This window comes from Brachypodium distachyon, chromosome 1 (assembly GCF_000005505.3).
Source record: "Brachypodium distachyon strain Bd21 chromosome 1, Brachypodium_distachyon_v3.0, whole genome shotgun sequence".
In the NCBI taxonomy this organism is placed as follows: Eukaryota; Viridiplantae; Streptophyta; class Magnoliopsida; order Poales; family Poaceae; genus Brachypodium; species Brachypodium distachyon.
In genome coordinates this window covers 7,089,090-7,154,092 of record NC_016131.3, presented here as the reverse complement: position 1 = coordinate 7,154,092, position 65,003 = coordinate 7,089,090, and the positions used below count along the sequence as shown (strand labels likewise).

Sequence of the window (65,003 nt, the reverse complement as noted above, 5' to 3'; positions counted from 1 at the left end):
TAACTTGTTCTTTGTTGGGATGGAATGGCTTGAGCAAGCCAGCCAGACGGGTTATGTGCTGGAGTATATTACTCTCACCTAGACACCTACCAGTTTTGCATCCCAGTAAGAGAATCTGGGACCTGTATATTATACTATGTCGGTGTGACTGGCGGTTTACATGCTTCAGTAATCTAAGCCAGCATAGTTAATAGTAACGGTCCAGTGCAAATTGCATGTTTTAATATAGAAACATTAGAGCTGGTCCTGCTTCTTAGAGAGAGAGGGGGGAGAGGGAGAGGGATGTGTAGTGTTCATTGGATTTTGAGTATGTCCTTGACATGACCCCAAGATGTGATCACTCATCTGAAATATTTATAAAGCCAACCTTTTCTGAAGATTTGGGAGATAAAGGGAGCAGTCATAGTCTAGTTCACGCATACCAAGTGTGCTAGTACACACCAGGCCTTGGTGACATCACGCCTGTACCAGGTAGAGTAGAGAGCTCAGATATGCTTTTGTTCTTAAACCATTTTATTCCGAAGGTGTACCGTGCCAGTACTTGATACCCGTTTCTTCTGTAGATTTTGCTTCCTCCTGAACCAGATTATTTCTGTTTAACAATCCGTTTCGAATGAAATAAATTCTTTTGAAATATTTTTAGGAAGTCCTATATCGTGTGCATGGATTAACATTTTGTTTGAGCGTTTTCTTTTGCCCCTAGCTGAGATTCAGAAATTTCATCAGTGGCGATTTCATCAATCAGATTTTGCTGAAATAAAAAACAGAAAAATTTGGCCAAAAATAAACCCCTCTGTCACAATATAATATAGGTGGTGTGTCTATCGAAAGCGAGGCATTAGTGGCGATTTCATCAATCTCAAGACGCTTCGTGACTCCGGTCTTCAGTAGGCAATGTGTGAGTGTGTGAGTCCAGTGGTGTGCGTGGGAGTGTATGCGTTTACAATGTAATCGATGTTTTTTAATAAAAATATGTACGGCTAAAAAGATGAAATTTTGGGCACTGCTGCTGGATGTCGTGCTTCTTGCTCTTGTTATCGGACACTATCCTCAATGTTATTGTCCACACCTTTGATATCCTTCTCATTTCTCTTCCTAGTCCTGATGTTGTCACATTCGATGCCACAACTGTCAGCCATGATTGCAATGAAACTCCATTGCCCTACTCCAGAAAGGCAAGGGAACCCTAACACAATAATTGACCAAAACTGTAAGGAGGCGCGTTTTCAATATAGAGGGACAGCCCTTGTTGGGCAGAAAATTCATAGGTGGCCAAAAAATTCAGCCGACGTGAGCCTTCTCTTGCCACGTGCTGGGATTTGCAAATTTCGCGAAGTGGTAACATTTTTTCCCTTGTTCATGTGCACATGCCTATGAATGTGAACTAATGTTTGATGATATATAACAGTTACGAGACAAAAACCGAGAACAAGTATGACCAATTCTGTTAAACATAACTTATATTTTGAGAATCTTAGATATGGACATTGGACACAAATTGTGAATGAGACCGTGCTAATTTACAAACAAATGTGTTCACAGTCAAAAGTTGACTGATAAAAAAAATGTGTTCACAGTCGCCCACTAAAGTTTCTAACAAATTGTTATATATCTTCAAATGTTGGGGTAGGCCATGCCAAGGCTTGCAACTTTCCTCTATAAGGCACATTGCTGAAATCTTAGCTAGCTTGTGCTCATCTTCGTGCGACCATTGTGGATTGTGTGTTGGTGGTTGTCTGCAGTAAAGTCAGATCGCTGCGCCAAGAGAGACAGCTGATAATGTTTTGTGGGCGGCCTCGATTGATAAATCTTTTCACAGTGTGTATTGAATCCGCCTTGGTGACCAAGTTGGTTGTGGTGCGTGGTCTAGGAGCATGTTGTAATCTTGGCTTGTGCTCTATTGTTCTCCAATTAACTAATAGACATGCACAAATTGTATGGACTAAAATAAATTAAGAACTGACATAATCATCTACTTCCTCCGTCCAACAACAGATGTCTTAAATTTATCAAAATTTTGATGTATTTAGACATGACTTAATATATAGACGCATTCAATTTTGATCAAAGTTGAGACATCCCAAAATGACTTCTCCCAAAGTTGAAGCCAGATCTAACAAACGAGCAGCTGCCGTGATCAGTCCGCAGCATGCAACAACTTGGAGAAAAAAGAGTTTAACAACGGCCACCTCAAATGTTGAGACGTTTAATTTCTGTATCCAGCTACCAAAACCCTGTCTATTACCCCCGCGCGCTGCTAAATATATCCAGTTACACCGTATACATACGGTGGATTGTGCAATACGGCAGCGCGTGCACGCGTACAGGGAGACGCAATCATCCCCTGGGAAATCGATCGCCCGGCTTGTGTTTGTTACTCCACTTTGCTGTTTGGTAATCAAGTGTTGAGAGAGATCGCGCGCGAAATCGAAAAGTTTGCAAGCAGGCTGCCCATGATCGATGCGTGTGTTTGGAGGATGGATGTGGATGGCCGGCCAGAGGCAGCAGCCATCGATCGTAACTAGTTACTGGTACATTAGATTAATCAGATTAATTAGTTCTACGTACGTGCGACGCTAATCATCTGGTCGGCCTTCGCGAGCACGGGATCGGATAGGGATTAAGCATGATAGTAAACGTTACTTCTTCTTTTTTTCACAATATTTTTTTGGTTGAAGTGCACAATTTTATATGAGCTGTTTCTATTCAATGAAGGGAGTCCCGATCGGAGCATGTCTTAAAAAACGACTTGAACAGTCATGCATATAAAAAAATGTTGGCGGCTCTGATAGCAAAATTTGAATCTTGTTTTCTTTTGATCTTACATGAATATGGCATGTTGGTGACACCTAATTAAATTTAGTCGCAAAAAGCTCACTCAAATAAGAGAAAATTACACAAAATCACCACATTTGGGGCAACATTATAGGAAAACCATTTTTTTAATTTTTTTTTCAAATCATCACCACTTTTTTGGACCGTTGTACTCCCGCGCACTAATTTGCGACTTGAGCATGTTTTGATTGAAAACCTGACAGGGGGGCCACCTGTCGGTGCCACTGTGGCGACACGCTGGACAAGTGGTGCCACCGTGTCTGAACCGAGTAAATTGTGCAACTACCACATTGAAAACACTTGTTACGAAAACCACCATTTTTGCTAATTTTTGCACAGAACCACTGTGTTTCAAGCAAGTTTTTGCACATATCACTGATTCTGTCGTTTGAGTCGTATAAGCTCATTTCTGACACCTCGGTCCCATATGTCGAGTTGACAAACTCAACCTACTATTAGCTCCGTCCGTTAGGACCTTGTTCCTGACACAACACATGCAGGCAGACATCAATGGAAGGCACCACCTCGCACCCCAGGTGCTCCTTGTCCCTCGCGCTGGCATGGGGGAGCACTACTGGTGCCAAAATCATCGGCCAAGCATATGGTGGTTGAACACCTTGTGTGTGTCTTTTTTAGGAGTTCGAAGTGGACGGGATGCTCCACATATTCGATTTTGTGTTGTTGTTGGTTGGGGAAGCAAGTAGCGGCACGTCGACTATGTAGCTTGAGAAATTCGTCGAACAGGTTGAAGGTGGTGGAGGGCGCGCGCTGCCCCTCATCCGGATGGTGGGCTCTGCCGCCGTCGGCCGCGAGAAGGCCATGCTCACGCTGTAGCGACTCCAAGCGGTGCTACCGGATGGAGCTAACGCTGGGTTGAGTTGGTCAACCCGACATGTGGGCCTGAGGTCTCAGAAATGAGGTTATGCACCCCAAACGACAGAATCAATGCTATGTGCAAAAACTTGCCTGGAACATGTTGGTTCTGCGTGAAAATTAGTAAAAACGGTGGTTTTCGCAACAAGTGTCTTCAATGTGGTTGTTCCGCGCATTTACTCGGTTCGACCACGGTGGCACCACTTGTCGTCCAACGTGTCGCCATGGTGGCACCGACAGGTGGACCCCTTGTCAGGTTTTCGCTCAAGTCTCAAATTAGTGCTCGGGAGTACAACGGTCCACAAAAATGGTGGTGATTTGAAAAAAAAAGGTGGGTTTTCTAGAATGTTGCCCCAAATGTGGTGGTTTTGCGTAATTTTCTCCTCAAATAACCATCCAAACAACATCAAACATTTGTTTCTTTGATTCTGTTTTTGTGAACTTGTATATCTGATCTAGACTCGACCAAGCAGCTTGACCTAGTAGGTTCCACCGAATGAGACTGGGATAATAGACAGGGTTTTGGTTACTGGGCGGTATTTTCGATTGCCATCTGATAACCGCATTTACCTAACAAAAACCAGTTTGTTTGAAAATGTTGAAGTTAAGCCATGATGACCATGTGAATCTCAAATTAGGAGAGTTGGCTCGCCCACTGCATGTCTACACTATGTATGTATTTACGGTATTACATATGTGCAACATAATCATTTTAAAAAATGAATTCAAAATTTGATTAAAAATCATATCTGGTAAATGGTCTGCATTTTGCAGTTACCACCAATCCCCCCCGAAAAAAAAAACAGGATCTGGTAACTAAGATACGTACAGTGGTGAAGTTAGAAAACCGGATCACTTGGTTTAGCATCCTTATTTATGGTGTAAATTTTACTAACAAGAAAGATAAAAACTAGAATAATGAAAGATTTATTCACTGGGTTCTTGGTTCTATACCGTCCTTAGGTTCGAAATCAACTACCTCTTAATTTGTTTTTACAGCAAACTCACTTGGTTGATTATGTTTCTTTGGTGGAATCAGCCCACGCAGGTTTAAGTCGTAAACTTCACATACGTGTTTTTATATGGGTAAATGTACTGTGTGTTTGTGAACATCTGCATTTCTACCATGTTTCTAAAAAAAATAGTTTTCTTTGCCGCGGCATCATGCGCTTTTTTGTAGGGATGGTATCATGCTTTTTTAGATGTGTCACGTTAGAGGACCGGCGGGAGGCTGTTAAAAAAAATGAGGACCTATTGGAGTTGCTTTTTTTACAGCTCGTTTGGCAACCAAGAATTCATTTCATTTGATCAAAATGAAATGAAATCCAATTTTTGATAAGATTTTATTTGGTTGAATTTGAATTCCGAGTTAAAAAACCATGTTTGTCTACCACATGGAATTGAAGAGTGAGAGACAATTCTAGAAAAATGATGGCTTTTAAAGAGGAATTGAGGCCAGTTATAGTGTGATCCATGGAATTTGAGATTGAATTCCCGTGGCTAATTCCGTGCCAACCAAACAAGTTGTTTTTTAAAATTCAAAATAAATTCTACAATTCTATGCCCAAACGATGGATGCCAAACGAGCTGTGGATTGGAGTTGCTTTTTAGCAAAGCCTTTGCACGGCCCACGTAAGAAGGCCCAACTCCAAGCCAAGCTAGCAAGCCGAGCAGCCGCCAGGTGTACAGCTCTCCGGGCCAATTGGATAAGCCGGGGGGCCTTGCTCTGGTCTCGCCTCCTTCGTCGCCACCCGCCACAACTCGATCACCTCAGCTAGCTCCGACTCCGACCGTCGCATTCTTCACGACTCCTCCCGGCGCCATCTCCAAACTTCTAGAAATCTCGCCTTCCAAACCTTTTTAAAGCTCCCCAATGAGCTCCCCGGGTCTCCACAGCAAAATCGAAGCCGCACTAGAACAAAATACTGGCAGGATAAAGAATTCGGTTTCCCAAGCTGCAGAGCTCGTCGCCAATGGCGTCTACTTCGCTCGTGGCCTCCCTCGTGTGTAGCAGCAGCACTAGTAGTAGTACTAGGAGGCCACCCGCATCAAGAAGCTTCCCTCTCCTCTCCAAGAACAATTACAGACCGGCTCTCAGTAAGCCTCTGAGGAGCAGCTTCATCCTCAGGTCCTCGCTGCAGGAGCAAGATCAGGAGAAGAAGGAGACGAATCGTCCAAACTCCTCCATTGTCGTTGCTCCTGATGAGCAAAAGGAAGATGAGGAGAAAAAGGAGCCTTCGCACCATACCGGGGGAGGAGACCCGGAAGATCATGAGGGAGGCGGCGATGATGTTGAGAACAAGAGCAGGGAGGAGCAGCAGGAGGTGGACTGGAGGTCGGACGAGGAGTTCAAGCGGTTCATGGGGAACCCGTCGATCGAGGCCGCCATCAAGCTGGAGAAGCAGCGCGCCGACCGGAAGCTCCGCGAGCTGGACCGCGAGCCCGACGCCAGCCCCGTCGCCGCCCTCCTGCGCGGCTTCATCAGGGACACCCTCCAGCGCGAGAAGCAGCGGCTCGAGGAAGCCGAGCGCACCTTCAAGGCGCTCGACCTCAACAAGGTAATCAAATCAAGAATCTCAAATTGAGTTTAATTGGATGCGAGGTACTGGGGAATTAAAGGTTTGATTCGCTGATGTTCTTGGAACGAATTAATGGTGCAGCTGAAGAGCTGTTTCGGGTACGACACCTTCTTCGCGACGGACGTGCGGAGGTTCGGCGACGGCGGCATCTTCATCGGCAACCTGAGGAAGCCCATCGAGGAGGTGCGGCCGAAGCTGGAGAAGAAGATCGCGGAGGCGGCGGGCACGGAGGTCACGCTGTGGTTCATGGAGGAGAGGATCAACGATGACATGACAAAGCAGGTATGCATGGTGCAGCCGAAGGCAGAGATGGAGCTGCAGCTGGAGGTGGCCAGTCTGAGCACGCCGTGGGGTTACCTGAGCGCCGTGGCGCTGGCCGTGACGACCTTCGGGACGATCGCGCTCATGAGCGGCTTCTTCCTCAAGCCCGGCGCCTCCTTGGACGACTACTTCTCCGACGTCCTCCCTCTCTTCGGAGGCTTCCTCTCCATCCCCGGCGTGTCCGAGGTTGCGACGAGGCTGACGGCGGCGAGGTACGGCGTGAAGCTGAGCCCGTCGTTCCTGGTGCCGTCCAACTGGACGGGATGCCTGGGCGTCATGAACAACTACGAGTCGCTGCTGCCCAGCAAGAAGGCCCTCTTCGACATCCCCGTCGCCCGCACCGCCAGCGCCTACCTCACCTCTCTCGTGCTCGCTGTCTCCGCCTTCATCGCCGACGGCAGCTTCAACGGCGGCGACAACGCCCTGTAAGTGCTAATCCTAATCGTCAAGCACCAATCAAAGCTCTGGCTCTTGCTGAATTTTGCCGGGGCAAAGCACAATGCAGGTTTATACGGCCGGAGTTCTTCTACAACAACCCGCTGCTGTCGTTCGTACAGCAGGTGATCGGGCCGTACGCCGACGAGCTCGGCAACGTGCTGCCCAACGCCGTGGAGGGCGTTGGCGTGCCGGTGGACCCTCTGGCATTCGCCGGCCTCCTCGGGATCGTCGTCACGTCGCTGAACCTGCTGCCGATCGGGCGGCTCGAGGGCGGCCGGATCGCGCAGGCGCTCTTCGGCCGCAGCATGGCGGCACTGCTGTCGTTCGGCACATCGCTGCTGCTGGGCGTGGGCGCCATCAGCGGCAGCGTGCTGTGCCTGGCCTGGGGGCTCTTCGCCACCTTCATCCGGGGAGGGGAGGAGATCCCGGCGCAGGACGAGATCACGCCGCTCGGCAGCGAGCGCTACGCGTGGGGCTTCGTGCTCGCCGTCGTCTGCCTCCTCACGCTCTTCCCCAATGGTGGCGGCACCTACTCCAGCTCCTTCCTCGGCGAGCCCTTCTTCAGGGGCGGCATCTAGACCTTCACCATGCCATGATCATAGCCTAGAAGTAGTAGAGAGGGTAAGGAGGCAGACGATGGACCTGCAACTGCAATGTACAGATTAAATTGTTCTCCATTTATTTGAGGTTTTCCCTAGCCATGACAAGGAGATGTACCGTTACATTGAAGCCACAGCATTGTTGTACTTCTCTTTTTTGGGAGGAAACTTTGGTGTCCTTTAATAGGTGAATAACCGGGGATTGTGCATTTGGAAACGCGGAACAGCAAGCGTTTTGAAAAATCAAGAAATGCCAAATGTTCGCGAAAACATGAGTACACCGGCAAAATCCCAGTGATCTATTCACACAAGGAGTAAACAAAAAATTCAGGATCAAGAGAAGAGACACAGTTTATTCATTAGAATTAGACTGATAAGAGTCAAGCTGAACATAATTATAAGTGGTTGATCAGCTACATCTTAATATTATCATACGTGATTCGCCTCATGCGATCTTGTCAAAGAATCCGGTCCTCCATATGCTCCAACTATGTTCTAATCCGGTCGTCTTCACCTTCAAAATTGTACTTACACAATAGATTGTCGGACCTAGTGGTCAATGGTAATCATCTCCATTTTCAATTTCAGATGTCACCACCTCCTTACCAGCGATGTGAGCAACTGCAAGGATAAAGAACCTAGTTAGCACTTCTCGTAACTGTTTCAACAAGTTTAATCAGCCATCATCAATTCATGGAAATAAAGAAACAATTAACAGTACGAACGAATATGACTTTTTATGAAAATAAAGAAATACAAAACCTTTACAACTGTACTATGGCACATTTAAGACAAGTTTTTAAGCTCAAATGGCCTTCCATGCAAACATCTGCATCAAATCAACAATGTTGCAGTGATTGTTTCAAGAAAAAGTACTGCTAACCTCAAAAAGCTCGAAGGGGTTTCCCTTCTTGTAGACATCATCCTTCTTGCTCTGTCCAGTGGAAAGAAGTTGGGAAGCCAGAGCTCGCCAAGCAGTTAACAAAACCCCAGTACTCCCCATGGCCACCAAGATAAAAGGAGTTTGTGGAAGATGCCCAGATGCCACTGAACGAATGGCAATTCCTAACTGAGAGGGGAGAGATCGAATAGAAGTCAGTACCAGACATTAAACACCAGCAGATACATCATCATCAGATGCTTCTATGCTAATGAAGCAAATAACGGTAAAAGATTACGAACATGCTTTAGAGAGTCGATGCAAAAGCAGACAGCAGACTTATGCAAATTAACAGTGCCTCCCCAGCTTCAGAAGACTATGACCAACTTTGTGCATTAAGTTTACATGCACCGACATATCACGTCCACAGATCAAGGCGGACATGGAAAATGTGTGAATGGCCATCTTACCTTTTCTGTAAGATTTCCTAGAACGCGTAGTTTGGTTCATGGAAATCAAAAATAATCAAGTATCGTTCAACATTCCATGAAACAAACAACCTCCTGGCATATCCTACATCTTTAGTAATAAACGGTACATGCCTGAAACCTTAAAAAAATATTACTAAAGACTTAACACTGCCCAAAAGGCCAAAACGATAAATAATCAAAAGCGCCGTCATGGTTCTTTGTTTATTTAGTTATAATCTCAATAATACAAGACCTGTCACGTTGTGCTTCAAGTTTACTTTTCATTTAAAATATTGGCATAAAATGGAACTAGCAAAATAGCAGTACAGAGTACAGACTTAAAACAAAACACTAGCTTTGTTTGCACAAGACACTACTGAGGCAAGGCATGTATCAAGAGAACGAGCACACAACAACGTCATCCTTTGCTTCCCTAAAAGTCACAGAACCATAGAATTTTGAGTAGCTATTTTTGTAATTTACATGATTATCTGACAGGAAGTACTGGTATATCTTAGCAAAGAAGGCACACAATCTATTTTGGGATTTTCTGATACATTACTCGGTTGATATAGCCATATAGAAGATTCTTAATTCGCTTGGCGATGAATTCATTTACTCAGTAGTGCCAATGAAAACTACGTCAAACAAAGCATCTTCATTGGGCTACTACAAAAAGGTAGTCAAATGTGTGGCAAGCTTCTTTGGCTATCTTTCAAGAGGTTGAAAACAAATAAAATCATGGGATTACTGTAAAAACACTTCCGTGCTATTCTTTGTCTGTGCTCTTTCCCCAAGATGAATCCGTCCTCGTCAACTTTTCTTAGCCATATACATCGAATACAGAACCAAGACAGTATGCTTAGCATGCTATCTTTGCAAATCAGGGCTGATTTTCCACTGTACCTCTTACTATACTACATATAAAAAGGGCAAAACAGCCACCCAGACCACCTTACTAAACATTGTTGTATGCATAAAACTAGTGTGTGGATAAAGGTAGGCCATTGTGTATCAGACAGAACAAAACAACGGAGAATCTATAACAAACAGAATGGGTTATGCTTTTTAAGTGTAAATGGGTGTACAATGTTCGTGAATAAACATTACGAAATTCACAACCGTGTTGATTCACAAACTAAACAATACAAATCAGTAGGTATAGGCAAGTACGAGTTACAGGTAAAGTTTGGATTTTGAATGCAAGTAGTGATAAGAGATAATTACCGGTATCCCGACAACCCAGGATTTTGCCACAACAGTTACAGCATTTCCCACACCATTGCTTCCTTTTGCATCATCTCCAAACCCACCGAGGAGGTAGGAGCTAAGCAACCAACCTGCAGAGACCCCATTCCATGAGCAATCCCTTCGTTCAATAGATGGACAGTAGCGAGAGAAAAGTGGCCACATTTTTCTAACCAGCAATGAACGGGTCGGCCGTCTTGAACGTCTCGGCGTCAAGAACGGGCAGCCCATGGCTCAGCCTTCCTATCGCAGAGAAGACCAGAAGGCAAAGTAGATCCCCTCCGGCCAAAAGCCCCACCTTCCTGCGAACGCAAGCACCCACCACGGGTCAGCAACAAACGAATCGAATAAAACGAAACTCTACGAGGAATGGCGCGTTGGAGGAATGGAATGGATGGATTACGCGTAGGAGACGAGCTTGGACTGCGCGGCGCCGTCGCCGGGCCTCTCGACCTGGATGACGCCCTCGAGGGGCACGCGGTCGTCGGAGACGCCGACGAGGACGGTGGGGTCCTCGGCGGCGGCGGGGGAGCCGGAGGGCCCCTCCCCCGCGGCCGCGAGGGGCGGGGGCGGCGCGGAGGACGCGCGGCGGGGCGCGTCACGCGCGTCGGCGACGCCGGAGAGCGCGAGGCGGCGGCGCGCGACGCGGGGGTTGGCGAAGAGAGGGTAGGGGTTGGCGCTCCGGTGGCTGGCGGCTGGCTTGGAAGGCAGCCGCCGCGCGGAGAGGGAGCCGTTCGCGGCCTGGCTTACCAGCAGCATCGTGGCTTACGCCGGTGGTGGTGGGAATTGCAGGGGAGGAATGGGGGCAGCTGGGCTTTTCCGTTTTAAATCGGAATGGATTTGGTCCGGGTTTGGGTGGTCTAAATTTTGCTGTTCCGGTGTGGACGAGGAGGAGGAGCGGCGGGCCCGGGGCAATATCATCGCTGGCTGCGCCGCAGCTGCCGCTCACAAGAAAATCGTGCGTGGTCTTGCCGCCGCATCGTCTCTTGGGAAATACTATGTGCATGGTTTGGTTTCAATACAAAATTTCTGTTGGATAATCGTTTTGCAATACTGCATACGATACTCGTATCGAATAGCTTCATCAATGGTTTTCTGAAGCCAACAAGGTTTATTTAGGCCTCGTTGAGCAATCTTGCTGGAGAAATGTTCGCAGGAATAAACGGCGTTGAACAATGTCTGATGGCAACGGTGTACATGCTCCTTCCAATCCTTAGTCTCTGGAAGTTAGAAGCACGAAACTTCTATTTCAGGGGGGTTGGTGGGTCAGAGCCTGGGGATTTGACCATCTGAACTCATACGCAGCAGGTACTGATCGACCCCGCTACTTTTTTCAGCGTTCCATTTCCAGAAGCAACGGTATAAACCTGCTTTACAGCGTATACATTTCTTCCAAAACCCTACCCTGCTAAACTCCGATAAGGGTATGGCAGAGTTCTACGTTTGGTTTGCCCAACAACTTTATGTTTCCAACTTACAGTAGATATACATGCAGATACTACACTTGCACCCGTCAGCAGTCGAAAATCATCTGATGCCAAGCTTGTGAAATACGCTTTCCAGTCGCGGCGGAGCCTGCACAGGCAAAAAACATATAATACCACATGGAGCTTGTGAATAAAGCAACGGATCTATTGATGTGGGAAGAGTGCTGATGAAGACAACATGCAGGACAGAAGTATATTCTTAGTTCTTTGCCACAAGCTGTCGCAAAGAACTGAAAATACAATTTACCAGAAGAAGAAAGGATCTGGCATACCTGTGTAGGATTCGACATCAGGCGACTGGAACTTTACAGCAGATGTCAAGGACATCATCTAAAGGGGCATGATCACCTGTGCCTTCATCTTTCCTTGCATATAACAGTTCTTTCCCTTTGAACACAAACATTCCACCCTGACAAAAACACAAAACAAACAAGCAGTTCCATGGATCAGTGTAAATTCCTAACTAAGTTCAGACCATGGTGGCAGAGGTACTTCAGTACGGGTACATGATCTAACCTGTTGCAGGACACTCAGCCTATCATCTGGGGTGGCTTTGATTGTATAGTTTTTCGTTGCCTCCTTCAGGGACTCAAATCGAGAGAACACTTTCACCTTCAAAAAAACATGTTCAAATGATTAGGACAATGTTGAAGCATTTTACATGGAAAACAACTACAGAGTGAAAAATCATTGCTACAAAGCTGATGCTTACACTAGCTGGGTTGAAGAATGTACGACCGACACCAAAATATAGACCCAAGAGATCATAAGCCTGAAAAGGTTAAATGGAAGGCATACACTCAGCGACAGAATAGGGAATGTTATCCATGAATGATAAAATTTTCAATCCACACATGATTGATCATCATGTACAAAATACTGTATATCCATGTATCTGTCTCATTTACATATAACATCTAAGTTAGAAAAAAGAACAAGCAAAAGGTATTGCAGAGTACACTTTTCAAGGAGAATCCCAACAGCAAAAAGAATCAACTCCAATGGAAGACTGACTTATGGGAAAAAATATATTCAGATTTCCTTGATTTTAAGGTCCGCATCCTATGAATTCACAATTCTCTGACTGGCAACAAAGCAAAACAATTTCCAATATTTTTTCTCCCAAAAGTTACGGAGATGCTTACAAGTTCACAAAACCAAGCAGTATATCATGTGCATGTAGTTACTCTGTAACATAATGTATAGCAATGTCCAATTAAAAAATCAATGCATGAGTACATGAATAGTACCTTGCGTTCAGGATCTGCATAGAGGCAATCCAATGGAAAGGGCAGCTGCATTGTATATATCATATACAAAGTTAATTAGGACTGGAAATTTCCGGAGTACCAGTAAACCATCTAAAAGTATATGAATAATTGGGTTTTAAGGACACCAGGCAAGTCAATGCGAGAGGGATAAATCAATCTTCAGATTGGCATGATTGTGTACTATGGTAATTATCTATTGCAATCATTGATGGCCAAATACTCTCTTCCTCTCATGTCAGACATGACACTCAAAACCAGTGTCTAATATCAGATGTAATTAGCAGTCGGCGTGCTAGGAAGGTAAGAGATAAGCTAACATTGAAGTGTATTACATACACGCTCAGCAAGAATCCGGGCTTTATCAGGAGTGCCAACACCAACAGCAATTAGTTTGACGCCAGCCGAATCGAATCTCTCCCTCGCATCCTTCAACACGGAGGCCAACTCCCAACTAAAGAAGAAGGATCGATGATTAGCACAGAAAAAGAAACTAAACCAACAGGGCCAAGCACTAACCAAGTAGTGGTTCATCGACAGAAGGGTGGGCAGCTATCTCTCTCACCAGCAAGGACACCCGAAATGCCTTAGCAGCGCAACGACAGCCATTCCCTACACAACAGCACAATCAGTATTCAGTAAAGCACTCCCCAAATTTATCTATGTGTTGCACCAAATCACACAAAACTGTTGTAGTGTCATCGAATAATTTCAGATTTATGTGAGGTTTAGCGTTTCGTGCTGCAGAAGGGGTGTGTATTTTGCTCAAGCAAAAGTAAACGTCTGCAGCGTCTTATTCTAAAAAAATCTGGGTTGCAAAGCTTAACCCAAAGATAAATCCCTTGCAACAAACAGATCAAGCTAATTGGAGAAACAGTAGAGTATTTCAACCTCATTCTGGTCCCACAAATCCCTGATGAGGACGGGCTCGCCGGTGGCCGCAGAGAAGATGGAGACGCCACCTAGCGCATCACCGATGCCCGACCCTGGTTCCGGAGAAGAGGATGTAGCGGACGGGGAGCTTGCGGCAGCAGCAGCTGCCACCGGCGAGCGGTGGAAACGGAGGCTGAGGCGGCGGCGGCTGGGGACAGGGGCGTCGTTGGGGCGGAAGCGGGAGGGGGTGATGGTAGGGCGAGGGGCCGGCGGGACGGAGAGGCGTGGGAGCGAGGCGGCCGTGGTCGCATCCATGGTTGGGGTATGGCGCGGCGAAGCCCTAGCCGACGAGAGCAAGACAGACCCGTTGCAGTGGAGGTGGTTGCGGGTGGCGGGAGACTGGAGATGTGGCAGCAAGTGGAGCGGAAACCGGCCAAGAGATTGTTCGTGCGTGGCAGGCCCAGGAAAAGCGTAAAGCAGGAGCAATTCGCCGTCTCAGAAAAAGAAAAAAAAAGAAAAAGGTTCATCGTCTCTTTCTTTTGTTGACTTGATTTGGGAATTGTCAGCTAGCCCTAGCCCCTCCTAAAATAGAACGAATCGAGAATTAATTTGCTCAAGTGTCGGACGATCTGCAATTCTGCATATAGGGAGCAGAGTATGTAAAACAAGGAAAAACACATAGCTCGTTCCTCACATAAACTGTTCATACTAAGATGCATATGCCGACAGATTTACACGTAGTAAGTACTTCTAGATTTATCATCGTCCGAACATCGATGTCATCATGTAGCTACTACTACTATCAGCACAGCTTCTCCTTGTGTATGGGTGTGAGGCGAATTGGGCAGCCGTTCTTCAGCCTGGGAAACATTGCCCATTTCTCAAGGCTTGTGTCCTGGTCTGCCATCTCCCACCTGAAAAGCCACAAGTTTCTTAGTCGCTCCAGCTCTGTATCTATCTTGGCAAGATTTAAAGAAATTGATTTCAGAGTTAAAGTTGAAACCTCAAATTTGTGACAAGGCGATGAAGAAATATGAGCATCATAATCTTGGCAAGGTTCATCCCCAGACAGGTTCTGCCGCCTGCTCCAAATACCAGGAAACTGTATGGTGGCTTCAAGTCCTCCTGTCCATGCATAATATAAGGATCTTCAGACAAAATCGTACTAGTCTTAAATTTTTCTTCTGGAATACAACAACGAGATACATACATTGGTGAACCTGGAAGGATCAAACACCGTTGGATTGGGATAGATGGTCGGATCATAGTGTATGGACCTGGCGTCGACATTTACGATCCAATCCTTCTTAATCTGGAATCCTGCAACCTGGCAGTCCTTGAGTGCCACCCTTGGGAACCAAGAAACTATGGTAGCCATCCTTAAGGACTCTTTGACTGCCTTGTATGCATACTCCATGGTATTCAGATCTTGGAGGGTAAGAGGTGAATCAAGATGGTGCTTGGATGCTATATCCACCTGAACTGACTGCATACAGAGAGAAATTAATTGCAATGAGATCAAGAAGGTGAACCCTGCAACTTGTTCTCCTTACTCACTCTTAAGGTGTCTTGGAGCTCGGTGTTATCGGCCAGATACTTAACCATCCATGTGATCGCTGTTGCTGTCGTCACTTGCCCTGCGCACAATCACGGACAAGTCTTTAATTCGTAGTAGATCAGCACCTGGATTGAAACTGACTAGGTGGTACGTAGTACTAGTAAGTCTTTGGAGAATTTAAAACTAATGTAAGTGTAGGTACTTCCTCCGTCTCAAATTTGTCTAAATATGGATGAATCTGTGTTTAAAAAGTGTCTAGATACATATAATATTTTGACAAGTAATTCCGGCCTGAGGTAGCAGTAAATACCAGCAATTATGAGTGTGAGAATGTTATCAAGAATCTGTTGGTCAGTGAGCGCTTCTTCAGCTGAATGCGTATGGCTCTTCATCAGAAGTGTCTGCAGGAAGTCGTTTCGGCGATCCATTTCGAGGCCATCATTCTGTCTCCTCATGGATATTTCTTGCCTCAGCGCGTCCATGATCCTTTTCCTTGCCTTAGACAATTGTTGACATGAACAATTAACCCCTCACCCCATACGTTCAAATCAATCAGGATCAGGTCCTCAGGGGATTGATTCTTACTGCAGGTACGCTACATCCGTACGTAGAAACGAACAGCAACAATTGGATAGAAACGAAACAGACTAGATGCCGGCCTCACCTGTAGGCCCTTGTAGAACCTCGTGCCAGGCAGCCTGAGCGGCAACGCGAGCATGGCCCGGGTCACGTCCATGACATCTCTCTGCAGCCGCGCCAGCTTCCCTTCGTCCTGCGCGCCGATCAGCATCTCGCAGATGGCCCTGAAGGTCACTTCAAGCGCGGCATCCAGCACCACCACGACCCGCCCCTCATCTTTGCCCCGCAGTAGCAGAAGCTGTTGCATTTGGTGAGTGACGAGGCGGTCGAAGGATTGCACGAAGTCGGCGGTGGGCGCCGACGCGAAGAGCCCCGCCACGGCGCGGCGCATGAAGCGGTGCGCGTCGTGGGAGGCGCAGAGGAGGCTGTGCTCGCCGAGCAGGTCGGCGACGGTGCGCAAGTAGCGCTTGGCCATGTGCGGGTGCGTGTCGAGGAGCAGCGTGGGCGCGGCCGCGCGGGAGAGTGGGGAGAGAAGGAAGACGTGGGTGCGGCCGAAGAGCGCCGTGCGGAAGCAGGCGCCGTGGCGGAGTCCCCGGGAGCGAACGAAGTCGTAGAAGCCCCTGCCGCTGCTGTTGGCCGCCAGGAACGAGAGCGTCTCGAAGCCTAGCGCGGCCCGGCACCAGCTTCTCATGCCCCCCGGCGGCGGTAATGGCGCACTCTTGTCGTCGTGAGAATTGCCGTCTTGGATGCGGCGGCGGCGGAGGTGGTAGCCCATGCCCATGCCGATGGCTGCAATTGGTGCCAGCAACAGGACGAGGAGGCGCCATGGCTCCATCGTCATCGATCTCGGCTCTTGCTTGCCTTCTTGGGCGCTGCAAGCCTGCAAGTGCAGCTCTCACTGTAGGCCGGCCGGCGCGCAACGCATACGCATGTAAAGCAACTAACCGAGCATGTTCGGCCCCAAATCAAACATGTGGATGTATTGTCCTTCCTGTGAGAGATTTATCTTGCATTATTTCCAACAAGATTCCTGATCGATCTGATGGATTCCAACCGCGCGTGCGTACGTGGGTGGGTTCAAGCTAGCTAGGCCATTCAGGCAATCTTGTCCATGTCGACTGAGTGCTGTCTGTCGTCATGCATGAACTCCTCCCTTCTGCTTAATCCAACGTGAAATTCTTCTTCAGGACAGAGAGATAAGACCGACATGACCAACGAGACAACTAACCAAGGAACCAAATTCAGTGATCAGCTTAATTAGTTTGACCGGTGCTAAGCTATGCCTGTGGGCTATGTCGTGCTAACTTAGGCAGGCGGTCGAGAAGAGCCATGAGCTGGAAGAGGATCCCAGCCAATCTCCCACTAACTCACCTTGTCGCCCCGCCGGGTCCTGCATGCCATCATGTGCGATCGATGATTGTGCGTATATATAGCCATGTACATCGCCTTGGCTAGATTCCTTCCACCATCCTATTTTCGCCCTTCATGATTATCGATCCTAGCTAGCGGATCGAGCAATCCTGCTGGGGCAGCAACATATATACTGCGTCATTGACTAATCATGATGCACACGTGTCGTGTCGTCTCTCCCTTCCTGTAGATGTATTACACAGCTGATGGCACGATGATCAGCATTACGATACACTACGTCTCCTACAGACAAACCGTCAATTAATAAACCGGAGCTTTGCAGCAGACGCCGAGGACGTCATCGAGAGGTGCATGATCGCCTGTCCCTTCATCTCTCCACGCGTACAGCAGTTCTTTCCCTCTAAACACGAACATCCCGCCCTGCAGGAATCATCAACACGGGTAATCAACAGACGACCTTATTAGAAGCAAACCTTCTCGAGATAGGCAGCGACGAAATTAATTTGAATAAACCTGCTGCATGACGCCCGTCAGGTCAGCCGGCGTGCCTTGCAGCGTGTAGTTCTTGGTTGCCTCCTTGATGGAGTCCAGCCTCGAGTATATTTTAGCCTTCAAAATAGGCATCACAAAATTTAGCCTTGAGTGGTAGTTGCTTGGCCTGAAGCGAACTACGCACTGCAGAAGTCGGTGATGCTTACACTAGCTGGACTGAAGAGTGTCCGACCCAAACCGTGGTACAGTCCCAAGACGTTGTAAGCCTGAAAAGATGAGTTCGCATTTCACAGATCAAACAGTCAAACATAGGCATGTGCTTTGTCCTGATCTGTGGCACATCTACGCAACATCTAACGTTAATGTTGAGTAAAAATCCATACTGCAATGTGCTTATGTGCAATCATCTAGCATGACGTTCGGCGATGTTTCGGCCTTTCATTACGGCAAGAAACAGAAAAGGCATCGTTCGCATTTTCGCAGTGTCACTCAAGTAGTAGTAGTAGTACAGAACATCAGATAAATTGATTGAACTCACCTTGCGCTCGGGGTCAGCGTACAGGTTGTCCAAAGGAAACGGCAGCTGCAAGCAATGAAAGCATCCCAGAGAAAAATCATCGTTAACCAAATGTCCAAAATAACCACAACAATGGCAATTGGAAAGTTTGGTTATACTGAATGTCATCAACACACTGAAGATTGCACCACGGGACGGCACGAGCTTACCCCGTCAGCGAGTATGCGAGCTTTATCAGAAGTGCCGACGCCGATGGCGATCAACTTAGCTCCCGCGGAATCGAATTTTGCCATTGATTTCTTCAGATCAGAGGCCAGCTCCCAGCTGTAGGCATGGAAAACTACAAGACTTAGCAGCCGGCGAACAAGCGAGAAACGCAGTAAGCAGTTACAGTGTTTAAGAACGCAGCTTGTACAGTAGGAAGGCAGCCTCGCCACGATCTACGTACTCACCAGCAGAAGCATCCGAAATGCCTCAGCAGCGCGACCACGGCAACCCCCTGCGTGCACAACCAGCGAGATTTACACTACTTACCAATTAAATTCACCGTGTAAAATTGATCGACGACCTTAGTTCAGGGGAGCTGGATAGTGGATACCGATGCTGGGTCCCAGAGGTCCCTGAGCGGGACGGCGTCGCCGGTTCCTGCGGAGAAGACGGAGACACCATCGAGGGCATCCCACACGGGGCTATCGCCAGCGTCGGGCGCAGAAGGGGTAGAAGCAGCCCCTGCTGCTGCCGCGGCAGAGACGTCCATCGATCGGCGGCAGAGGCGCGGGAAACGAGCGCGGGATCCCGACACGAGCACGCGCCGGGGACGCGGCGCGCGAGGAGCGGAGGCTGGGAGGTGGGCGCCGGAGAACGTGATGGCTGTGGCCATGGCGAGACGACCCCGGCGCGGACGAGCGGAAGCGCGTGCCAAGACGATGGATCCCCGACGCGCGCGGCAGGCCGGAGAGCAGCGTGGCGCGATCTCTTCCTGTTGTTTTTTCGAGTGGCTGCGGCCGGATCACCTTACGCTTTACCTGGGCCGCGCGTCGGGCTTCCGGGCCCGGGCCGTGCGCGTGGACTAAACTCCACAAAGCCTATGAAAGCGATCTGGTTTTGTACAAAATGGGCCCCAAGCCCATACATATGCTCGGCCCGAACTACCGGACGAAAGACGTAGCCTGGCCGAAGGAGCCCACATATTCCTCTTCTTCAATTTTTAGTCGCTCTCCCTTCGCGACAATCTCCAATCCACTGTTGCTCTCAAAAAAATAATTCTCCAATCCACTGTTGCGTACGAAGCTATCGTGTTGATGAGAGAGCACGCCAAACCACTGGAACTTGGGAGTGTTCCACGCTTGTCGGGTTATGGGACCTGTCTCGATCCGTTAGTATAGCTTAATTAGAGGATCATTTTAATATTGCGTTTTCAAGGTAGAGCTGCTACTAAAATAAACTATCGTGTGCATGCATGGATAGGCACCACCAAGGTACATCGAGAGATGTTTTGCGTGATGTCGTTACCTAGGAAGATGTCTCCCTCCAGGTCCAACGCTAGCCATGGTAACCGTGCTAGCATGGATCTTCGTTAATTAGACGATCCTAGCTATAGCTTAGGGCTCCCTCCAGGTTCTATATGTGAAAAGCCACAACTGATGCATCGTGCATAGAAGTATATAGGTTCCATAAAAATCTACTAGCTCCTACCAAGCGATCAGACCGAAATCCACCGCGCCAGATCTAGCCTTCCGGGTAACGTAGACACTAGACACGTCCTGTGCAATTTGGGACAAGAAGATATATACTTCGCACAAAAATCCACAGTACACATCACTTCGGTTGAACATGGTAGCACTATGCAATCGCAGCAGCAAAGCGACCAGGGTACGCTATCCTGTTCCTGTCCATAGTAACAAGAAAACACTATCGCTCCCGGCCCCACATGGCAGGAGTTCTTGGTAGTGAGCGTTTCTCTACAGTTACCACTGCGACATTATATAATTGGCCAGGCACTCGTTGAGCGGTGTATAGTCAGTTTCACTTTGGGCACGGTCACAAATCCCGACCCCGTAGGGACCATGTAGCCGGAAGGAGGAGGAGTAGCACGCAAGCCCATGTAAACAAACCAAGATTCCCATCCACCTCCTCCCCCATGTGAGCGTAGGCACGCATCATTCCTCGATTAGCGAGAAACGGCTTCCCAAAGTTGGGTTAAAAAGGGTTTAGTTGGAGCAACACTGCCCCCACACGACTCCAGTTAATCATGTCTTGGTCCTAGGGTTTGCATGGAGCTGACCCCAAAGCGCACCTGTTTTTACTGGAGCTAATACAGTCCTTCTCCAGAAAATGTTACTCCCTCCGTTCCAAAACACAACTCATATAGATTTGTGCACTTAGACCAAGTCAGCTCTCGTTTTCAATGCCTGACCACTCATATTGATTAATAGTAAATGGAGTAGTTATTGGCTGGATGCGGATAACAAAAAATAAATGAGATGTGTTGTGAACAAATAAAAACAAACATGAGTTGTGTTTTGCCATTGAGACCAACAATGAAAACATTACGGTCTCATTCCAAGAACTAGTAATTAGAACTACTAGGGAAGTTTTACCGTTTTACCGTGTCACATCAGACATCTTCGAACCGCCGGTGAAGTTACGTGCTGCATGCACATTTTTGAGGCTCACGTGAACTTTGGGCAGTGTATCTCTCCTCGATCGGGAAAACGATTCTGATCTGGAAAGCAGGAAAATTTACCGTGACGCAAAAGATAGCTTTGAGATTTTTTTTCTTTCCTTCTCCGAGAGCAAAGGGCAGCAGTGTGATCGATGCGACTAACTAATTAGCCCCATGTAAACTAAGAGCGGGCGAGGATTAGTTGTGCGTGGTCGGCATCTTGATGTCTTCCTCGGAGTGAGTAAAGAAACAAGCCCGGCACGCAGGCGGCATCCGTCGGGTTCCACCCAATCTCACTCGCAAGACTTCTCTTTTGTTCTCTTCTTCTCAAGTCTTGTCACGCATCCTATCGCTTGTCATCATTCTTATATCATGCTACCGGTAACTAAGTGGAGAGTATGTTAAGATCAATGTTTAGTGTAAAGTATGTTTCGCGTGGAACCTCTCAAACCGCCCGCCTAACTTAGCTAAACTAGGGAAAGAATCAAAGTAGTGTGTGTGTGTTGGTAAATTAACCGTGTATATAGGAACGTACTCGAGATCTGCAGCATTTTATATTTGGAGATGTACCGTGACCAATGGAGTACTACTCAGATCATGATGCTGGCAGTTTGCCAAGTTGACGGGCCGTTTTGGTTCGAGTTGTACACACGGCCGGCTGTGTGTTAAGTCGCCTGTGTGGCTGTGTGTTGTGCTGACTTCAAATCGTACTGACACGAACCGTATACCCATTCGATGGGGGTAGTCTTATCATCTTTGCTTTGCTCTGCTTTCCCCCCTTTGGACGATTCTGGTTTGCTCATTATCTGTGTCTTCGTCTTTATTCTCTTTCCAAAAACCATCTAGTACCTCTACCCCTTCCCGTAATGAAGCACACAACACTGCCATTGTAAGCGATATAGCGTAAATACAAATTAAAATCGGTAGCGAAGGCTCCCGCATGGTGCAGCTAGCTCCCGAGTTCCAAGCAAACCCACTTCACTGCATGGTGCAGCTGCTTCTGTTCCACCTTCCCTGACGTTCCATGCGCAGCTGCAGGATGGTCTTCGTGCTACAAAATGCCAACATGCACGGCCATTTGGCGCTTGGCCACCTGTGTGTATTAATTGCACTAGGTGAATGTTGGCTGTACGTACGCACCTAGTCATGGCCAGACCTAGTAACGTACAGGTGAACTATCGTGGCGATTTACACACAGTACATGCACTGCGTTTACTTAAAATAAAAAAGTGGAGTATACTAAACTTCGTGGTGCATCCGCTGCAGGTTTTGTGTACGTTTCCTTAGCAGTGTTCTGAGACTGATACTCAGTACATGCTGGAATGGATCGATCGAGTTGTACGTGTACTAGTAGTATCCAGTCCTCCGATCCCATCATTTTGCAGCGCGACAGTGCATGAACAGGGAGCAGAGAGGGGGTACTCCACTTCATGGAAGGGTAGCTAGCCGGTCCCAGCAGCGGCGGGGCCGGGATCGAGAGAAATTAACGACCCGGGCTCCCACGCAAGAGAGTGCTCGCTCGACAAAAGGTCCGGACATGTGCATGGGGCCGCGCGTGTGTATCGGAATGATGGAGAGGGGAGCGCGGGTTTTGGCGTCTGATTAATAACTACGTAGCGTCCGTCGAAAACAACATATCATAGACCAAGAAGCTGGTGCTGGGTGCAGCCGATAGCTGAAGCGCCGTGCAGTGGCCGGCCGGCCGGTGCGTGATTTCTAAGCCACGACGACCGTACGCACGTCGATCGCGGAAACCCAGGTTTCTTACAAACGGCATTGCCACGCTGCACAGTCTTTCACACGAGACCTACGTACTACAGTAAGTAACTCTCTCTACCAGTGCCGGGGGCTATGAGCAGCTGAGGTAAATTACTCGATCGTCTAGATCGATCCTCGGAACATTGTCGCGCCGCCGGTACTCTTTCCGTTTCATAAAGATTGTATTTGAAATAGAGCCAATTTAAATTCGTGCCAATCTTTATGAACAGAGGAGCCAGAAGCCAAGTTTCTGCGTAACCGGAAGTCAACTGTCCCGGCAAGCATGCGATGTGTGAACATCGGAGGCTCTGGCCAAGTGTCCGTACGTACACACGATCGAAGAAGCCGATCCTACATTTTGTGGGATTTGACCACGTAGAGATGTGAACGGTCGCTTTAACGCGACGCAAGCCGGACGTGTCAAAACAGGACACGTCGTGTCAAAAGGCATGGGCCGGGCGTACGGGCGTACGCACCTAGTACTCCGTACTTAGTACGTACTGTACCACAGTATATATATATGTATACCCCGTAATACTCCGGACGCATGCATGCCGGGGCGGGCGAAGCGAATTATCACGGCGTGATTGGTCCTCGAAGCAACAGTGTTCCGTACTTACTACTACTCCGAATGACAAGGCGGGCGCCGCCACCGGGCCGGGAAGGAAAAAGGTTGATCACACTTGCGCTAGCTACACGGCTACAGTACATACCTAACAAACCAACCACCATGCCCCGTCTTCGTTTCAACTTTCAAGCCATCCCCCGGTGGAGCTAGCGAGTGCTAGTACTACTAGCTTTTACTCCGTATTTTTTTTTTACACTTGCAACATACGCTTCGCACATGCATGCATGGAGACGTTCGTGGCGATTAAAAACAACTCCAGCTAGCTTTGACCTCGATCCAGTCGTGCAAGACCACGGCAGGGGCACTCCAGCTACTACGAGTACGTGCAACTTTTTGGAGAGTGGGTAGGGTCCGGACGTCCCGTAACGAAAAGCTAGGGGCCGGGGAAGGAATGCTGGTGCCAAGTTGCCAGCCAACCGTACCATAATGCGCACCGCCCATGTTGAATATGATGAGCACCAAAAGGACAAGCAACGGGGCCGGGGAGGGACGCTACTAGCCATGCAGCCACCGGTTCCCCCTACCCACGCTACTACAGCTATCGCATTGGGACTCGTCGCCCCACACACATTAACACGCAGCCGTGTATGTATATATGTGTGTGCGCAGGCAGCGCACACGCGGCCGCCGTGGGAAATGCGGCCATGGGAGGGAGAAGCGGCCGGGCCGGACGACGGTGTCACGCTGGCGGGGGTAGCTAGGGAGCGTGTGGCACGTCTGTGTTTTTGCATGCGTGCGTGTAGGTGCTGAGGCCTGAGGCTTGTTTCCATTTTTTATACGCGCATGCACCTTCGACATTCTTTTACGAACTCTCTTGGTTTGGTCTGAAAAATAAAGAGGGAGCTGTCTGGTTTGGGCCGGAGTAGGTAGCGAGTACTAGCTAGGATCTTTCCAAGGGAAAAAAAGGTACTCCGTAGGTCGCTAGGATTGTACCGGGCCCTGCTGTCACCAATTTGGTTTTATGGTGGAGTGCTGTCAACTGGATAGTCTGGATTAGCTTGCCCTTGCCCTCTCACAAAAAACATCGCACCTACGCTGATTCATAGCGGTACGCTTTGATTTTACGATTTATATTTACACTACGCATTCCTTGTCAAACAAGGAAATTACAGGCGCAAATAAGGAATCTAGTGTGTTTTTAATAAGGAATCTAGTACGGGAGTACAGAGAGCTACGGGAAGGGACATCAGGTTACTCTGCACGCATGCCTGCACGGCTGCACCTATTGATGCGTGCATCTGTACATAATCCAAAGGCCGGCAACGTCGTAGGCGGCCAATGTTTTACTGATCCTACTATACGTGTATAGTGGCTCGCTAGGATCCAGAACCCCTTTTTGTAAACTGCTGAGTTACTCCAGCATTGATTGCTGACGATAGCTTACTCCAGTATCCAGCGTTGATTTGTCCGCAGTTTTATTACTGCTCGTACCAGAATCTACAGGGGCAAAACCGTCAATTTTGCAGGAAAAAGAGCTAACCAATCCAGTTGTGATCCGTCGCCTCGACGATCGCTTTTAGGGGCAGCCTGACGGGCGGTGTGTGGAACTGTCCGGCGATGGGACTTGACCGCCGCGGGGCAGCGGAGAGGCGAAGCGATATTCGTGTCGGCCACAAGGAAGCTGACCACGTCCGTCTCGGCGTCGCATCTCATCCCGTCCCATCAAACCGAGCCGCCGATAGGATTCTCATCAAAATTTGGGCGACCCTCATCCATGCATGCTTGGAATCAAACGTGCCGTAGTACGTACTGAAATCATTACAAGCCTATATATGTCATGTGTCTACGCGCCCTTATTCGGCATAATAAAGAAATAAAATGTGGGCAAAATGCTTCGTGGAGTGCTGTCAACTCTCACGAGGAGTACAAATTTTGACCAGTTCAGGGAGTCCATGTCTTATTGGAGACTAGAAACAAATTAAGCCGGAGCGAAGTGGCCCGCATGTTTGTCCTATTCATACATTTTCTCTTTTCATACAGTATTTTATCCTCCTTTAATTTTTTTGTCACGTCCATGCATAGGTGCAAAGTGTTTTAGTGGAAACTATTCGGACGTGACGAACGTTCCATGGAAGTAATGGATACGTACGACTCGATCGGGCGTGACTTTTGCAACCGGGATGTGTCCATCCCTCTCTCATGCATGGTAATTACAGAGCTCCATGGTAAATGGGAGTAGCTCTAGGGAGCTAGCCAGGAGCACGCACACACCGGCACGACAAGACTCACAAGACCCCAATGTACATACGCGCAGTTATTATATATGGATATCCATCGCACGCGCCAGATACTCTACATCTTGCTAGAAGTAGCCAGCTAGCTAGCCATACTCACCTCGATACGGTACTCATTTTTATTCGAGCAACACCACGACAGATGTAGGTAGGATAAAGATGGTTCACCGATGTATATATATAGGCCTGTAGGGTCGTACTACTGTACTACCACCTCCAGAACAAAAGAAAAAGAGGGAAAAGAAATGCATGTATGGGCCACGCGCGCAGGCCCGACACGTCGCGGTCGGTCACGTACGTGCGGGATGGCGAGTGACGACGGCCTGTACGTACGTACGTGCAGTGCAGTGCAGACAGACAGCCCCCTCGCACGTTGCCGGTGTGAGGCAAGGCCAGTGCGTGCGTGGCGTCCACACGCGGAAGGCCGGGCGAAGCTTAAGCCAGCAGAGAACGTGCAGGGCGGGGCACCCGTCTCGTGATCCGAGCCTTTTGCATGCGTAGCGTAGGTAGCCATGCTATAGATTGGACCACGATAAAAATAGGCGCAAGGCGTGGTGCTCTGGAAGCAGGACGTACGTACGTGCGTGGCAAATCTGTCCTGATGCATCATGCATGGACGCGAGGAAGGCCGGCCGCAGGCGCACGGCACGATACGTTCGGGCACGACTGGGTTCAATATGTATCTGGATTGGACCCATGCATGCATGCAATGCACGGTGTCTTGTTGGCCTGCGCTCCGTTCTGCCGTCCGCGCTGGCGTTTCGCCTGCTCCCGAGTCCTCCATCAAGGGATCTATCGATCGATCGATCAGCAGCGTCTCGTTGCTCTCTCGCTCCTTTGACGTCTACCACCCGCGCACCAACCAGCATCAAGCCCCGTGTCCGGTCGAACACTGGAACACTTCTTCTGTTCTTCACAGTTCCCTTGCGTTGGCATGAGATTCTCCAAAGCAGACGCGTGCATGCGACGCCGGGGATCGATCGCTGGATCGAAGCGTTTTAATTTCACTTGCGATCGAGTCCTTGTTTTTTTTTTCTTTGCGGGTAGCGATCGTGTCCTTGTTAAGAGTTAGCTGGGTCGTCGCGGTGGCACGATTGATCGGTCCATCAATCGGCTGCAGGAGTTATTAGAGGCGCGCGCGGACTGACCGATGACCAACGACATGCGTGTTGCCGGATCGGGGACACGCACATGAATGTACCCAGCTGCAACAACTATATGTATCCTCCTAGCTCTTGCCACTTACGCACGGTATATATGTACAGGCAGTGCAGTAGCCAGCGCTCAGATTCTAGGCAAGGCAGTCGAATGGCCTGCCGGCTTTAAATTCCAACTATCGTTCCAAGGGTGGTACTGCTACCAAGCAACTCAGATGCAGGAATATAATATACTCCCTCTGTCCACGAAAGACTGTGCGTATGGGTTTCTCGAGACAAATTAAACATTTTACAGAAACCTCCCTCCTTTCCTCCATTACGCACTGTTTCGATTCACGAGTTACTGTGCATCCTCCTGCACATCGCCGTGCCCAGCGCCACTGGACATGCCCGGTACCGCACCGCCCTACTCAACACCGGCTTTCTCGTCGCCGTCCCGGTCTGCAATCGAGGCCCCGGCCAGTCAGGGCCGTCGCCGGCGGGCGAGCGAGGACAGAATCTACTGGAACATCGCGGCGTATGGGCCTTCAGGTCCTCCGCGGCCGCGTGTTGCGTTGCCGGCCGTCGGCAACGGCGCCGTCACGAAGGCCCTGACAGGCGGTGCTTGTTTCCGTCCTCCGCCCGGTCCTCCACTCTCCATGGCTGTAGGGATGTACCAGGGACTCCGCTGCAGCTTATTGGTTCCGCCTCCATGGGTAGGGATGAGAGAGACGACCTTGAATCGGAGCCTGGAACGACGAGGTTGGAGATTGGAGTAGGATTGGATCGGTGGAGAAGATGCAGTGGATAGAAAAGGAGGATTTGGGGGAGGGTTGTGGCCACGCTGGGTTGATTACAAAGCATTAAACGGGGTAGTTGGGCGGGGGGGAGGGGGGAATGCAAAATTGTACTCCAGGAAATGCAGATGAATGGTCTTTTGCGGACAATCGATTTAGCCAGATGTACGGTCTTTTGCGGACGGAGGGAGTATGCCAGTATGCCACCAACCACCGTTGACGAACTAATCGACCTAGACCTGACCAATAGTTTCCACCTTCAAATTCTTCGTTTTTGTTATTTACGGTTACTAGAGCCACTGCGGAGTCGTGCACCTGGAAATAAGTGGTTCTATCCTGGCCTGTTTCAAATTTAGCATGTGTTTGCTCTGACCGTCCTGGCAGATATGATAGTCTTGTTCCATGGCGGTCGGAGCCCTGGATGTATGGAGGTCGAAAAGGATGGCGGCGGTGATCTCGCTAGCTATAGCGTGGATGCTACAGTGGTAGCTCTGGTGATGCATGTTTGGAGAGAACGTCTCAGCTAGCACCAACCCTCACTAACTAGTGTGGTTCATAATCACAATTTGTGTGTGAGCAGGCGCTTTCCTCGTAACAGCGGCATCAGAGAACCACACATTTCGCAGAGGTAAGGTTGAGGTGATGAAGCTATAGCTCGACGGCGATGGCATGCATGATGATGCGGTGTTTTTGTCTACGTGTCTTATGTGCTACTATGGGAGCCCATTAGGGTTTTTTCTGCTCTCCCTTGTGTGGGTACGGTCGTGCCGAATTTGGTTTGCTCGGTGTTGGGTGTGCGAAGCAGCGAAGGACACGATGCTATAGAGGTCTTCTTCGATGAAATTTGTTCACATGATGACGCTTTCGTTGCTTGTCTCTCTAGAGTTGTCTTTTTGTCGGCAGTCCTTTTTTAGTAAGGACCAAATGATTTTCACTGGTTAACAGAGAAAATCTTCTCCTTGTTAGCAAGAGCGTCTTGAAAAAAAAAGAGTTTCTATTTTCGGGTTCAACTTAGAAATATTAATTTGTCAATCGATAATTATATCCGTCCAAATTTTCCATCATTTGTACTCTCATAAATTTGCACGAATCTCAACGATTAAACTTGTTAACATAGACTTGCAGATAGTTATTTCTCAATTACTTTTAAAATAACAAAAACTTCTAAAAAAACCTTTGAATTGGCAATTAACAGAGGCCGTACGGTAAAGCAGGCACACGCATGTCTCCCAGCCTCTGCACGTGCATACCTGCTCCGCTGCTGGTACGTGTGCGACACTTCCAGTATTTTCACCGAGAAGGGTAGATGAGAAGGAGGTGGCAGGGCCGGGGGACTGGCCGGACTCGGCGCAGAACATGCTCGTTCCGTGGAAACGTACAACTGCTATCCTAACAAGTAGAGTATGGGGCTTATATCACACGATGTGAGAGTGAGAGGCTTTTGATGGCGTTGCGCTGCATTGCCTTGAATTGCAAGCTCCAAGCCGTGCTCCCTGTACTCGGTACCTAGAGTCAATGGAGACCAACTACTCAGCAGCATGGCCCTCGCGTTGCTTCACGATTTACATTTTACACTTTCGAAAGTATCGAGGGGTCGTCTGGCTTGAGCTACCGCCAGGATCGCCTCACCAAATGTTTGCTGAGAGAGAGAAAAAGTGTGGAGGATTTTTCTCCGGCCGTGTACCGAAGGCCAGGGAAAATCAACAAGAATGATCTCGCCCTGCTCTACACGCGTCACTATTTCCCCTGGCTACCAGTAGCACAGTACTATACATACCATCGACCGTCGAAGTATCCAAGGAGTGGTGCCGAATGAAGGCACACCCAGAGCAAGAAGTATCCAAGGAGTGAAAAGGGAGCGAGCGAGGTGCAGTGCTGTTCTTGGATGAAAAAGGGTCGACTCGAGGGACCGCCGATGGGGGGAAAAGTTTGGACAAAGCTTGCATAATTGCGTGGCGCCGGCTAGAGGCCACCGCAAAAGAATGGAGATCTGCGCATGGTTCCGACGCAGAAGGGAGCAAACGGTGATGTGTAGCCAGGGGTCCCGAGTCCCAACCATAAACACTTGCACAGGGCCGGGCCTTGCTGCAGTGCTACTCCTCTCTGTCCTCACGCGGCGCGCGCGTGAGAACGTCGCAGCGATAAACAAAGGGAAGAAACAGATGCGAAGCGCAGCCCTCGGATCCAAATCCAACCGATCCCTTTGCCAGAGCACAACGAGATGGAACGAACCTATCCCCAGATTTGTGCCAAAACACGATAAGGGATCATTTTATTCTCCTACAGAAAGGCCAGCCAGCCCGGCCGACGACTGACTGATCTAGGCGTAATAATAACCCCTAAAATAGTACAATCCGTGCTCCTCCTCCCTCCATCGCATCGCTCTAATTATAATCAACGAGAGAGGCCCCCCCCTACCCTCGCTGGCTAGCTGGAATCTCTCGGCGTTTCTTTGACCAAGATCACGACCGGCCCATCCCAGAAGAGCTCGAGACAAGGCTAGATTAGATTAGGCCAGGGTTAATTAAGTACTATCACTACTCCAGTAAGAAACTCGGGCGCTCGTGGGTGGCCGTGGAGATGGGCCACGTGAGGCGCCCGTGCTCCGTGTTGCCACTTGATGGTTTTCAAAGTGTGGAAACGGTGGTAAACAAATGGGAGGAGAGTGAGTGAGAACGGTGCACTTCCAACAGCTGGCGTATGTTTGCACGAGTATTCGTTTTGGAATATAGCGCCCCTGTGTGTCCTTGTTAATTCCAAGTGTGATGATTATGTCATGTGGTCAGATTTTTCAGCCGGTCCGTTTCTTTACCTCGCGGTAGAAATAGCGGCACGGTGCCAAAAGATAGAAAGAAGGCAATGCCTCTGAGAATGGAAAATAAATAAATAGAGACTGATAATTAATTCAGTGGAATGTCGTGGAGGGGAAATACAAATAGTGCACCGAATAGTTGTTACTACTCGTACCTAGAAATGTTGGGAAATGTGATTTCTAACTTCTCTTCTCTGATTCCATTTAAGACAAAGTTGGATTTGTGCGTGTTACTCATGCGTGTAACATGATTGATATCTAGATCTCGGCTACGATTTACTGGTGCATGTGCACATTGTAGATATTGGTCGATCGCATCTATCATCTATGCGTTGTTGCAATTCTAGGGCCTGGCCTGGACACCTCGCCTAATTTTCAATGCCAAATGAGTGGCCGATCGAAGCAAAGTGGTACTAGCAAACTCTCCTACCGGAAACTATAGCTAACATCAATAATGAGCTCTAGATCATGTCACTGCTACCTGGTGATCCATATCTATAGACTGTAGCAGTATCAAATATTATTCTCGACCACTACTATCATCAATTTCTCGTGCAATCACCCGCAAAAAAAAAAATGTGCAATCCATCTTCAGAAAGAACTTGCGCTATCCAAAATTCCAAATGCAGCTGATGTACAGGACAAAATGCAATCTTGAGTACAATCGCTCTTGCACCAACCATAGGACAAAATGGTGAGTGCAGCTGATGTAGTATCTTTGCTCTGTAATTTTCGTAGATTTGATAGGTTATAAATTCTGACCACCATCAAGCTTTCAGATGAATTCATGAACAAGTCTTCGTTGTCTCGTCAACATGTTCCGAAATCTTTTTGCCACATGTAGCAATTTTTTTCTTTGAAAATCTTGCAAGTAGTATGTCACCCCAACTTTACAGTGCAAAGATACCAAAATATGCAGGAAGCAAATAAAGCCCAGTACTGTAATGACCATCCATACCCTGCCCCCTAATAATTTTGTTGCACAGTTGGTGTGGTAAAAATTGAAAAAGAAGAAACAGAAATTTCACCCGTATTTATTCCCCAATCTCTACACACAGCTCTCTTGCCTGTCTCCGTCCACCTCTGCCCCCAAAAGGAAAACCAGCCTGGTTTCCCGAGCGCAAGCCGCAGCCAGCCTCCCCGTAAAACCCAATCGAAGCCAACAAACAGGACACCAACCGAGCAAAGCATCCCCCACACAAGCACCAGCAACCAGCCACTGAGCCACCCACCACCGCCCCCTCACAAGAGGGAGACGAGAAGGGATGCCTCCGCCTCCCCCTCCTCTTCACTCCCTTGCCCCATCACCCCATGACCGCACGGAGCAGAGCAGCCACCAGCAGTAGCGCCGGGGGAGCGTGAGCGCGCGGGACGGCGGGAGAAGTAGCAGCAGGGAGCGAGCGCCATGGACCTGGGCGGGGTGCTGATGGCCGCCGTGGACGCGGGGGTGGGCGGCGGGGAGCACGGCGTGCTCGGATCTAGGGTGCTCAAGCACGGGAGGGGCAATGCGGAGGACGAGCAGCACGGGTGGAGGCCGCCGCCGGCCAAGCAGGCCAGGGCCGAGGACGACGCGGTGTCGGAGGCCGTCAAGGTGGCCGCGCCCTACTTGCTGGGTTCCTGCAGCCCCGGGCATGGCCGGGAGCGCATGCTCAGCTTCTCGTCCTCGGCGTCCTCCCGTCCCTCCGCCGCCGCTGCCGCCGCTGCTGAGGGGGCGATGCCGCTGTACTATGGCACCCCTGCTTCTTGCTCAGGTGGGATGGCAGTGCTCGCAGAGCTTTATTTTTCTGTCTCTCCGTATTTGTTTGACTAGTGCTGCTGATTGAAAAGGCTTGCTACTCCTTTTGAAGTGGAGTATTATTACTGCTATTTGATTCAATCTTGTTTTCTTTGGGCTTTGGAGTGTTTGTAATATGGATTTATTTCGCTTTTTTATGCATCTTCTTCCTTGTAGTGATTTGTTTTACATTTTCTAGTTGCCATGGAGTCTGCGGCCTGCCTGATCATTTTTTTCTCCCAGGAAAATGCCTGATCCTTGGACTTTTTACACCCAAATCAAAAGGAGCTGATTTGTTCATTTAAAAATATATTTTTCACACCCACTTGTTTACAATTTTGGCTTAGATTTGGAAGCTTGTCATATAAGTTGCCTCTCTTTCAGCGGCTAGTGATCTTTTTTTTTGGTTCTATCCATTCTTTTCTTTTTTGTCTTGGCTTCCCCTGATTAGATCAGTGACTCGAAGAGATCACTTCATCTGGGAAGATTACTATTTTATTGAGCTTTATTGGGATCATTCTTGATATTTGTCCACATAAGTTCCCCACTTCTTTTTGGTGACATCCACGAACGCTTCTTGTCCTCAACGGTGCGATCGTGCGGATTCCTTTTTGTCATGCCTTTTTGCTAATACTAAAGAAGTAAACATGACAATGGATGAAAAAAAGGTGTGATCTTTGGCACCATGCCACTATACTCCACATTTCTCTCCTAAAAAGAACTGTTGAAGTAGTGATGCATGCAAAAAAGATTCAAGCAAGTAACATATGCGGATCAAGCTTTTGTAGTGGATCAAAGATGAGAGTTCTCGGTGACAGACCTCTTATGCATACGCCACCTACAAATCTGTGCTTCTTCCCAGGTTTTCTGATCCTGGCAGTCACCCTGCCTCAGATTTTTTTTCTCTGTCGATCTTTTGCTTGCCCCCATCTACGTTACACATCGATTGTGTTTAGGAAATGCATGCATTAGTGGTGGTCTCTGTAAAGTACACTTTTTTTTGGATTTGCCTTCTTGGCTTGCACTGCACATCCTGGTTGCTCATCTCTTTGTTGTATCTGCCTGTTGCTTCCAGGATTGAGTTCAGTGAGCTTGAGCGCCAGCATTCAGGGGGCAATGGCCAGGGTGAGGGGACCCTTCACGCCGTCTCAGTGGATGGAGTTGGAGCACCAGGCCCTGATCTACAAGTACCTGGCTGCCAATATGTCCGTGCCTCCCAGCCTCCTCATCCCCATCAGGAGGAGCCTCGCGTCCCTCTACCCACCTGCCTACTTTGGCTCAAGCACATGTAAGAAAAGAAAAGAGGAAAGCAAAGGCAAACGAGCCCTTTCTTTCTAGGCTGCAGTTCCATTCATCCTGTACATTGTTATGATAAAAGTCGTGTTGATTGATTCCTCCTTTACTGATTTTGCATGATTGCATTGCCCTTTGTTGTGGCTCTGCTTTGCAGTGGGATGGGGGTCTTTCCAGCTGGGCTACACTGGCAACTCCGATCCAGAGCCTGGGCGATGCCGCCGGACGGACGGCAAGAAATGGCGATGCTCCAGGGATGCGGTCGCCGACCAGAAGTACTGCGAGCGACACATGAACCGGGGACGCCATCGTTCAAGAAAGCATGTGGAAGGCCAGCCTGGCCAAGCCGCGAAAGCGATGTCTGCGACGGTGGCAGCTGCTGCTGCCCAGCCAAGTGCTGTCGCAACTGTAGGGGAGGGAGCTACTGCTAGCCTCACAATCAGCCATCAGCAGCAACCAGTGAAGAACTATGCTCTGAACACGATTGATCCTTGCTCACTGCAATATAACAGGTATGAGTCAGCATTTCTGAAGCTCCAAGCATTTCTTTGCTAGCATGTTTTCAGTGCTCCTGTTCAAAATATCTTTTGCTACTTTGCACATGTAGACTATAACTGATGCTTAGGTGTATGCCATACATTATGCATTGTTATTTGTATTCACTACATTATTACAGAGATCATTATTATAAGTTTAAGGTAATTTCGATTTCCTGGAACTACCTTGTATCTATTCTGGAATAGGGTGATATGGGCTAAAGCTGGATCAGTCAAATTATGTTTCTTGTAGTGGATCACTACTCCTAGCTATTCATTTAGAATAGCCCAAATATTCTTGTTCGGTGGGAAGACATCCTGTTTCACAAGTCCGGAAGTAGTGGTATTGTGAAATTTACATCAATTAACAAGTTTCGATTGTTTTACTTTCAACAACCCAATGTCTCTTTCAGTTTGCTAAGTGGAATATGTTCATTAAAATGCTACCTGCTCTATGATGTACTAACCATGCACATGTCGATAAAATTTCTGCAGTGAACTAGTGAATAAGCAGAATGAGAGTGAACAAGCGCAGGACTCCGACAGCCTTTCGATGCTGACTTCGATGAGTGCGAGAAGTACGGGCAACCTCTTTCCATTCTCAAAGCAACATAAACCTTTTGAAGTGACCACCTCAAGGCCAGATTATGGCCTTGTTTCATCTGATTCACTGATGAGCTCTCCCCATAGTTCCTTGGAGAATGCCAGTTTGCTCGCATCACAGTCTCTGAATGAACACCAGAGTTCACTTTCCCTGCAGCACTTTGTGGACTGGCCGAGGACGCCTTCACAGGGAGCTCTTTCATGGCCCGACACTGAAGAGATACAAGCTCAGAGAACCCAGCTCTCGATATCTGTTCCAATGGCATCGTCGGACCTATCATCAGCCTCCACATCTCCGATCCATGAGAAGCTGATGTTATCACCTCTCAAGCTGAGTCGTGAATATAGTCCTATCGGCCTCAGCATCACAGCAAATAGAGATGAGGTTACCCAGGGAGAACAAGACTGGATGCCTACGTTCCATGACTCGTCGATGGGTGGGCCATTAGGAGAGGTTCTAACCAAAAACAGCAACATGGAGGCAAGGAACTACCTATCGGCGTCTCTGAACCTTCTAACAGATGCCTGGGACTCGAGTCCATTGGAGACCTCTCCTGTAGGAGTTCTGCAGAAGACCACATTTGGATCGGTCTCCAGTAGCACTGGGAGCAGTCCCAGGATGGAGAACCACAGTGTTTACGATGGTATCAGTAACCTGCGGGATGATCTCGGCTCAATCGTTGTAAATCATCCAAGTATCAGGTTGGTATGAGCTTCTGACCAAGAGGGTTGCAACAAGATGGCTGGCATCTAGGGCAGAACTTCGCTAGTCCTCACCTTGTTACATAAGCAACATCAATCCAGAACTGTGAGCATTTTACCTTTGTAGTTTGTCGTTTGAAGACTAATCTGGTGTGTTCGCTTCTTCAGTTTTTAAGTTTTTTTTCCCTTTCGCTTTGTAACCTTCAACTTCCCTGGATCTGAACGTGCTGTGGGGTGTGCGTGCGTGTGTGAATGGATTGGGTGCTACACTGTTGCATATCATGTGATAATATCCATTTATTAATGGTGCGATGCCATGATCGTTGATTCGTGCGAGCTGATACATTATAATCTTGCGTGTTGTTCATTGGCATTTGCGCATATTCGTTTGATCCGCGTCGCCCATGTACACATATGAAGCCGCAATAAGTCAATCACCAAGCTCCGGCCACTATCACTGGCCTAATCCAAAACAAACCACGAAACTGCCGGAGCTACGCGGCCCGCGTGAAGCAGTCTAGCACCAGCATATCGGATTGGACAGAAAAATCGAAGAAAAAAGGGCAAGAGAACGAGAAAATGGAGCCTTACCTGTCCGCCGGGAGCCAAGCACCGGCCGGTCCCCACGTTCATGCCGCACCGCCGGTCGCTGCTGCTTCTGTCGCGTGTGCAACAAAGGGCGGCGGCTGTTGTTCGTCAGGTTGATCAGGGAGAAGATACATTGATCGATCAGGACTCAGGAACTAGGGCAAAGGGGAATCAGTTAGGGCACAAGGGTAATTTCGACAGTAGGAGGAAATCATGAGGGGCATAGTTACAATTTGGTATTTGCAAGAAAGACCCCGCAGAAGAGGTCCAACCGTTTCTGTAGTCGACCCGGGCTATGAGGTGATCGTGATAATCTAGTTTTTCAACCATTTTTTGGCTATTCTTTCATCTGGTTCATTGCAAATTATAAAATAAATTCAGCACAATAAAAGTCATTATTACCAAACTGATATTTAGTGGACGAATCATTAAAAATTGATAAATTTGATCTCTTTTAAAAACGTAAGTAAAAAATGGATATCCCTCGAATTGTTAACAAAGTACGATCCTTTTGCTCAGCGCCAGTCAATTCGACGATGAGGTTAGATAGGATAGCATCATGGGTAGTGTCGAAAAGACTCACCAAATTCAGTCATGGCATGATCAACAACTCAAGGATCAAAACCATTCCGCACCAAATATGATTTTGCTTTTGACCCTCGGCACCAATTTGAATGGCGCTAAGCTCACACGCAACCTGCCTCCTAAACTTCGCTCTGCTCATGATTTCGCTAAGCATCTTTTCTTCAACACCGAAGTATGCTCCTAACATATCCAAGTTGAGCGCCATGGTGGCTGACTTTGAGCAAGAGTGTTACGGAGTATGTGTATTTGGTTACACTTTTCAGGCAGGATCAATTTTTTAGATCAAAATTGTCAATTTTCACTCTTGCACCACGTCCTGGTTGGCAGATTTGGTGCCATCGCCGCTCCCTGCTTCGACACTGGCATTGTTGCCTCCTCCATCAGCAGGCCGTACTTCAAAGTTCTAGGTGTCCCCCCTCCTTCTTCCTCGCCTCGTAACAATCCTTGCCTCACGTGGTCATTCGCTTCACGCGAACGATTCTCAAAAACTGTCTGCAGCCACAATGAAGCATCCAGATACTCCGTCCGATACTAAATTATTGTCGTTGTTTTAGTGCAACTTTAAACTAAAACAACGAAAATATTTTAGGATCGGAGGGAGTAACATTAAAATCAACATTTCCTGCGATCACTGCTTGCGAGGACCTTGAGCGCTGGTAGAACTAAATTTTCACCCATGGCCATGGGGTTGACAGTGCAGCAGTAATCCATTGTCCAAGATACACAGTTATCTCCTGCTGGACCAGCCACCGGCCTCTCTGCGTCTGCCCTCTCATAGCTGCCAGCCAGCCAGTCTGCAAAAGAGACCAACCCCCAGCCTGCGCAACCACCCAATGTCGACTGCATGCATCCAACATCCATCACCAGTCTACAAACATCACCATGCATGTTACTACATGTTTTCTCCCTCTCGATCATTTGCTCTCTGCAGGATCCTACACTGTAGTGTAGAGATGATATGATGCGCAGCAGCGCTAGCTAGGCTAGCTCGCCGTTCGCAGTCAGGGCCTCAGTCCAGTCCTGGCTGCGGCCCTGCGCTTTATGGACAGGCACCTAAAAGCGCACGCACCACACAGGGGAATGAGTTGCGGGAACTGTTAGACGTGCAGATCATCGATGCCAATAATGTTTAAAAACTTTTGCTACGTGCGCGCGCGCGTTTGTTTTCTCCGTTGTTCTTCCACCCGTCTATCTAGCTCCTGATGATGTGAAGAAGAGTGTGTTCGTTGGCTGGCTGCTGTGACTCGGATGGGAGGAGCGAGCCGCGCGTGCCTTTCCTCTCAGATGCTAATTGCAGATGATTTTGTTTGGAGCACGGAAAGGGAAGCTTTGGATGGATGGAGGGGTGTGGGGAGATTGCTTTGCTGCCTGCACTGCAATCACGTGTGTCGTAGTGGAAATGAATTGTGTGCGGGTAAAGTCTCGGCAAAGTTGCGTCTGTACGTATATAGGCACAGTTCCCAGGCATGCATGCATACACAGACTGAAAAGCCAGGCAGTTGATACAAGTACTGTAGTATCGTTAAATACAAATTCCGTACTTATACTTGTAAAAGGTATCCTCTGCACCTTTTGCAGTCCGGACGGGCGTGCAACATATACCCGATTGAGTCCCCCTTTGGTACCTGTCCACGTCATCAGTGGGAGTCCTCACTTCATCAGGTAGCTGGGTGCGTGCACACTTGTTTAACACAAGATTTTGTACTAGAAGCGTTTTGTTTGAGAGTTACATCACGGATTCCATGCTACAGACGTCGTTCTCTTTCAGAGGGGAAACCTGGGTGGGTTACATCTCTTTCAGAAAGGGACCGTGTTACACAAAGCTGGTGATGCCAAGATTGGCAACTGAGCACCTGACGCAAGCGAGTTAATTAAGACGGTGAGACGTGATGGCACGTAAAATGGTCCGGGGCACCATGGGAGGATGTACGCACTATATATTCGTATATTTGGACACCAGTGATCCAGTGACCCGAGCGATAAGTGTGATTTTAGGCTTGAGCTAGCCCAGCAAGGAAATGCTTGGACGAGCACCCACACAAGCCCACACGGGCGAAACAGAAACAGTACGAAGCCCAGGAACCAGCGTCCACGCCTTAACATCCAAAGGCGAACGTCAACAAGATACGTCCACGCCTCCTTGTCCACATGCCACGGCAAAGCTGGAAGATGGTTCACGAGCTCACAAATGTCTCGTATATAAACGCTAGCCTCAACGGACAACGGGGGTGACGCTAAAACCACCTTTGCCTGCCATGCGTGCACTCTGTCCTAAGGAGAGATCGACGAGCTAGCCGTGGGGCAAAACATCGATATGATGAGCCGCCGGACAAGACGAGCCGACCTGCAGCAGCAGAAGCAGCCGGTGCCGGAGTTCGCCGGGACCAATACGATCGTGTCGAACCCGATCTTCTCCTACGAAGACGGCTCGGGCTCGACTCAGCTCAAGCCGGTGGACGACGTCCTGCTTGGCTGTGGCTACAAGGAACCTGCAGGCTCGGGGCAGGATGATGTGATCCCCGACGCCGTCTTCCCGGCCGCCGGCGCGGGCGTCGTCAAGGTCAAGCCATTGCCGCTGCCTCCGAGCATGGCGCACCGGCTGCCTGCTTCAAGCTCTCGCGCGGGTCCCGCCGCGCTCGTGATGATGGCGAGGAGCCAGCACGGCGGGTGGGTCCTGACAAGGAGGGCGCCCCACCACGACCCGTTCCTTGCCGCCTACGTGGCGTGCACCAAGAGCGGCGGCAAGGACGACTCTTCTCCGGCGACGGTAAAACAGCAGCACAGGCAGCGAAAGAAGAACGAGACTAATAACAATACCAGAGGCGATGATGCTCTGCGGGGCTGTGGCATCTGGAGCGGCTGGGCGGCGGCGGCGGGCGCGAAGAAGAAGAAGTACGCCGGCGCGATGTCGTGCAAACACGGCAGCGCCGTGGCCGTGGCCGTGCAGAGGAAGGGCGACGATCCTGCACAGGCGCTGGCGTCCCCGGGACACCCCAGGCTGCACCTTTCGCGGCAGCTGGTGGTGATCCCGGCAAGGAAGAAGGCCCTGGTGGTGCTGCCACGGGGACGAGCGCAGGGCCAGCGCTGATCCAGCGTGTTTCTACTAGTACTGTTCTGTATGGCGGCGTGTTTCCCGTTTCGAGGAGTGCTGTGCTGTGGTGCGTTGTACATTGATGTTGCATCGTTTGTTGGCTCAGGTTGCTGCACTCTTAAAATTTGTGCAGGAACAACGGATACCAACTCTGTTTTTTTACGTGGCAGTACAATACAAGCGATTCCCGGAGGAAAAGTTAACCAAATTAAGGCCCTGTTTCGATGTGCTTAAAAATGTTTTTGACTTTTGGCTTATAACCCACGGAAGCATCTATGTGCGTTTTGACTTTAGCTTTTCGCTTATACCATCATGTAATATCAAGTCAAAAGTCAAAAACATCTGAATAGCTAGACTTGTGACTTATAAGCTAAAAGTCAAAAGGCACTCTTAAGCGCAACCAAACAGGGCCTAAGCATGACACCCAAACATCTAGAAAAGGACCTTAGTTTCGTTATGATTATGAACATAAGGCTGCTCCTCGCAAGTTTCCTACAATCAAAATTCAAAAGCCACATATGCTTCCCAGAGTCCTACGCGGCTTTTGTCGGCATTTTCTCACCACAATAAATCAGGCATTCGAACTATCCATCACACACGGTTCCGACATCCGACGCTACTCGAGGCTAAGCGGTGTGAAGGATCATTGCTCGAGGTTGAGTAACCGTGTGCAATGAGGGCAGGGACAAAGACAAGGGGGGCGCCGCAGGGCTAGCTTTGCCTGCCTAAAAAAATCTTTTTTCCTTAATAGTTACTAATCGTCTTACTGAAATTCACATAAAAAAAGATTAGATCTCTATTGCATCATACATGGTTACAGAAAGAAAACATGTGTGACGGGGGACCGGTCGCACACGGTTGTCCTCGCCCCACGTGTTTGATGGACAACTTGTGTCATCACTTATATATCGACGGGATATATAGTGTTCCACTAGCAAATCGGACCATTCAGGATGTTAAATCTCAGTGGAGATTTATGAGTGGCTCCATTTTACTGCCTCTAATACCTTTCCGAGAAAAAGATTTTCCACCAGTTTTTTTTAAAAAAAAGAGATTAGATCGTTTTAGCCCAGAAACACATCCTAGTAAGGCCCACAAAGGCACGAAACATGCTGGAGAATCGTTCCTTGGGCTTGTACAAACAACTTCAAATATACTCAGTTCTTAGCTCAAAATAATAATAAAAAGGAATCAACTCAGTTCTCACAGAGTCACAGTCAACAGGGAAGCGAAACGCGGATCGCCTCCTTTAATTTGCGCGAGATCAAACCAAACCTGATGCGCTGCGCACTAGGATTACTTTTCCCCCTTACTTTTTTGTTTTTCTGTTGAAGAAAGAGGGCTCAAAGACCTCCGATTCAATTAGGCACTATGCGATTACTAAAGAGTTAAATGCACGGTGGGTCCTAAAAGTATTGGCGTGTAGTCATCTAGGTCCTAATAGTATCAAAATGCAGTTTTGGGTCCTAAAAGTACTTCAAGTGTGTCACCGGCGGTCCTAAAAACGCCGGACCAGGCCTGACCTGCCCACGTGTCCCGTTGACCCATTTTGACCGGCCACGTAGGATCAAGAAAGGAGAGTTAAAATTGCATATTGCCCCCTGAACCACATTCACGATGCCCATCTCATCCTTCTTGAACGGCTTCTGGTAGCTCCCGCTTGTCGCGATGAGTGCCACCAACGCCCTTGCGGCGACGTCCTTCTCGGCGACCAGTTTGGCGTTCTAGATGAGCCTCGGCATGGCGTCGCCGACCTCCTTCTTGGCCTTGCCGACGTTGCAGCACGGCTCGGCCAGCGCCACGGAGGTCGACGGAGTTGAGCATGTCGGCGACGGCGGAGACGACGGCCACGGCCACATAGGAGACCGGCACGGAGCTGACGGATTTCGCGAGCGAGTCGAGCGCCACGGCACAGAAGGCGACGGAGGAGGGGGAGGATGCAGTCGGTGTTGGATCCAGCGACACCGTCGGCGGCATCGGAGACGAGCAGGAGGCGCGCGTCGGCGGCAAGGCGGGAGAGGAGGTGGCGGTGGAGGAGAGGAGCGAGACAGTATGGAGGTGGCTGAGGTGAGGGCCGCCGCGGACGGAGAGGATCGCCCAGAACGCACGGAGGCGAGGAGCGGCGCAAAGGGTGGGAAGGCGGCATGCGAGAGGGAGATGGAGAGCGAGGAGAGGGAGGCGGAGATGGAGGGCCAGTGGCGGCGGAAAGCCGGTGAGGAGGTCGCGGCGACAAGGAGAGAGGCGAGGAGGAAGAGGAAACTATGGGGTCGGGGGATTTCCAGGGGGCAATATGCGAAATTAACTCTCCTTTGTTAATCCTACATGGCCGGTCAAAATGGGTCAACGGGACACGTGGACAGGTCAGTCTTGCTCCGGTGTGTTTAGGACCACCGGTGACACACTTGAAGTACTTTTAGCACCTAAAACTGCATTTTCATACTATTAGGACCTAGATGAGACCACGCCAATACTTACTTTTGGTGCATTTAACTCGTTACTAAATGTGTCGATGATCAAGGCTAGCTAATGCTGTTATCTCCCTGTTTCCACTCAGCCATTCTCAGGTATAGCTTTTCTCTCAGCCTCTCGCGTCTCTCCATCGATCTCCCCGGTGCTCGTTCTCTTGCTTCTCCGTGCTTGACTTGCACGTTCAGGACTTCAGGGCATGGCTACGGCGCTGGGGAGGAAGGACCTCCTGGACGAGGCGCGCGCGCCGGGCTTCGCGGGGTGGGTGCGCGGCCTGCGCCGCCGCATCCACCAGCACCCGGAGCTGGCCTTCCAGGAGCACCGCACGAGCGCGCTCGTGCGCGCCGAGCTCGACGCGATCGGCATCGCCTACGCCTGGCCCGTCGCCCGGACCGGCGTCGTCGCCACCATCGCCGGCAGGGGCGGCGCCGGGAGCGGTCCGGTGTTCGCGCTCCGGGCAGACATGGACGCGCTGCCCATCCAGGTCCGTTGAAACAATCTAGCAGTAAAGGTTTTAGCCGGTGTTCGCGCTCCGGGCTGGCAGATCGACATGCATGGACGCGCATGTTGCTGAATGCGATCGTGATTCATGAGAAGCCAGCCCGGTTCGATATATGTGGATCTCGAAAAATCATCAAGAACGTACATTAACTGGTCAATTGTCAACAACCCGAGCTACAGATTACGTATACAACCGTATTACGTAGCAGTACAAACTTTATTTTGAACATTACTACTGGGTATACTAACGTGAGAACAATTAGTTTGTTAAGAGCTCATCAGTACTGACTCTGCTGTCTCTGTCTGGAAAGCGACCGATTTTAGGATTTTACCGTATGTATGTATGTATGCAGCATTGATGCAAGTTGACTGTGCTCCTATAATAGTTGCGCCCGCCGGCGGGTCGTTCTCCAGCGCCGGCCAAAGGTTGAGCCCTCCGTTAAACTTTAGTTGACCATCTTCCCCGCAAAAAAAAAAAACTTTAGTTGACCATCAGCTTAGCCATTAATTGACAGTGAAGTGCGAAAACTGAACACTGCTTGAGAATATTTTTTGAACACTATTTTAGTCATGAATTATGATGAATTTCGGTGCATCATTCCGCTTGAATTTATTCTGAAAATTGCGATTTTAAGGCAAATAAGGGAATATGTTGTTGATTATTTTGTTTTTTAGGCTGTGTTTTTCTTTTTGCTATTTTCTTGCTGAAATTTGTTCCAATCTTGTTTGCTAAACTCATGGTGAAAATTATGTACAACGTAATGAAGAGTTGTTGCAGACCATGTCAAAGGTGCTAGATGTAAAATTGTCTTTTCATCAACTACGACACGATCAACTAACGGTACAGTGGTTAATTTGGACATGGTGCAAAATTTGAGTAGTAGATTTGGAAGGAGAAAAATTTGAATGACATTTGGGCACTTATGCAAATTCTAGATCGTATATATGGAATTACCTCTTTCTCGGTCGGGACCGTCCGAATCCATCCGGAAGAGGGGGCTAAAACTAAAAGTATACGGTTTTGTTAATTGAAGGAACAATCCATACGGTTTCGAGTTCAATGACCATTTTTAGACTTATTCCGATCTTGCTAATTGAAGGACCAATTGAGAGCTCAAAAATATACATTTCTCTTATTTTTGTCCGCGTGTGCATCTACCTACCCCTGCGCGTAAAGTTATTTTTGTTTGCTGTAATTCACTTTTGTCTTGAAAAAACATTGGCCCCCTCTGTCTAACTTTACTTGATCCATTGGCATGCATGCAGGAAATGGTAGAATGGGAATTCAAGAGCCAGGAAGACGGCAAGATGCATGCGTGTGGGCATGATGCTCACGTGGCCATGCTGCTCGGAGCTGCCAAGCTGCTTCAATCCCGGAAGGACGATCTCAAGGTGCGGCGAAATGAACGATGATAATTCTTTCCAAAAAAAACTCTGGAAATGCAATACATCTGAACCTGTTTGTTTGCATGGCGTGTTTGACTTTGACCAGGGCACGGTGAAGCTAGTCTTCCAGCCGGCGGAGGAGGGCCATGCCGGCGGTTACCACGTGCTGCAGGAAGGCGTTCTCGACGACGTGGATGCCATCTTCGCCGTGCATATTGACCCGTGTCTGCCAGTGGGCACCGTCGGCTCCAGGCCCGGGCCGTTCCTCGCCGGATCGGCTCGCTTCAGGGCGACCATCGCCGGGAAGGGCGGCCATGCTGCCGTGCCCCACGCCGCTGTTGACCCCGTGGTCGCCGCATCCTCGGCCGTGCTCAGCCTCCAGCAGCTCGTTGCTCGCGAGATCGATCCTCTTGAGAGCGCGGCACGTGCATTTGTTTTTCTCGATTTGTTGTCAATTAGTTGCACTAGCTCTTCAACATATGAACTGTGTTTCCGCCGGCGTCTGATCAACGAAGCACCACGTTCGTGTTTGTTCGATCCAGGTAGTGTCAGTGACCTTCATCAAAGGTGGTTCGGCCTTCAATGTCATCCCGGAATCCGTGACCTTGGGCGGCACCTGCAGGAGCATGACGACACAAGGATTATCCTATCTCATGAAGAGAATAAGAGAGGTATGTAATTTACACAGGATACAACTTGGTCGAGATTTAATTCAATTCTCCTTAATTAATTTCCAGTAATTAACAACTAACATGCACATATATATGCGCAAAGGTGATCGAGGGGCAGGCAGCGGTGGGGCGGTGCGCGGCGGCGGCGGACTTCATGGAGGAGGAGCTCCGGCCGTACCCGGCCACGGTGAACGACGAAGCAGTGTACGCGCACGCCAAGTCAGTGGCGGAGGGCATGCTGGGGGAATGCAATTTCAGGCTGTGCCCGCAGGTGATGGCGGCGGAGGACTTTGGGTTCTACGCGGAGAAGATCCCGGCCGCCTTCTTCAGCGTCGGCGTCCGGGGCGGCGAGGATGAGGAGATCAGCCACGTGCACACGCCGCACCTGGTCATCCACGAGGACGTGCTCACCGTCGGCGCCGCCCTGCATGCCGCCGTCGCGATCGAGTTCCTCAACAAGCATTGATTCGTCAATCAACTTGTGCCAGCCTCGATCGAATCTCCAATGGTTCTGTCGCGGAATGATCAATCCAGCGGACCGGCGTCCGGGTCACCTGCATTCGTATCCAAATGTAAATAAGCTTGCGCAAGAACACACTTGTTTTCCTTCCCGTTTTTACCAAATTATATGAAAATAATGCTGTTCAAATTGAGGACCTTTGATGAGCACGTCTTGCCCACTGGAGTGAGAGCATCTTCAGCAGGGACCTTATTTGACCGAGGAGCAAGAACAAATACAAACTTGACTACCTTCAAACGTTCCAAAAAAACCCTTGAGTCATCCAATAAAAAAGATGAAAAGTCGTGAGCGTGGAACGTACTTGAACCGTGGATGATCCCCTGTAAGTGCAGGTCGTCAAATCACATGATTTTCATCAGAATGCCAGAGAAGGATTCCAAAGTCATGATACACTATCAAAAACTCATCAAATCCATATGAACGGATTTGCGAGGACACGCACTCAAAATCCACAAGATCATACACCTCGAATCTTTGGTGAGTAAAATTCTGTGGCTCCATGGCATTGTCCGATAAGGCACTGCCGCAGTAAAGGAAGAATCAGATTACCTTTATTTTTGACGACATCGCACTCTTCGTCATAGTGTTGCCGATGAAAATCACAAGAATTATGATACTAAAAAACTGAGTACATCTAGAAAAACCGAGATTCTCCCCATGTCGCAGCGTCGAGATGACGACAGAAGATGAGGCCAACCCATGAATCCCAACGAAAACTATGCAATTTAGATTAAATCCTAATTTTTCTCGTCATGTCCCTGGCGGCGGCGAGAGGAGAAGACGAATTCTGCGAGATGGATACGGTCGTTAACCGTACTCGCAAAATGCGGTCAGGTAATTCGAACTGCATCCTCTCTAAAAAAAAGGTAATTCGAACTGCAATCATTTCGCAGGCGACCCTTTTACAGGAAAGTTTGGTAGGCCGTTCTGTAGAATTCTTGGTCTTATTGTCGGCCCAGTCCATACTAGTCCGTCCAAAAAGGCCTAACCAGTAACCACTGGACGTGGGCCGCCAGGCCAGGTAGTCTGTGAGAGCTGAAACTCCCTCGTTCCTCGATCTCCTTCGTCCGGTGGTTAATTTGGGCGTTGGCTGTTCGATATCCTCCGAGAAAGCCAACGTTTACCTCCCGGCCTCCCGGGGCGCCGTTCCAGTTCCACCTCGCCCCGGAGCACCCGAACACCAGTGAACCCGTGCAGGCCCAGCTCGACTGCACGTAGCCAGGGCGGGCACACTGCAGCAGCAGCAATGCCACCTGCTGCCAACTTCTCATCCTTCTCGGCGCTGCTCCGCGGGCCTCCGCCGCCGACCCGGCGCCTCCTCGTCGCCGCCGCAGCCGCGCGCGCGCACAGTACCTCTGGGTGTAGCCGTGCTCGCGGCGGTCTGCCCCGTTTCCACTCCCCGTCTCTCCCCTCGTCCAAGGCAAGCGCGCTCATCTTATCTCGTCCTTCGCGCGTTGGTGTAGGCATTTCGTCGAACGCGTTGTGCACGTTCTGGTCGAGCACCTGATTGGGGTGCTTTCTTGGTAGCTCATGGCAGACAGTATCTGCTGCGTAGGCCCTAGGGTGTACGGTTGTTTTTTCCTTCACCTATAGGGCCTTTTTAATTTCGTAGATCATGCTGTCTGTGTTGGGTTGTTTGGGTGGTGTTCCGTTGCTTCATAAATCATAATGATCATAACTACTGTGGATATTATTTGCAGGGTGAGGTGGTTCGCATCCAAGGTGACGAGTTCTGGCACATGACGCGGGTGTTGCGCCTTGGCGTCAATGACAGGTCTCGCAATTTTGATTCTTTCCTTGGTGCGAATTCTAGGCAAGACCAGATAATGAAAATTAATTTCTTCTACCAACTGAAACAAATATTCGCACCACTAAATTGCAGCTTCAATTTACTGACGGTAGATTTTATAGATATTTACTTCTTGATTTGTAATGGAAGTTATGTAACCTGAAAAGTACAACGACTAGGGAGTTAGTTTCTGGTATTAACAGAAGCTTCCTCCTGACAATTAAGTGATTTTCTCCAACTTATTAGGCACAAGACATTCACGAAATCACGACTGAGTTTAGGACATTCCAAGAAATGCTTTAACTAGTAACCCCATGCACGTAGTATATTGCCTTTACAGTGAAATATCATTTTCTGTCAGACCACCAGCCCTATTGCCTACATCGTAGACTTGTCCTGTGCAAATCAGCACTTTGTGCACATTCCATCAGAATGAAGTGTACAGGTTTCGAACAATTTTCAAAAAATCTGTGTACTAGTACATTCGTGCCAAATTTCAATACAAATTCAAGTACATTGCGAGAAACACAAATGCTTAGTGAACACTGAACGGTATTGAAACATGACTGTTTGTCTTTTTTGTACCTCACAAAGTACATTGAATTCAGTGTAAGAGACCTTAACGGCTTAACCCAGCACTAGCAATTTGTTTATATGTATTTTTGGGAATTTTATCTTTCACACTAAATGTTCAAATGCACAATCGGGTGTGAATTTTAACTTCCACACTAAATGTTCAGATGCCTTGCGGGTGTGAATGTCAGAATCTACTTTTATCTATGATAAATCCAGTGAACTTTCACTCTCATATTCAATTTTATTACATTTACTTATATTATCCTAAGGATGATCTTGAAACTTCTTGCCTAACATTTGAAGGGTTGAACTATTTGATGGCGCGGGTGCTTTAGTAGAAGGATCTATACAAAAGGTCGATAAGAATGGATCAGATGTTGAGTTATTAGAGAATGCTAGGTCTATTGCACCGCAAGGCATCCAATGGCATGTCTTTGCTGCATTTGGTGAGTCTCATAAACTTTCCAGAGCGACTGTTTACAGTAGGAAAGTTTTCTGTTCCATTTCCTGAACACTTCCATAATTCCAATCCCCAGGGACGTTGAAAGGTGGACGCGCGGATTGGCTTATAGAGAAATGTACTGTATGTTATCTACAGTTCTGTCTGGCATGTTTTGTCTTTCCCCGCTTCTAAATCAGTTAATATTTTCGTATTTAGGAACTTGGAGCTTGCAGTGTTACACCTCTTTTGACTGAAAGATGCCATACAATAGCAGAAAATAGGGTGGACAGGTTGCAACGTCTTGTGTTGGCTGCAGTTAAACAATGTATGGAGTTTAAGCTTCTCTTTCAATCTTTTATTTGCTTATGATAAATGACTATATGGTAGTCGTGTGGTGTCAACATGCAGTTTGTGACTAAGGTGCCAGTGCACAAGCAGATAGAATAAAGTATAGCTAACTTCATTACTTTTGTCTTGTTTAGGCCAGAGAGTACACGATATGTCACTGAAGGCCCCAATTGAGATACGTGATCTTCCGGCGATTGTAAGTACTCATCCATGCTTTCTGATATTTGTATTTAACACTGCAACCAATCACATACTCATGCAGACTACTGAGATTTTTTTTCTTTGATCTAGTAACTTGCTTTCATATTTGAGACCATGATGTTTACAGACTATGGACCCTTGCCAAGACTGTTTTAGTATGATAGTTACAAACAACATTCATGTATGACACGAACAAAACCATAAAACTTCATACAAGATATGGAAAATTGGTTAAGAGCAATTAATTAATTATAAATCATAAACACCTGAGTGACAGACATCATAACCGTTGTGAATATTCTGATGTCACTTATGTGTGTGTTTTACGTGACAAAATCGTGTTACAGTATGTCATGTATGGTTGATATTTTCCTTTTCTTTTTCCTATCAGGTATCACAGTCCAAGCTTGCTTTCTTAGCATCAGCTGGCGCACCTCCTGTTTTAAGTGTTCTGCCTAAGCCCAGCAACGAAGAAAGTGGGGTTTTAATTATTGGACCAGAAGGAGGTAACCCAAATCCTGAGTTATTCATATTTAAGTGTTTAAACGAGAGTGACTTTGGTCAATGGAAGCATGGAAGTTTCACATACTTATAACTTATACCAAATATGCACTTAATTATCCCATCTATATCAGCGGCCTGCACTTATTGTATGGAATGGTGTACATTATGTATCAGCATAATGACAGTAGTAATCCACATGATTAAGTTTTGTAGTTCACCCATGTTTTGTTGTCAGAAATGTACACACGATGGAATTACATTCAGTTTCTTCAACCGAGCTCGCATTTTCTAGTTTCAGATAATCGACCCGTGTTAATTTGAGATTACATGCTCTAATTTTTATCCACATCTCATCAGATTTCACAGACGAGGAGGTAAACGTTTTGAAGGCGGCTGGTGCGGTCCCTGTTGGTCTTGGTCCATGCAGGCTACGAGTTGAAACAGCTACAATTTCACTCCTATCCGCTCTCATGCTGTGGTCAGATGCCCATCACCAGGAAATACAGCAATGCAGGTAGTCGATGTACAGTTGTCACTCATGTGCTACTTTATATGCTCTAGTAGCTGTCCATAAACTATTAAAGTACTAACGTTTTTGGAAATAGTCCATTGGGTTTCATGTTATTTATCATAATATTTTTTTTTGAACCTGTCAAAAAACATATCGTCGATACTGGTACAACGTGGTGGAAATTAGAAGCATGGCAATTAGTAGTAGTGCACATTGCCTGTGTAGACCCAGTGTGTTTAGCCTGGATGCATGTGACGAATCTCGCCTATGAAGACAAAATACACATAAAATGAATTTGTCCCAGTTTTGTCACGTTTTGATGAAAAAGAAAGGGCCGATCTGGGATCGTGCCGTGCTGTCCAGATAATTAGCATGTGCTATGTGTTTCTGTTGCGGACAGTGGAGACTCGAAGCTGTTTTTCTAGCCGTTCTTGCGACTAGTTGTATAATTGTTCCGTCAGTTTAGCATTTCGTTTCCCATGTGGCCATGTGCAAGTGTTACTTAGCAAAATCTTGATATTGTTGTTATACTCGAACCGTATGTAAGCTATATTGTGAAATGAAGTAGTTTTGTTTTTTCCTCGGTCTTTTTAGCATGTTTATACGGGTGGGTGCTTATGCTAGGGATCCTATAGGAGAAACCTCTGCGTGTAGTTCTCTGTTAAGCTGTGTGTGTGTGGCGTTGAAATGAGAACCTTGTAACCGTAGAGAAGTGTTCCCTTCGGGTGGAACTGCCTGGGAAGACGATAAGAAATCACCCATATATATATATACACACACACACAGAGAAGGTGTATATGGAGATGCCTGCATATATATACGCACTGTCGTTATTCACGAGTAAGATTGCTACGCGGGAACAGGAAGCACCTTAAACATGGTGTATTTGTATCAGCAGCGTTTTAACCCGTTCAATGTTCTGCCCCCCGGCGGCGGCCGCCAAATGTAGCTTCCTTCTACGCCGAGCGACCACGCCTCCGGGTCTCTGCCAGACGGACCATTCTCTACTAATTGCTGCATGTGCGCCACGTACGTAGTATTGTACTCCGCCTGTACGTACATTCGTACGTGTTGCGGTGGTAGGCGCGGGTTCGCAGCCACCGGGCCGTACAGCGTACGCCAGGGCCCCGTACCAATCGCTAAAGCCCCACATGTGCCAACGAGGGCCAGGCCAGGGCGCCGGCCGCTGTCAACCGTGCACCGCGCGCCACGTTGCCGCACGTACGCGCACCGCGCATGTCTGCCGCTCTGGCGTCGAAGCACGCAGCACGGCAGGCGCTGTGCAGTGCAGTGCAGCTAGCCTGGCTCCGTCGCTCGCTCGTGTCCAAGAAAAAGATCAGGCCTCGCTGCTGCTGCTGCTGCTAGATCAAGTCCAGCCTGGCACGGAGCAGTTAGTTAATTTGTCAGCGTATGGGCACGTGCAAGGCGAGTCTGAATCGAGCCGAAATCGACCTGCATACATGCCGATCTAGTTTCCGAGCTAGCGCGGCACGGCACGGGCGGCTGTTTTGTTACTCCGTTACTAACGCATTATAACTTGTTCCCTGTGGAGTCGCCGTAGCGCGCGCGTGCTTAATTGGTATACGTATGCAGATTGGTCACCAGTTCACCACTGCAAAATGTGCACCGGCCGGAACACGCATCCATGTCTGGTTGGTTGGTTTGGATGGAGATGAGATCACGTGTAGCACGTGTCGTGAGAAGTGAGACCCTAGCTCGACGCCAGGGTTTCTCTCAACACCTGATCGGTCCCGAGCCGGACGCCGCCATGCATGTCCCGTTTGCGTAGATGCAACAGCGAACACGGTTGAAGCTTCTGTCTTGTTAATTCTTCAAGCGAGATAGTGTATATATGCGTTTCGCACAATCCCAAACTCATCAGTTGCAAGCAATACCGATCCACACCCCTGACATGTTTATCAGAAACGGGGCAGAATAGTCTGCAGAGTATCCCGCCGAACAAAGTACGTACATAACGTCCACATCACGGAGACGAAACGAACGTTTATGTAGACTAGAGGCGGCGCTCCGTGGGCTTGATTGATCCTCTCGCGACGTACGTGACGAAGCGGCCGGATCTGCCAAGTTACCAGCGTCCTCAAGACAAATCGTGAATCCGGCCGGCAATGTTTAACTCTTCCGCACGCACCGCGTGAAGACGATCTGCGTGTGTGTGTGTGTGGATGAGCTCGGGGTTCGATCTGTTTGACCGATCGATATATATATATGCAAGTGGCGCCGTCGACAAATATCGCTTCCGCCGTGATACGTACGTGACGTCGTAGCCGCCCAACAACAAAGGCGAACCCAACCGGATATATGTTCCAGCTGCAGTGGAACAATCCAACGCGTCTAGGTTGCTCGTACGCAGTTTAGGCCCCGTGTGGTGGAACGGACATTCGCTTGAAACGGGCAAACAATTTCATATTCTCTAAGAAAAGAAAATCCACTCGATAATACTCTATAATTGATGACAATTTCATATTCTCCATTTTATGTGTGCGCGTTTATTGTTCCTTTGGTGACTATATTTTCGTTTGCCACGGCAAATTTCTCTCACACCCGCACTCGATAACGATGCAGAGTTGTCGGCAAGACTTAATGGTGGCAGATGCACAGAGCAGACGGTGGTGCGGGGTGGAACTGCTAGCATCTTGGGAGCGGCAAACAACGGTGAAACCACAAACATCATGTTATTGGCAGAGGTATGAGACCGACCTCACAGGTTAGGGAGGTTTACCGTGAGGCCGGACTTCACCGGAGCAAATTAATTAGTGGCTTCGAGAGTCTAATTCGGTAACAGTGGTTGGACATGATAAGCTACCCAGAGCGCGAGGCTAGGGGACAAGGCCCGACTAGGACGGACCATTGAATTTAGATCCGTTCAAAGTCGATAGCCACTCCCCCCCCCCTCTCCTGTCCCCCCTCCATCTCGTCGATATGTAATATATGTGTTGTATAGAACAAATAGGCCCGATCCAAGATTACCGTCGCTCAATGAGATCATAGGACTCAAGATAGAAGATATTCATGACATGAAAATCAGATAGGGTAGAGCAACCATACGCAACGCAGACTGTCATGTTTTCCAAAATTTTCAACCGGTAAACGCCCCTCGACACGAAAGCTTGATCAATCGCCACAAGACTCCAGAACTTAGATTGGTAAATTGTGTTCTATGTGAAATCGCCCCCATGTGGCCACACGGTCAGTAAGATCTTTTTGGGTTGATTTACTGCCATTTGTAACTTCTTGTTGGTTAGATAATTTGGATTGTTTGAGTCTCTCGAGACGGGAGAGGTTGATTCATGGCGATATATCGATCATTATTTTAATATCATTATTAAAGGTCTGGATTCTAGTTTCGTCACGTGTTCTGAGAATCTTTGGAACGGCCCTGGTGAGAGGATAAGGCAGAGGGAGGCGGTGGGCCCCACATACGAGTCGATCCCGCGGCACGATGCCAGAAAGTTCTCTCAACATATATTTATTGATATAAACACACATTTAGTGTGTAAAATACCACATAGAAAGTGTAATCTAGGAGGAATCTCGAAACACCTGGTTTATCAACAACCATGCATTATTATTATCTCAAAAGAAAAAAAAAGAACAATCATGGGATTTGAGGACCAAGGGCACCCACAAACTCGGAGGACGAAGGACGGGAGTATCTGGATGATTAATGTACTCTGGCTGGCTAATTTATGCCGATTTAAATGACGCGCGTCCGAATCAGCACCGATGGAATTTGACTAGGAACTCCGGACCAGGAGGAAGCTGAGAAAAACGAAAACGAAAACCGCACGGAGAAGAACCCGGACAAAGGGTGGCGCGAGCAATCAGGCCGCCTCCGCCACGTGCCCCCGCCGGCCCTTCCGACGTGTCGCGGCGGCCATTCGCGCTCGACACTCGAATCCTAAAGCGTCGTCGATTCGCAGAGTTGCAGAGAGAGACCGAAAGAACCGAGAGCAGCAAATCGGTCGAAGCACAAAACCAGGAGGCGCCCCGCACGTGCCCCCTCTCGTTCTCCTCTCGCCGTCGCCTCAAAATCCCCCCCCCCCCCCCCCCCCCCAAGGTAATCTCCTCCTATATAATCCCGTTTGCTCTGTTCGCCGCATTCAGCGTCAATCCTCCGTGCGAAAATCGATATGCGATGTGGCCGCGTCCCGGCCCATGCATGTGAACATGGGGCGCGTTCCTCGTGCTGCCCCTGCTTTTCCTTTTCTGTTCCGGGAAGGCTCCGGCCCGTTCCAGATTGGATCTGTTCCTCTTACCGTGTTTCCGATTCCCAGTAGATTTCCTGTCACCAAGGAGGCAGCAGATAAGGCCGAGGAAAGGAAATTAAGAAAGATCGAGGAGGCGATTGCGTCCGTGAATTGAAAGCCGCGCCTCCCGGAGCATCTCGTCTCCGCCGGCGAGTCGACGATGAAGTACGTCTCCGGGCCCTACTTCGAGCCGGACTTCGATCCGGTCCTTGACCGCTTCGGCACCCCAGGGTACGCACGCACGCGCGCCTTCAATTCATCTCTGCCTGCTCCTTTTTGTATATTCCCATTCCCCAATCTTGTAAAAATTCTGAGTTTTCATAAAGTTGTGCAGGCTGGCTTTAAGCCCGCCGAAGTTCCCTTCAAAAAAAATTATTGTTTTTTTTCGAGTGTTTCCGGCGCCATTATTGACGAGCAGCTGTGCGTGGCTCACTGCAGGGTTGTCGTCGACAATGAGACGCGTGAGGACTGTACGCTCGTTAAGGTTTGTTTCGCGAACAGCTCGATCAAGATGCCTGCCTTGTGTAATTCGATCTGTTTGATTTGATTCTAATGTGTGTTGATTTTTTTGTATTCCAGGTTGATAGCGTGAACAGGGATGGCGTGCTGCTGGAGATGGTGCAGCTGCTCACCGATCTCGACCTCGTCATCTCCAAGTCCTACATCTCCTCCGACGGTGGCTGGCTCATGGACGGCAAGAACTTTTTTTTTTCCCTTTTTCTATTTAGATCGTCGGATATCCTGGAGCCTTCTGTAATTTTCTTTTTCTTTTTCGGTTTGGTTGGTATTGCGCAAATGCAGTGTTCCACGTGACTGACCAGATCGGGCGCAAGCTGACGGACCCGTCGCTCCCGGGGTTCATCCAGCAGGCGCTGGTGCCGTTCCAGCGGCGGCCGGGCCACGGCCCGTCGCCCAAGTTCACCACGTGCCTGGGCAACGTGGTCGGGCCTGGCGGGCCCGACGTGTCGGACTGCGCCTCCCTCGAGTTCACGGTCCCCGACCGCCCGGGCCTCCTGTCGTCCATCACCCAGGTGCTCGTCGACCAGGGCTGCCACGTCGCCTCTGGCCAGTCCTGGACCCACAGCGGCCGCGCCGCCGGCGTGCTCTACGTCACGATGACGGCCGCGGCAGAGGCGCAGCCGCCGCACCAGAGCCGGTGGGCGCACATCGAGCGGCTGGTGAGCGCCGTGGTGGACGCGCGCGAGAGCGTGTCCGGGGCGCGGCGCTGGGTGTGCATGTCGGCGCCGGCGCCCGGCCGCGTGCACACGGAGCGGAGGCTGCACCAGCTGATGCACGACGACCGGGACTACGAGTCAGGCCCGGCGCCGACGCCGGTCGACGAGGAGCACTTCAGCATGGGCGACGTCAGGGCGGCCACGATGATGCTGATGGCGGCGCGCCGGTCCGGCGCGCGCCGTGGCGCTGCCGACACCCGCGTGACCATCGATAACTGGGAGGAGAGGGGCTACGCGGTCGTCAAGATGACGAGCCGGGACCGGCCCAAGCTGCTCTTCGACACCGTCTGCGGGCTCACCGACATGCAGTACGTCGTCTTCCACGCCACCGTCGGCTCCCAGGGCCCTCTCGCCATCCAGGTACGTACTACTACACTACTACTCGATGCCAGCACTATTATGCCTTTGACGTTAACACTGCCACGACTGACATTGGCGTGCGCGTGGACGCTGCAGGAATACTACATCCGGCACAAGGACGGGCGCACGGTGGACAGCAACGCCGAGCGGCAGAAGGTCTCCCGGTGCCTCGTCGCCGCGGTGGAGCGAAGGGCATCTCATGTACCCACCATGTCTCTTATGAGTCGTGTATTTTTATTGCTGGGTGTGCCCATTTCTAAGATGGCGTGGCATGGCCTGCAGGGCGTGAGGGTGGAGGTGCGCGCAGCCGACAGGTCGGGGTTGCTGTCGGACTTCACCAGGATACTCCGGGAGCACGGGCTGTCACTGCTCAGGGTCGAGCTCAAGAGGCAGAAGGACGAGGCCGTCGGGACCTTCTACCTCGTCACGGACTCCGGCGGTGAGGTGCGGCCCGAGGTGGTTCGCGCGGTGCGGGCGAGGGTCGGGGAGATGGGGATCTCGCTCGAGGTGGCCAAGGAAGCGCCTGGCTGGCCGCCGGTGAGGAAGACCAGCGTGCCGGTGCAGCCGGCTGCCGCGGGGCAGGGGCAGGAAGGCTCGGGATCCTCCCTTGGGAGCCTCCTGTGGTCGCATCTTGGGAAGCTCTCGAATAACTTTGGCTACATCAGGTCTTAGAAAACTGTTTGCCAGACCGATTGACCAGTTGCATTCCAGTGCTTTCTTGGATACGAGGTGTCGCAAGAAAGCAGTAAAATTTTGTATATACAAAGTAAATAGTAATGTTGTCATTGCAAAATACATTTCTCTCGCCTTTTTTCCTTGCCGCTATCCTTTGAACAATCAACAAACGAATGCAAATTTGCTCGCCTATTTCCCTTGGCGCCATCCTTTGAACAATCAACAAACGAACGCAAATTTGCCAGCCTTCCCCTCGCACTATCCTTGAACAATCAACAAACGAATGGAACTTGTATTACCTGACAGGTAACATGACGAGTGCTTATGTACACGAGATTACCAATAAAATTACAAGCCCATGATGCTGGTGAATGACAACCCAACTATATGATCACACCACTACATCCAACCGGGCCGGTCATAACAAAAGCAAAGCCGCTTTCTTTTCATTGCCACAGCTTCCATTCTATTGACAAACAATTTCAACTGGTATCCAACTTTCATGTTGAAGTTGCATGGAATTATAATCATTTCACATCATCATCATCATCCTCCAAATCACTGAATGATACATCTTCCTCATCGCCTATGAGAATGGTGCTGTGCCCAGCAAGATCGGCCTCCTCATCAAACCAATCATCTGTGTCGTCATCAAAGGTTTCTTGCAAAACATTGGATGTCTTTGTAACATCCTCAGTCAGCTGTTCTTTGATGACAGATTTGTCCACCACTGCAATTTCAGTTACTTGGATAGGATGTTTTTCAATCTCACAATCTGTTATCGGGATGACAGCAGCTGATTGTTGTCGCATATATGGGAATGCCTCTGTGATGTGTTTAGAGGCGTCCTCTTCTGAATGCATTCCAAAATCATCCCTGCCTCTATGCTCTGTTTCATGCTTTGACTTGTGTTGCAAACATTGCATAAGCATTGCTCTAGCTTCCACAATCTGCAAGAACAAGAACTGGGCTTAGCTTACCTACTGGGACATGTTTCCTTTTGCATCGTTCTGAAAACATATTATAATGGAGGAACAAACTGGACTCCAGGCTAGAGATTTTTATTTTTCACACTTCTGGTGTTGCTTTTAGTTAGTTCGAAATTTACCATCTAATATAACACCTTGCCCTGTACCTAAACTCTTTTTTTCTGAATGTGGAAACCAGGATGCATTGAGAGGATATGTACTAGATATTAACTGCTACCCAATATCAACCAAACGAGAAAAGTAAGAATCAGTTCGGTTATTTGTAATTTTATAAAACCTCAGCACATCAATATTAACTCATCACAGCCAATTAAATGACATTATAGCACCTTAGCAGGAGAAAGCTGTGACAACAAAAGGCAACATCAACTTGAAGATAAAGAGTGCGTACTTTCAGTTTCTTTCTGCAGTATTACCACTGCTTAGTGAATCTCACAGAAAAAACTTATAGAACTATCGCAGACTACACATCATTAGGCATGCATCCTACCCTGTTATGCAGAAGCCAGCAGGATCCACATGAACCCACTGGTCTCAATTATCAGGCTACCAGTAGCTCTCAGATAATCAGACTATAAGTATCAGCAATTATTTCAAGACAATCTAAACAAAGGTAGCCAAAAGGTATATTTGACATCTAAGAATCAATAGACCAGCCATAACCGTTAGGGGGAGGGTATGCCTGTTGGTTGGATTTGCAGTGAAGGACCACGGAGCAGAATAGGACACATCAGACAAATATCGCCCAAGAGATGGAAAAAGTTTATAATCTGGATGTGGCCTACAGTGTAGAAATTAGAAATTGCGCCATCCTGATTATATTATGTAAACAAGAAAAAAAAATCCAATTGTAGAAGTAAATGGATGTTGCTAGATCATGTAAATTTATTTTCTATTGCTCCGCTGCAAAATATAGCGCATATATTTTCTATTGCAACACACAGCATGGATATGCAAAAATCAATGGTGTTCCAAATCCTCTCAATTTCAAGAGGGAACAGTTAATCATTCCCCCATGTGATTTTCTAGAATTGATCACTTCCTTGGAGAAGTTCCAAGGAGTATGCCAAGATATGTCAAACACTTGTCAATAGAGGTAGATCTGGTAGCAGCTAGCTTCAATAAGAGTTGGATCAAGGCTAACCTTTCCAGTCTCGTACATCACTGAGCATTAATAGCACTATAATAGCATAATCATAATCATAATAATAATAATAATAATAATAATAACTGAATGTTGATTGTTGCTGACACCGAAACAAGATAAAAGTAATAGATTTATTTTATTAACTCTGCAGAGAATAAATACAAGATATTCTCATGCATATTGCAGAGTCCAAAGAAAGATATAACATTGGATTGTTCTGATCTGGAGAGCGCTCACAGTTGACTAATTTCATTATTTAGGGAAAACATAGTATTGAGAAAACAGAGGAACTGGATAAACTCTATGCTCTTGATTTGGATAAAGTGTCTACCAACAAATGTGCCAATTGATGGAAAAAGAAACATCATAAATTATCACTGCTCCATGCATCTAATATTCTAATGCGATGAAAAAACCAGATGACCAATGTCATGTGGAAGACCACATGCCGCTGCAGGCTAAGGCTTAGGCTTCAACATAAGCCTTTATCTATCTCAAGTTGGTATTTGTTTTGTTCCCCTTTATATAAGATCCATTTCCGTTCAAGTTCAGATGGAATTTATTAGGGCCTTGCCTATATATGGATATGGCATATGAGATCAATAAAGCAGAAAATTGCCCCAACTCCCCCCATATTTCTCTCTTCTCCCTACCCCTGTCTCTAGTTCTCTACAAAGCCTAGGTGTCTTATCCTTCAACAGTGCCAGGGCATCAAGATCCTAGATCAAACTCTCCCGGTAAGATTCAATCTCCGTTACTCCAAATCCCCAAAGATCATGAAAAGTGATTGCTTCATACCAGAAAAAGAGCTGGCATAGGCATGTTAGTTGGGTGTCACATTTTACCATATAAAATTATGCCAAATGCGTGCCAAGCTGCAATTTTGTGCAAATTGTTCGTCACAACTGGGACAAGATTTGGCAGGAAATTGTTATCTACAGTAATAAGAAAAAGTGTGGTGCACGACAAGTATGCAAAAACCGACCACTAGCCTAAGAAAGGCAAACCTGGCAAACCCATGTGTCGAATAGTGTGGCGGATAGCTAACACCACACTAGTTAATCCAATAACCTAACAGCTTACAGCAAGTAATCGCCATATACATGGTACAAGTCACAAAAATTGGGGTTGGTTAGCTTACATGGACTATAGGCTAGAGTAACTTCAGTGAGAATAGCATTGCTACTCTTAACAACCAGATGCCAGTGCATCTGACCTAAATGTTATGGCCTGGCAGCCCATGGAGTAATTGCTAATATGCATCATATGCAAATAGATTTGTGACCAAAAGAAGAAGAAAGTCGCAAGGTCACTGTCATGTTAAAACTAGTCAACAGCGAACCATTGTTTAACCAGACCAATGTCTGACCTAATGATAATTGATAAACACCACAGCGCCATATAACTTCACTACTTCTTCCCTTGCTTGGATTCTGGAACAATTGGGAATAGAAATAAAGAATAAGTTTTAAGTATCAAGAATGGAGGGTAATTTACCTGTGGTGTTGACAGAAGTTCAGCATCATGCTTGCTCAGCCTAGGATGTAGAAGAACAAAATAAGTTTTCCAAAAGCATTCTTCACTCATATGGACTGGGCATAGTTCAATGCGCAAAGCAGCTAATCTAGGAGCGAGGTGCTCAATAGCCAATGCATGCTCTTGCTGAGCATCAGACATGTCAAAATCTGCAGGGGGGAAAAAGATTATTGAAAAGGTTAAGCAAAACCTTTCAATGTACAAACTGATAGAAAAAAATGAGGTGCGATTGATAAATTAGTTGCATTAGAATAGCATGTGAAACATATGAATAGTTTCACAAAAAATACGAAAAGCAAATACATGCCTTTTCATTAGCACAATTTTACAATAGCAGTCAACACTGCGCAATAGATTAGTGGAAATTATATCAAGGAAACACCTAATAAAAGTGGTACCATGAAAGCATAAAATTGCGAAGGATACCACTTCCTTCATATACAGTGAATTTTGACGATAAACCATAAGCCCACGTTGTTAGAAAAATCATTTTCCATGCAATTGCTACACATCAGATATAGGCATAACAAATTCATGAAGACTTTATGGTCATTATCACCAGTAAAGAATGAAATTTCACTGGAAAAGCGTGCACCACTCCTGGACCCTGGGATCATGGATAAGTGACAGGGTTGAAGATACAACATCGATCGCTCAAAGGTAATTGATCAGGAACAAAGATCACTAATTCGTATACGGAATGTTCCGCAAATCCGGTATATGGTCTAAAATCATCAGAAATTATCCACTGTGTATCCATCTTCTAGCAATGTGTTTATCTTATTTTTCCTGCTACGTTGACCCACAGCAAAAGAGGAAGGGAAGATGAATTTGTGACAAGGGCAATGCATTTAAAGACAACTGCATATATCTTCAGTAATCACAATATCTATTAACATATATAACCAATGATGAACTTGACAACTTTCAACAACAGTTGGTGAACCATTAAGGCATGAAAAATCTAAACGATTCCAAACAAAATAAAGAAGAGTGGTAGATCGTAAAATGCACCGAAACCCAATCCTCCCTGGTAAACAATACTGCAATGCATATACTCCTGACTGGTGGACATTTTATTTTGTCTAATTCGAAAGCAATAGCAAGGACTGAGGGGTGAAGAAATTACATGAGAATGGGCCGTCACAGTCCTCATCGTCAGGGAGCAAAGGAAAGTCGAGCCAGGTCTCCGGGTGACTGGCAATGTTCGTGGCGAATGCGAGAACCTCATCGGTGATCCCAATCGCATCCCACTCCTCTACCTCCTCCTCTTGTCTTACCCTCTCATTGTTCAACTCGGGTTCATCCGCCTCCTGATGCCATACCACGCCGTCATCCACATGGTGTTTTGCCCTTGGCTCCCATTCATGTCTCGCCTCGTCGTCTCCCACCACTAATCGTACCCTCTCCTCCCACGAATGCCCCACCTCGTCGTCGTCTGCCCCATGCCTCACCTCGTCCTCATTCGCTTCCTTATTTAACCTCACATCTTCCTTCCCCTCGTTGTTGACCGCTTCCAGCAATTCCAATTCCTCTTCCTCGTCTTCAGAAGCGAAGAAATTGGAAGCCATAGTGGAGAATCCCGACACGGCTTTGTGGGTAGAGATCCGCGAGATCCCAGTCCTAAACCTCCCGCTAATCTCCGAGAAGTCGTTCCGGATCCCCGCAATCTCGGGGGGCGTCTCCGCAGCGGTGGATCGACCGTCCGCGGACGAAGGCGAAGGTGAGGGCGAGGCCTCCCCGGGCGGGGGCGCGAGGAAGTTGGCGACACCCCAAAATTGGCGACTTAGGGTTTTGGATAGCTCGGTGAGATCCTCCTTGACGCCGTCCGCCGCGGCCGATTGAAGCGGGTGGGGGAGCGGCGGCGGCGGCGGGATGCGCTCAGAGGGAGAGGAGGCAGCGGCGACGGCCGCGTCGGGGTCATCATCGGGCCCCGAATCGTCGGGGATGTTGAGAGAGGTGGCTATGGAGCGTGCGAGCCATGACATCTCCGGCGATCGCCGGCTGCGAGTGGGGAGACGGCAGGTGGGTTGGTTCGGATTGGTTTAATCGGAAGCCCTTTTCTCGGGTCCGTGTTTGAAATGGACGGGTTCGGAGCCGGACAAGGACGTATGGCTTGCTGCTGGGTTGCAACTGGGCCCGGCCCTCGCGGCGGCCTAAATTTACCCTGCGGTTATTCGATTTAGCTCATCTTCAATATTCTGAGGTGTCGTGGATTAGGATGCGATGGGCCTCCTTGTCGAAAAAAAAGAGAGGCTACTCGATGGGCCCATTATTGTACTGCTCCGAGTATATTTAGCTCAATTATTAATGCCCAACCCCTCACTTCTATCAAATTTGTCAAATTAAAGGTTTTTTTTTGTTTGAAATAGCGTCATTTCTTCGGACATGATTTACGTTGTACTCGCTCTGTTTCTAAATATGTATATGTGAGGTTGTCTTAAGTCAAAATTTATCAACTTTGATACCTTTATAGGAAAAAAAACACCAACAATCCAATACCAAACTAGTATTATCAGGACTACTAGTACTCCTCCGTTTCATATTAAGTGACTCAAATTGCTTAAATATGAATGTATTTATACCCAAAAACGTCTAGATACATGTAATATTTTGTCACTTAATATGGGACGGGGCGAGTATATGATCATATGCATTTGTTTGGTATTACATATGTTGGTGTTTTTATCTACTCCCTCAGTCCATCAAAGTTGAGACATCTTTTGTTGGACGGAGGGAGTATATTAAATAGATCCAAGTTGCCGAAATTTGACTTAGGGCAACCCCCAATGTGCCAATATTTAGAAACAGAGCATGTAACTTTCTATTTTTGGTTGGGGAGGTGGCGGGTTGTAAATCAACTTGTACAAGCATTGGGCAATGAACTCACATCTCTAAAGTTTTAATTTCACCGATACAAAATGTCTCTTATTTTTCTTTTAGAAAACAACAATTCGTCAACGTGCAAGAAAACATGCACTGATCAGATCGAAGTCCAAATTAGTGGAAACCGCTACTAGTTAGCAAACCTCAACATTTTCTTCCCAGCAAAAACTACTGCCGAAGAAAAAAAAAATCCAATTAAAACGACCGCAGATAGTTCGAGCCCGTGGTGTTGAGATTGATGGCATCGACAATCCTGACGATCTGCTGGAGCGCGCTCTTGTCCTTGAGGATGCCCGAGTGCGACACCCCGGGCAGCTCCACAACCTCGAGCACCTGCGCCGGCGAGTCAGCCCACGCCTTGATCGGCCCGACAAGGCTAGCAAGGTTCACCGTCCCATCCCCATCCCCATACGCCACTTTCACCGGGCCGGCCTCGAACCCTTCCTTCCCAAACACGAGGCTCTCCACGGTGTCCACGCCGGTGCCCACGAGGCACGTGACGGGCACCCCGGGCTCCGGCAGGGCTTCCCCGAGCGGCCGTATCCTGGCCCTGTAGGGCTCCACGCCGCCCTCGAACCCGATGTCCCGCAGGAACTGCGTTACGTTCTTGGCCGAGTAGGACCGGTTGTGGAACTCGGACACCACGAGCGTCGTGTTGCCGAACACCTTCGGCGTGGGCAGCAGCCAGAGGTTGCTCTCGGAGCTCCGCTGCTCGTCGCGGATGATGGACGCGTCCACGAACGGCACGCCCAGCGTGTTCCCGGACGCGAAGGTGAGCATCTCCTGCACGGAGCCGCCCCAGGGCGCCGACAGCGTCACCAGCCGCTTCACGTGCGCGGCCCGCCAGGGGGCCGGGCTGCGCGCTAGGAGCTGCAGCGCGTAGAGCCCGCCCAGGCTGTGCGCTAGCAGGATCGCGGGTTTGCCGCCGTTGGCCGCGCACGCGGATTCTACCAGAAGCCTGAGGCGTTCCAGGTACGCGCTGCCGGCCTGCGACGGGTGCCCCGGCGCGGCGAGACCGTAACGGAAGTCGTACGGCGCGCCGAACAGGTCCCGCCCTTCCTCGTACCCTGCCGCCTTCTCCAGCGTGCTCGCCAGCGCGTCCATGTACCCCGTCAGCAGCCTGCGCGTAAAATTCCCCCCGTCACGTCATTGCCATTACCTCGCACATTTAGGAGTAGAAGAAGTTGATTGGATTACTTGAGGTTTGGGTCGAGGTAGCGGAGGGAGGAGGTGGAGCCGAAGTCGGAGACCCGGGTCTCGACGCCCGGCGCGTTGCGGTAGTCGTCGGCGGCGATGTCGTAGTAGAGCATCATGCGCTCGGCGAAGCACCGGGTGAGGGGCGCAACCAGGACGGAGGGGTCGAACCACAGGCGGAACCAGCCGCCCCGGCCGCGCACCAGCGGCCACACCCGGCACGCCAGGCTCGACGGGCTGTACTCCTCCGTCAGCTTCGCCTCCAGTTGGTTGCCGCCGGACCCCGGGATCAGTATCACCGGGTGCAGCTGCTGCCCGCCGCCCGCGGACGACGACGCGCAGCAGCAGCACGAGCTCAGCGACAGCATGGCCACCACGACCATGGCTACTAGTGATGGGCGTCTCTCCATGGTTCTATACGATTGATTAACTCTGTTTTGTCTCGTCGTTGAGTTGGGATTTGGTGGGTCGCTCTTTGTGTGGTGACGCTTGTCTTGAGCTTTTTTTTCTGGACAAGTGCCCGTCTTGGATCGCTTGGAGCCGCTCGAAAAAGGCTTTTAGGCACCACATGTACGTACGCAGGGGGAAGTGGTAGTTACGTCGTCCTTGCTGAAGTGGGTAATCTTCTAGATCAGCTGCCCTGTGATTCGTGTCTAACTAACCCTGCTTAATTACGCTCCGGTACGAGCATATCCGTAGCGTTCTCACGTAGCCTACCTGTGAACTGTGTTTAAGAGGGGACAAAGACACGGGTATCCACTGGATATGCCGCTATTCGTGTCTAACTAACCCTGCTTAATTACGCTCCTATCGCTGTGTTTGCGTTTTATCGCCGGACACGATCGATGCCGCCTTGATGTGTCCGGAGCACGGAGAGGAGTAGCCAAGCTTATAACATGACGGTGAATGAGGCTGATGCCTGATGGGGCGATAGCCAGTCCTGTCCTGCCTGTATTATTGCCTGAAAGTTGCTACGCCAGGCCGATCGAGTGTGTGGCTTGCGGCTTGCCGCGATGCATGGGATCAAACGGACCAATGATTGGCCCATTGGATTACTTGCATAATGCTTGTTTCCATACCGTTTTTCATGATAGATCAGCTCCAAAAATAAAATATGATGCAAATCGGGGTTATAGATTAAAAAAATGGTTTAAAACGTGGCAGAAATTTGGCACTTCTAACAAAATGGGTGGTTCAATTTGGAAGGG

General features: G+C 48.7%; 12 protein-coding genes across 12 annotated transcripts; 6 read left to right on the top strand and 6 right to left on the bottom strand.

The window, feature by feature from the left end:
• Nucleotides 1–5,433: 5,433 nt before the first annotated feature.
• LOC100840371 (probable zinc metalloprotease EGY3, chloroplastic) lies at nucleotides 5,434–7,813 on the top strand. The gene is made up of 3 exons (XM_003560243.4): nucleotides 5,434–6,266; nucleotides 6,369–7,033; nucleotides 7,114–7,813. Exons 1-3 carry the CDS (start codon nucleotides 5,682–5,684, stop codon nucleotides 7,622–7,624), a joined length of 1,761 nt encoding a protein of 586 aa, XP_003560291.1. The 5' UTR covers nucleotides 5,434–5,681; the 3' UTR covers nucleotides 7,625–7,813.
• Nucleotides 7,814–7,978: 165 nt separating this feature from the next.
• Nucleotides 7,979–11,092, bottom strand: LOC100822079. Its single transcript, XM_010232233.3, has 5 exons — nucleotides 10,647–11,092; nucleotides 10,418–10,545; nucleotides 10,223–10,335; nucleotides 8,529–8,714; nucleotides 7,979–8,266 (listed from the first exon to the last, which is right to left on the bottom strand). Exons 1-5 carry the CDS (start codon nucleotides 11,000–11,002, stop codon nucleotides 8,237–8,239), a joined length of 813 nt encoding a protein of 270 aa, XP_010230535.1. The 5' UTR covers nucleotides 11,003–11,092; the 3' UTR covers nucleotides 7,979–8,236.
• A 431-nt stretch (nucleotides 11,093–11,523) lies between these two features.
• LOC100839157 (thioredoxin-like protein AAED1, chloroplastic) lies at nucleotides 11,524–14,306 on the bottom strand. Its single transcript, XM_003560242.4, has 8 exons — nucleotides 13,890–14,306; nucleotides 13,564–13,610; nucleotides 13,338–13,452; nucleotides 12,981–13,025; nucleotides 12,443–12,502; nucleotides 12,247–12,342; nucleotides 12,003–12,139; nucleotides 11,524–11,818 (listed from the first exon to the last, which is right to left on the bottom strand). The coding sequence occupies exons 1-7, from the start codon at nucleotides 14,184–14,186 to the stop codon at nucleotides 12,020–12,022; spliced, it is 780 nt and encodes a 259-aa protein (XP_003560290.1). The 5' UTR covers nucleotides 14,187–14,306; the 3' UTR covers nucleotides 11,524–11,818; nucleotides 12,003–12,019.
• A 207-nt stretch (nucleotides 14,307–14,513) lies between these two features.
• Nucleotides 14,514–17,382, bottom strand: LOC100842597 (abscisic acid 8'-hydroxylase 4). Its single transcript, XM_010232228.3, has 6 exons — nucleotides 16,094–17,382; nucleotides 15,740–15,926; nucleotides 15,429–15,508; nucleotides 15,082–15,357; nucleotides 14,875–14,996; nucleotides 14,514–14,785 (listed from the first exon to the last, which is right to left on the bottom strand). The coding sequence occupies exons 1-6, from the start codon at nucleotides 16,847–16,849 to the stop codon at nucleotides 14,674–14,676; spliced, it is 1,533 nt and encodes a 510-aa protein (XP_010230530.1). The 5' UTR covers nucleotides 16,850–17,382; the 3' UTR covers nucleotides 14,514–14,673.
• Nucleotides 17,383–17,535: 153 nt separating this feature from the next.
• On the bottom strand, nucleotides 17,536–19,364 carry LOC100834972 (prostamide/prostaglandin F synthase). The gene is made up of 7 exons (XM_003560231.4): nucleotides 18,987–19,364; nucleotides 18,841–18,887; nucleotides 18,598–18,712; nucleotides 18,410–18,454; nucleotides 18,078–18,137; nucleotides 17,893–17,988; nucleotides 17,536–17,799 (listed from the first exon to the last, which is right to left on the bottom strand). The coding sequence occupies exons 1-7, from the start codon at nucleotides 19,266–19,268 to the stop codon at nucleotides 17,680–17,682; spliced, it is 765 nt and encodes a 254-aa protein (XP_003560279.1). The 5' UTR covers nucleotides 19,269–19,364; the 3' UTR covers nucleotides 17,536–17,679.
• A 12,126-nt stretch (nucleotides 19,365–31,490) lies between these two features.
• On the top strand, nucleotides 31,491–35,653 carry LOC100833132 (growth-regulating factor 6). The gene is made up of 4 exons (XM_003560226.4): nucleotides 31,491–32,169; nucleotides 33,268–33,480; nucleotides 33,643–33,997; nucleotides 34,517–35,653. The coding sequence occupies exons 1-4, from the start codon at nucleotides 31,824–31,826 to the stop codon at nucleotides 35,334–35,336; spliced, it is 1,734 nt and encodes a 577-aa protein (XP_003560274.1). The 5' UTR covers nucleotides 31,491–31,823; the 3' UTR covers nucleotides 35,337–35,653.
• A 3,085-nt stretch (nucleotides 35,654–38,738) lies between these two features.
• LOC100842286 lies at nucleotides 38,739–39,798 on the top strand. Its single transcript, XM_003559421.3, has one exon. It carries the CDS (start codon nucleotides 38,814–38,816, stop codon nucleotides 39,585–39,587), a length of 774 nt encoding a protein of 257 aa, XP_003559469.2. The 5' UTR covers nucleotides 38,739–38,813; the 3' UTR covers nucleotides 39,588–39,798.
• A 2,404-nt stretch (nucleotides 39,799–42,202) lies between these two features.
• On the top strand, nucleotides 42,203–45,221 carry LOC100830064 (IAA-amino acid hydrolase ILR1-like 3). Its single transcript, XM_003560221.4, has 5 exons — nucleotides 42,203–42,540; nucleotides 43,824–43,949; nucleotides 44,050–44,364; nucleotides 44,486–44,614; nucleotides 44,718–45,221. The coding sequence occupies exons 1-5, from the start codon at nucleotides 42,256–42,258 to the stop codon at nucleotides 45,078–45,080; spliced, it is 1,218 nt and encodes a 405-aa protein (XP_003560269.1). The 5' UTR covers nucleotides 42,203–42,255; the 3' UTR covers nucleotides 45,081–45,221.
• Nucleotides 45,222–46,204: 983 nt separating this feature from the next.
• LOC100841987 (ribosomal RNA small subunit methyltransferase E) lies at nucleotides 46,205–49,817 on the top strand. Its single transcript, XM_010232210.3, has 8 exons — nucleotides 46,205–46,554; nucleotides 46,835–46,908; nucleotides 47,803–47,945; nucleotides 48,036–48,082; nucleotides 48,158–48,266; nucleotides 48,424–48,485; nucleotides 48,882–48,996; nucleotides 49,352–49,817. The coding sequence occupies exons 1-8, from the start codon at nucleotides 46,381–46,383 to the stop codon at nucleotides 49,510–49,512; spliced, it is 885 nt and encodes a 294-aa protein (XP_010230512.3). The 5' UTR covers nucleotides 46,205–46,380; the 3' UTR covers nucleotides 49,513–49,817.
• A 3,422-nt stretch (nucleotides 49,818–53,239) lies between these two features.
• On the top strand, nucleotides 53,240–56,163 carry LOC100826395 (ACT domain-containing protein ACR3). The gene is made up of 6 exons (XM_003560213.4): nucleotides 53,240–54,004; nucleotides 54,212–54,257; nucleotides 54,353–54,467; nucleotides 54,575–55,368; nucleotides 55,465–55,569; nucleotides 55,651–56,163. Exons 1-6 carry the CDS (start codon nucleotides 53,934–53,936, stop codon nucleotides 56,038–56,040), a joined length of 1,521 nt encoding a protein of 506 aa, XP_003560261.1. The 5' UTR covers nucleotides 53,240–53,933; the 3' UTR covers nucleotides 56,041–56,163.
• Nucleotides 56,164–56,317: 154 nt separating this feature from the next.
• Nucleotides 56,318–61,793, bottom strand: LOC100825159. Its single transcript, XM_003560210.4, has 3 exons — nucleotides 60,845–61,793; nucleotides 59,677–59,864; nucleotides 56,318–56,993 (listed from the first exon to the last, which is right to left on the bottom strand). The coding sequence occupies exons 1-3, from the start codon at nucleotides 61,701–61,703 to the stop codon at nucleotides 56,571–56,573; spliced, it is 1,470 nt and encodes a 489-aa protein (XP_003560258.1). The 5' UTR covers nucleotides 61,704–61,793; the 3' UTR covers nucleotides 56,318–56,570.
• Nucleotides 61,794–62,588: 795 nt separating this feature from the next.
• LOC100841379 (lecithin-cholesterol acyltransferase-like 1) lies at nucleotides 62,589–64,386 on the bottom strand. Its single transcript, XM_003559418.4, has 2 exons — nucleotides 63,799–64,386; nucleotides 62,589–63,721 (listed from the first exon to the last, which is right to left on the bottom strand). The coding sequence occupies exons 1-2, from the start codon at nucleotides 64,203–64,205 to the stop codon at nucleotides 62,797–62,799; spliced, it is 1,332 nt and encodes a 443-aa protein (XP_003559466.2). The 5' UTR covers nucleotides 64,206–64,386; the 3' UTR covers nucleotides 62,589–62,796.
• Between the last annotated feature and the right edge of the window lie 617 nt (nucleotides 64,387–65,003).

Excerpts from the sequence above, each read along its gene's own strand:
- LOC100833132 (XM_003560226.4), top strand. The coding sequence starts at position 31,824 with ATGGACCTGGGCGGGGTGCTGATGGCCGCCGTGGACGCGGGGGTGGGC. Across the intron at positions 32,170-33,267 it reads CACCCCTGCTTCTTGCTCAG|GATTGAGTTCAGTGAGCTTG; the intron begins GTGGGATGGCAG and ends TGTTGCTTCCAG. Across the intron at positions 33,998-34,516 it reads TGCTCACTGCAATATAACAG|TGAACTAGTGAATAAGCAGA; the intron begins GTATGAGTCAGC and ends AAATTTCTGCAG.
- LOC100840371 (XM_003560243.4), top strand. The coding sequence starts at position 5,682 with ATGGCGTCTACTTCGCTCGTGGCCTCCCTCGTGTGTAGCAGCAGCACT. Across the intron at positions 6,267-6,368 it reads AGGCGCTCGACCTCAACAAG|CTGAAGAGCTGTTTCGGGTA; the intron begins GTAATCAAATCA and ends TTAATGGTGCAG. Across the intron at positions 7,034-7,113 it reads AACGGCGGCGACAACGCCCT|GTTTATACGGCCGGAGTTCT; the intron begins GTAAGTGCTAAT and ends AGCACAATGCAG.
- LOC100830064 (XM_003560221.4), top strand. The coding sequence starts at position 42,256 with ATGGCTACGGCGCTGGGGAGGAAGGACCTCCTGGACGAGGCGCGCGCG. Across the intron at positions 44,365-44,485 it reads TCGATCCTCTTGAGAGCGCG|GTAGTGTCAGTGACCTTCAT; the intron begins GCACGTGCATTT and ends TGTTCGATCCAG. Across the intron at positions 44,615-44,717 it reads TCATGAAGAGAATAAGAGAG|GTGATCGAGGGGCAGGCAGC; the intron begins GTATGTAATTTA and ends ATATGCGCAAAG.
- LOC100826395 (XM_003560213.4), top strand. The coding sequence starts at position 53,934 with ATGAAGTACGTCTCCGGGCCCTACTTCGAGCCGGACTTCGATCCGGTC. Across the intron at positions 54,258-54,352 it reads AGGACTGTACGCTCGTTAAG|GTTGATAGCGTGAACAGGGA; the intron begins GTTTGTTTCGCG and ends TTTGTATTCCAG. Across the intron at positions 55,369-55,464 it reads AGGGCCCTCTCGCCATCCAG|GAATACTACATCCGGCACAA; the intron begins GTACGTACTACT and ends TGGACGCTGCAG.
- LOC100834972 (XM_003560231.4), bottom strand. The coding sequence starts at position 19,268 with ATGGCCACAGCCATCACGTTCTCCGGCGCCCACCTCCCAGCCTCCGCT. Across the intron at positions 18,138-18,409 it reads ACGCTGACCCCGAGCGCAAG|GCTTACAACGTCTTGGGACT; the intron begins GTGAGTTCAATC and ends TCATCTTTTCAG. Across the intron at positions 17,800-17,892 it reads TGACGGGCGTCATGCAGCAG|GGCGGGATGTTCGTGTTTAG; the intron begins GTTTATTCAAAT and ends TGATTCCTGCAG.
- LOC100842286 (XM_003559421.3), top strand. The coding sequence starts at position 38,814 with ATGATGAGCCGCCGGACAAGACGAGCCGACCTGCAGCAGCAGAAGCAG.
- LOC100822079 (XM_010232233.3), bottom strand. The coding sequence starts at position 11,002 with ATGCTGCTGGTAAGCCAGGCCGCGAACGGCTCCCTCTCCGCGCGGCGG. Across the intron at positions 10,336-10,417 it reads GGCCGACCCGTTCATTGCTG|GTTGGTTGCTTAGCTCCTAC; the intron begins GTTAGAAAAATG and ends GGGTCTCTGCAG. Across the intron at positions 8,267-8,528 it reads ACCCCTTCGAGCTTTTTGAG|TTGCTCACATCGCTGGTAAG; the intron begins GTTAGCAGTACT and ends TTATCCTTGCAG.
- LOC100825159 (XM_003560210.4), bottom strand. The coding sequence starts at position 61,703 with ATGTCATGGCTCGCACGCTCCATAGCCACCTCTCTCAACATCCCCGAC. Across the intron at positions 59,865-60,844 it reads CTGTGACGGCCCATTCTCAT|ATTTTGACATGTCTGATGCT; the intron begins GTAATTTCTTCA and ends TCCCCCCTGCAG. Across the intron at positions 56,994-59,676 it reads AACTTCTGTCAACACCACAG|ATTGTGGAAGCTAGAGCAAT; the intron begins GTAAATTACCCT and ends TTGTTCTTGCAG.
- LOC100841379 (XM_003559418.4), bottom strand. The coding sequence starts at position 64,205 with ATGGAGAGACGCCCATCACTAGTAGCCATGGTCGTGGTGGCCATGCTG. Across the intron at positions 63,722-63,798 it reads TACCTCGACCCAAACCTCAA|GCTGCTGACGGGGTACATGG; the intron begins GTAATCCAATCA and ends TTTTACGCGCAG.
- LOC100839157 (XM_003560242.4), bottom strand. The coding sequence starts at position 14,186 with ATGGATGCGACCACGGCCGCCTCGCTCCCACGCCTCTCCGTCCCGCCG. Across the intron at positions 13,453-13,563 it reads CATTTCGGGTGTCCTTGCTG|TTGGGAGTTGGCCTCCGTGT; the intron begins GTGAGAGAGATA and ends CTTCTTCTTTAG. Across the intron at positions 12,503-12,980 it reads ATGCAGATCCTGAACGCAAG|GCTTATGATCTCTTGGGTCT; the intron begins GTACTATTCATG and ends TAACCTTTTCAG.
- LOC100842597 (XM_010232228.3), bottom strand. The coding sequence starts at position 16,849 with ATGACGATGGAGCCATGGCGCCTCCTCGTCCTGTTGCTGGCACCAATT. Across the intron at positions 15,927-16,093 it reads GGTTCTACAAGGGCCTACAG|GCAAGGAAAAGGATCATGGA; the intron begins GTGAGGCCGGCA and ends CAATTGTCTAAG. Across the intron at positions 15,358-15,428 it reads AGCTCCAAGACACCTTAAGA|TCAGTTCAGGTGGATATAGC; the intron begins GTGAGTAAGGAG and ends CTCTGTATGCAG.
- LOC100841987 (XM_010232210.3), top strand. The coding sequence starts at position 46,381 with ATGCCACCTGCTGCCAACTTCTCATCCTTCTCGGCGCTGCTCCGCGGG. Across the intron at positions 48,267-48,423 it reads GTTGGCTGCAGTTAAACAAT|GCCAGAGAGTACACGATATG; the intron begins GTATGGAGTTTA and ends TGTCTTGTTTAG. Across the intron at positions 48,997-49,351 it reads AATTATTGGACCAGAAGGAG|ATTTCACAGACGAGGAGGTA; the intron begins GTAACCCAAATC and ends ACATCTCATCAG.